This window comes from Salmo salar, chromosome ssa09 (assembly GCF_905237065.1).
Source record: "Salmo salar chromosome ssa09, Ssal_v3.1, whole genome shotgun sequence".
Lineage (NCBI taxonomy): Eukaryota > Metazoa > Chordata > Actinopteri > Salmoniformes > Salmonidae > Salmo > Salmo salar.
In genome coordinates, this window is record NC_059450.1 from 9,976,116 (window position 1) to 10,048,204 (window position 72,089).

Sequence of the window (72,089 nt, forward strand, 5' to 3'; positions counted from 1 at the left end):
TGGGTATTATCAGCGTTATCTGTTATCATTCACAGCTAATGACCATCTCGGTGTAAGAAAAAGTTTTGTATTCCCAAAACCCAAGCTATCCTCAGTGAACACTCCATTGTATGTTGTTGACAAGTACTTTGTTCTCCCCTCTGTGTTCAGGGGATACATCTGATCCAAATTACTATGATTGCCGTCATAATGGAGCTTAATATTGCCACTTTTCATGAGAAATATGGACTCGCTGCATATCAGGCACATTGGTTTTGTGCTGGTTCAGAGGAGAATGAACGCATACTTTTCCATCCACTCATCTTTGTATATACGGTTTTATATTCTGGTATTAAATACTGGTAACTTAGCTCCTTCTATCTGTGATATTACCAGTTGAACTATGGTGAAATCATTCTGTTTTTTTTCTGCCTGCTTGTCTCGAGGTTCCATGGATGATATTTGCATTGATGTGATTGGGTAAAATGCGGCCTCTCGTATTTGCATATAACCACACAACTGAATTAGACGGGGCAATAGTTGATGTGAGGGTTGATTCGAGAAAGAGAGGATGCTGAGTTAGAGGCCGCGGTTGTCAAGTTTTTTTGGGGGGGACTTTGATATAACTAAATGCGATGTTGTTCGGTCCGTATTGACCCTTCTCTGGGTCCGGATCCGGACCGCGGTCCGCCGGTTCAGTTTGGCTGCTGTAGGGCTGTAGCAGCTAACACATGCAGATGAGAAGATGAGAAATACAGCAATTTTGAAGATGGTGAAGATGACCCAGGGGAAGATGAGAGGGGGATTAGGTGAGGAAGGGCAGGAGGATTTACATCCAGAATCCTCAGCCTTGTCAGGCCTGCAGCAGGAAAGCACTTAACCAAACAAGGGGCCTGAACTGGAGGGGCCTCTCTGGGATTGACTCTACATATCTATGGCCCCGCGATGACTGACTGCACCACGGCCTTTTCATTAGTCTAAATACGATGCCCCTCGGCCTAAGACTGAAACTAGATCACTTACCGACTCACCTGACCTTTGATGAGAGTTTAAAGAAGTAAAACCAGCAGAGATGTGGTGTGTGTGTTTTCTCCCCGTACATACAGCTGTGATAGTTTTCATGTCTCTAGGCTACTCTCCACCGAGATCTATACCCTAGTACGGAAGCAATCTACGGTATCTGTCTCAGTGGTGCTATGGACTGTACATATTAATAATATTGGGGAGTTGCTTCTGATGACTTGGTTGGTGACAGGCTCCTTGGCACAGACTCTGGCATTTCTCAATGCCTCCAACCATAGTAAATGTCACTGCTAAGACCTATGTAATAGTACACATGGTGCAGCTGAATTTTATAATGAGTCATATGGCAACGTCCCATTAGATATCCAAACAAACAAATGAGCAATCTAACACCAAGTGAGCCGTTAAAACCCCTTAAGGTCTAAGGGCCCGGGGCTGGGTTTCTACTAAGCTTGTCTCACGTTGCCATACCTCCAAAATCACAGTTTCCACGTCTCCCTTGGAGGTCTGGAGAATTTTGTATTGCAAAAACGGTTGAAATGGTCCTCTGGCTCCCAGCGGCACGATGTTGATTGGATGTTCCATTTCAAGAAACCTCACACCACACACCCGTAGAAGGGATGCTGTGTGTTATGTTTTCCGTCCAGGTAGTTGTTGCCTATGCTAGTTTCAAGTGATCGTTTTCAAGTTATCAAGTGTGGCCAACGGTCTGCATTTTATACACTGCTCAAAAAAATAAAGGGAACACTTAAACAACACAATGTAACTCCAAGTCAATCACACTTCTGTGAAATCAAACTGTCCACTTAGGAAGCAACACTAATTGACAATAAATTTCACATGCTGTTGTGCAAATGGAATAGACAACAGGTGGAAATTATAGGAAATTAGCAATACACCCCCAATAAAGGAGTGGTTCTGCAGGTGGGGACCACAGACCACTTCTCAGTTCCTATGCTTCCTGGCTGATGTTTTGGTCACTTTTGAATGCTGGCGGTGCTTTCACTCTAGTGGTAGTATGAGACGGAGTCTACAACCCACACAAGTGGCTCAGGTAGTGCAGCTCATCCAGGATGGCACATCAATGCGAGCTGTGGCAAGAAGGTTTGCTGTGTCTGTCAGCGTAGTGTCCAGAGCATGGAGGCGCTACCAGGAGACAGGCCAGTACATCAGGAGACGTGGAGGAGGCCGTAGGAGGGCAACAACCCAGCAGCAGGACCGCTACCTCCGCCTTTGTGCAAGGAGGAGCAGGAGGAGCACTACCAGAGCCCTGCAAAATGACCTCCAGCAGGCCACAAATGTGCATGTGTCTGCTCAAACGGTCAGAAACAGACTCCATGAGGGTGGTATGAGGGCCCAACGTCCACTGGTGGGGGTTGTGCTTACAGCCCAACACCGTGCAGGACGTTTGGCATTTGCCAGAGAACACCAAGATTGGCAAATTCGCCACTGGCGCCCTGTGCTCTTCACAGATGAAAGCAGGTTCACACTGAGCACATGTGACAGACGTGACAGAGTCTGGAGACGCCGTGGAGAATGTTCTGCTGCCTGCAACATCCTCCAGCATGACCGGTTTGGCGGTGGGTCAGTCATGGTGTGGGGTGGCATTTCTTTGGGGGGCCGCCCATGTGCTCGCCAGAGGTAGCCTGACTGCCATTAGGTACTGAGATGAGATCCTCAGACCCCCTGTGAGACCATATGCTGGTGCGGTTGGCCCTGGGTTCCTCCCAATGCAAGACAATGCTAGACCTCATGTGGCTGGAGTGTGTCAGCAGTTCCTGCAAGAGGAAGGCATTGATGCTATGGACTGGCCCGCCCGTTCCCCAGACCTGAATCCAATTGAGCACATCTGGGACATCATATCTCGCTCCATCCACCAACGCCACGTTGCACCACAGACTGTCCAGGAGTTGGCGGATGCTTTAGTCCAGGTCTGGGAGGAGATCCCTCAGGAGACCATCCGCCACCTCATCAGGAGCATGCCCAGGCGTTGTAGGGAGGTCATACAGGCACGTGGAGGCCACACACACTACTGAGCCTCATTTTGACTTGTTTTAAGGACATTACATCAAAGTTGGATCAGCCTGTAGTGTGGTTTTCCACTTTAATTTTGAGTGTGACTCCAAATCCGGACCTCCTGGGTTGATAAATTGGATTTCCATTGATTATTTTTGTGTGATTTTGTTGTCAGCACATTCAACTATGTAAAGAAAAAGTATTTAATAACATTATTTATTTCATTCAGATCTAGGATGTGTTGTTTAAGTGTTCCCTTTATTTTTTTGAGCAGTATATTTATTGAAAATGAAAGTAGATTACACTGGTAAAGTCAAATGTCGCAACATGTCCTAAACCGCTTTGGTGACAAACACACTTTTTCCTTGTCTCTATTCATCCACATGGCTGCGCTTTGCTACCACCGAAAATATCGTGAAGATTGCATTGTATTTTGTTTTTGTAAGGACCCAAAAAACAAAGGCAGTGGGAAAACCTATTCAAGTAAGTAAATAAAAAAAAAGTATTTTAAAAAAACGATATATTATTAGCTAGCTGGCTACAGTAGGCCACTTTGTAGTCTAACTCAACTGAGCTGCTAGCTAGGTAACTTTACACACTGTTTGGCTAAGTGAATTAAATGTCATCATCTTGCTAACTATCTTGATGTAATCATTGTAAATTAAAAACACAGTCTCCAAATGCATTTGTAGATGACAGCCATGGAAGAGGGTGAAATTGCAGCTCCAGCTGTCAGATAAGGGAGCTTGTAGGCTACACTGTGGGAGAACATTATGAAAAGATTCTCCAGTTCCAGTCCCTAGAGGGGAAAACTTTGAGGAGAGCGAGATAATAGCAACATAATATTTAGTGCTATCTAATTTGAGTGTAATGAAGCCTGTTTCTTTGTGATGTTTTCTGTCCTCACAGGTCCCTATGAATGTCCTAAGAGACTAAGGGTATATCCTATATTCCATGGGTTATATGTGTCAGCCTACCTATGTTAGCAAATGTTGTATACAAAAATACAGTTAAACACAACACACAATGTATTAACCTATTACAATTGGAGAAAGCCAACCCTTCTGGAGGACTGCTGGGTGTGCCGGGTTCTGTTTCAGCCCAGCAATAACACACCTGATTCAACTTATCAAATCTAATGAGTTGATAATAAAGTGTGCTATACCTGGGATGGAATAGAAGTCTGCTCACCCAGTTGATCAGGGATCAGTGGAGCAAGGTTGGCCACCGCTGGTATGTATTATAATATTTTTACCTGAATTTATGCTTTAGTAATATTAGCCTACATGTTACTACTCAATGATCTATTGTTGTTTAGACTAAGATGTCTGTCTTATCTTTACATACAAGTTATCTTATTTGTACATTTTGAGGTGATGAAGTGTTGATTCTTTGAAGTGAAGTGTATAAACTTGTTTTAATTGTTGAACTATTTTTCAAAATGAACTACACTGTAAAAGTGAAAATGAGTGGATTCTCAATTTAAGTGTTTTTTTTCAATTCGTTTTATTTTGCACTCTGCACTAGTGGTTCAACCTATTTCTTGTGGATTAGCTTAATTTAAAAAAACTTAACTCCTCCCTCAACCCATTATTCATCATTCAATGAAAGCATACAAATTGGGTTTGTCATCATGCTTGCAACTACGAATCTATGATGTCATGATGCCAGATCGATGTCATGACGTCATAGACCACATTCTGAAGTCAATGCACGGTAAGTTGAGACACAAAATCATGCAATGCCACATCAGAGCATTCAAATGGGCTAGCACAACTTCAACATCAACCACGTCCAACGTTAGTTAGCTAGTGAGCTTTTTTAAAAACAGTGTTGATCACATCTGTGCATCATAGACTTTTTTTGTTCTCAACATTGAAAAGTGCTTTGCATTTTCTCCCCAGGTTTGAATTCACACAACACCTGTTGGAAGATTGGACCTGTTCCTTTCACTGCTGTCCGTAAGTCATTATAATATATTATACAACGGGTGGGTCTAAATCTGAATGCTGATTGGTTAAAACCACATTCCAGCCGGTGTCTATTCCACAAGTTACCACCGGCTAAATATATGAAGTTAAAATGCCTATTTACTCTGTTCCATCTGACTGCCTCATCAGCCCAGCCAGGTACTTTATAAACTTGATCTCTACTATAAAAAGTGTCTAAACATTATCTCGCATTTCTTTTAGACTAACAGTTAGTTTTCAACAGCAGAGATTTGTTTAAACCTTGCTGTCTGTCTCTCTGACATTTGCAACATTGTTTCAATATTCAAATTTGATCTCCAGATGTCCCACAGTAATGCACGTGTCGGGAGTCAGAACGAGACAGACAGGCAGACAGGCGTTTCCCAGCCATTCAAATCATGAATCAGCATCATTTCATAGATATATACAAATAACTAACAATAGAAAACAGGTAAGAAGAAATTAAGTGCAGCTAGTTTGCAGTCTTTCCAGCTTTGGTTGGAAGTGATTGTGTTAGATTTGTTGTTGGATAGCTCCCCTTACCAATAGTGTCCTGACAAAAGAGTACATTTTGTACACCAGGCAAAATCGTGCATCCTTAGCTCATTGTTATGGATGTATCCAAATAAACGTCACTAGCAAACAGCATAAAGAAACGCAAATGCAGCTACTGTTATTTTGGCTGCACTGTTTGACCTGATTGTAAGTTAGCCATAGTTGGCTAGCTAGTGTGGGGGAATTCTAACCAAAAGGAAAGAGACTATTGTTCAAAACAACTTTATTATAAGATTTGTAAAAATGGAGCAATCAACCATTACCAAGAATGGTTTAGAATTGAAACATTAACAAACATTGTCGGGTCTCTGCTTTTGTAGAAAAAGTACAACCTCTTTTGTCTACGTGGCAGTTTAGCAGATGTGTGGAAACAGGGGCAGAGCATAGTATAAAAGGCTATTTGTATCAAGGCACAAGGTGAGACCCAGATGCATACACAGGAGGCAGATGGTTGGAGTCATACGATGTTTAATTATGCAAAGGGGTAGGCAAGAGAATGGTTGTGGACAGGCAAAAGGGTCAAAACCAGACCAGAGTCCAGGAGGTACAGAGTGGCAGACTGGCTCGTGGTCAAGGCAGGCAGATTGGTCAGGCAGGCGGGTACAGAGTCCAAAAACAGACAAGGGTCAAAACCAGGAGGACTAGAAAAAGGAGAATAGCAAAAAAGGAGTACGAGAAAAACACGCTGGTTGACTTGACTAAACGCACAAGACGAACTGGCACAGAGAGACAGGAAACACAGGGATAAATACACTGGGGAAAATAAGCGACACCTGGAGGGGGTGGAGACAATCAAAGGAACAGGTGAAACAGATCAGGACGTGACAATTTGTTTGTCTGTGCAGATTAACCCCACTAGGGGGTGTGGGACGCTGGCCAACATCCAGGGAAATTGCAGAGCGCCAAATTCAAAAACAGAAATACTCATTATAAAAATTAATGAAACATACAAGTGTTATACATGGGTTTAAAACCTCTAGGGGCTAGGGGGCAGTATTTTCACGGCCGGATGAAAAACGTACCCAATTTAAACAGGTTACTACTCTGGCCCAGAAAATGTAATATGCATAGTATAGTATTATATTAGAATTGAATAGAAAACACTCTGAAGTTTCTAAAACTGTTTGAATGGTGTCTGTGAGTATAACAGAACTCATTTGGCAGGCCAAAACCTTAGAAGATTCCTTACAGGAAGTGCCCTCTGACCATTTCTTGGCCTTCTACACTCTCTTTATTGAAAACTGAGGATCTCTATCCACAACTATTAATTATATGCATATCCTAGCTTCTGAGTTTGAGTAGGAGGCCGTTTAAAATGGGCACGTATTTTTTTTTTAAATCGCTGTAGCGCCCCCTATCCTAGGCGACCGTTTTGTTCAATAATCCACTGTCTCAAACAACATCTGGTGAAATTGCAGAGCGTGAAACTCAACAAAACAGAAATTCTCATAATAAACATACATAAAAGATAGAAATGTTATACACCAGCTTAAAGATAAACATTTTGTTAATCCAACCACTGTGTCAGATTTCAAAAAAGCTTTGCGAAAGCAAACCATGCGATTATCTGAGAACAGCGCCCAGCAAACAAATCATTACAAACAGTTAGCAGCCAAGAAGAGGAGTAACAAAAGTCAGAAATAGTGATAAAATCTATCACTTACCTTTGATGATCTTCATATTACATTTACATTTTAGTCATTTAGCAGACGCTCTTATCCAGAGCGACGTACAGTAGTGAATGCATTCATTTCATACATTTTTTCCGTACTGGTCCCCCATGGGAATCAAACCCACAACCCTTGCATTGCGAACACCATGCTCTACCAACTGAGCCACACGGGTTACACTCCGAAGACTCCATGTTACACAATAAATGTTCGTTTTGTTCGATAATATCCCTCTATGTCCAAAAACCTCAGTTTTGTTGGTGCGTTTTGTTCAGCAATCCATTGGAACAAAGCGCTGTCACAACAGACAGACAAAAAATCAAAAAAGTACAATAAAAGTTTGTAGAAACATGTCAAACGATGTTTAAAATCAATCCTCATGTTGTTTTTGTCATAAATAATCAATAATATTTCAACCGGACAAAAGCTTCGTCAATAGAAAAGGAGAAACCAGAAAGGTGCGCGTGCTTGACTCATGTATGGAAATGTCCACTGTCCACTCATTGAAAGTGCTGTATCTCCCTCATTTTTCAGAGTAAAAGCCTGAAACAATGTCTAAAGACTGGCCACATGTAGAAGAAGCCATAGAGATCGTGAACTGAGTCCTAAGTATTTGTATGGTGGATAGGCTTTCAATGGAAAAACAGCCTTTCAAAATAATAGTTCTTCCTGGATGGATTTTCCTTGTGTTTTCGCCTGCCATATCAGTTCTGTTATACTCACAGACATTATTTTAACAGTTTTGGAAACTTTAGTGTTTTCTATCCAAATTATATGCATATCCTAGCTTCTGGGCCTGAGTAGCAGGCAGTTTACTATGGGCACGCTTTTCATCCAAAATTTTGAATGCTACCCCCTACCCTAGTGAAGTTAACAGGCGGATCCCGATAGCGGGATCGATTTGACAACAGCCAGTGAACTAGCAGAGCGCCAAATTCAAAACAGCAAAAATCTCAGAATTAAAATTTCTCACACATACAAGTATTATACACCATTTTAAAGATAAGATTCTCCTTAATCTAACCACATTGTCCGATTTCAAAAAGGCTTTACGGCGAAAGCAAAACATTAGATTATGTTAAGACACCACCTAAACAAGAAAAGCCACACAGCCATTTTCCTAGCAAGGAGAGACGTCACAAAAAACAGAAATACAGCTAAATTAAGCACTAACCTTTGATGATCTTCATCAGATGGCACTCATAGAACGTCATGTTACACAATACATGTATGTTTCGCTCGATAAAGTTCATATTTATATCCAAAAACCCCATTTAACATTGGCGCGTAATGTTCAGAAATGTATTCCCTCCAAACCTACCGGTGAATGAGCACAATGAGCACACATATTACAGAAATACTCATCATAAACTTAGATCAATATACAAGTGTTATGCCCAGAATTATAGATACACTTCTCCTAAATGCAACCACTTTGTCAGATTTCGAAAAAGGTTCACGGCGAAAGCACAATTTGCAATAATCTGAGTACAGCCCAGAAGACACCAACAACAAGCAAACAGAAACCCGCCATCTTGGAGTCAATAAAACTAAGAAATGACATTATAAATATTCACTTACCTTTGATTATCTTCATCAGAATGCACTCCCAGGAATCCCAGCTCCACAATAAATGTTCGATAAAGTTTATCTTTATGTCCAAATACATCCATTTTGTTCGCGCGTTAGGTTCACTATCCAAATCCACAATGCGCGTTCTTACTTAGTCCAGACGAAAAGTCAAAAAAGTTATACTACAGTTTGTAGAAACATGTCAAACGATGTATAGAATCAATCTTTAGGTTGTTTTTAAACTAACAATAAAACACAATCGGTTGGGGGCATGTAAAATGTCTGCCTTCTGCTCCGGCACAATTTTATTTAAAAAAACACCATCACAGAGGGATTTGTATACATACACATTACTCTCTGTCTGTTTGTCTATGGCAATGGAATTGCCAGCCTGATGTAGAATATTCTGACAATTACGAATTTGCTGCAAGGACTTCACATAATTTTTTTATCAAGTACATATTCTACTGGTTCTACACTGAAGTGGCTCTAATAGTACCCCTTTTCATTTCCAAGCAGTAGAAAGTGTACCTCTGTCTCCTATTGCTACTTGAATGGGGTTTGACTTGCAGAGTGCATTGGCTAGCACTTCAATAACTGATTTGTAAACTTGGCAACTGAGTTCCTGTAATATTTGGGTTATAGTATTCTGTGCAATAGGCAGAGATACAGAACTGATCAAATACTGAAACTACCTGGAGGAGCTCATCAACATCTGCACTAGATACAAGAAAAATGTTTTCTAACTTAACCTCTTAGTGACCTCCTAATTCATATGTCCTTTCCCCCTTCTGAGAATGAATCCCACCATGTGAAGGTTTGAAACTCAATGACAACAGAGTTAATTTACAATTGTAATGTACTAAGTGTAAGAAAGTCTCTCTTTTTCCCTCTTTTTCCTCATGTTAATGCTTGTTTAATGAATAATTACCCCGAAGTAGGCACAGTGATGCCAAAACGTTGGTAAATGCCCAATAAATTACTGGGAGTTTATATTTGGAGTGTGCGACTCTATTTTGATAATTTAATTTAATGCTTGTTTAACCTGTTATGGCTAGGGGGCAGTATTTTCACGGCTGGATAAAAAACGTACCCGATTTAATCTGGTTACCACTCCTACCCAGTAACTAGAATATGCATATACTTATTACATATGGATAGAAAACACCCTAAAGTTTCTAAAACTGTTTGAATGGTGTCTGTGAGTATAAAAGAACTCATTTGGCAGGCAAAAACCTGACAAGGTTTCAGGCAGGAAGTGGCCTGTCTGACAAGGTGTCGTTCTTCTTGTCTCTGTTTATTGAAGAGTGAGGATCTTAGCTGTCCCGTGACACTTCCTACGGCTGCCATAGGGTCTCAGAAGGCGGTAAAAAGCTGAATCGTGGCTTTGCAGGCTCTGGCTGAAAAAAAGTAGCGCGTTTGGGTAGTGGCTGGTTACAGTACTGTGAGACTCAGGCTCGTGCCCGCGTCGACCGAAAGCTTTGTTTACTTTCCTCTGTTTAGCTAAAAGGAGATTCCCGGTTGGAATATTATCGCTTTTTTACGAGAAAAATGGCATAAAAATGGATTTTAAACAGTGGTTGACATGCTTCGAAGTACGGTAATGGAATATTTTGATTTTTTTTGTCACGAATTGCGCCATGCGCACGACCCTGATTTACCATTTCAGATAGTGTCTGGGACGCACGAACAAAACGCCGCTATTCGGATATAACGATGGATTATTTTGGACCAAACCAACATTTGTTATTGAAGTAGCAGTCCTGGGAGTGCATTCTGACGAAGACAACAAAAGGTAATCAAACTTTTATAATAGTAAACCTGATATTGGTGAGTGCTAAACTTGCCGGGTGTCTAAATAGCTAGCCCGTGATGCCTGGGCTATGTACTTAGAATATTGCAAAATGTGCTTTCACCAAAAAGCTATTTTAAAATCGGACATATCGAGGGCATAGAGGAGTTCTGTATTTATAATTCTTAAAATAATTGTTATGCTTTTTGTGAACGTTTATCGTGAGTAATTTAGTAAATTCTTAGTGAATTCGCCGGAAGTTTGCTAGTTCTGAACGTCACATGCTAATGTAAAAAGCTGTTTTTTGATATAAATATGAACTTGATTGAACAAAACATGTATGTATTGTATAACATAATGTCCTAGGGTTGTCATCTGATGAAGATCATCAAAGGTTAGTGCTGCATTTAGCTGTCTTCTGGGTTTTTGTGACATTATATGCTAGCTTGAAAAATGGGTGTCTGATTATTTCTGGCTTGGTACTCTGCTGACATAATCTAATGTTTTGCTTTCGTTGTAAAGCCTTTTTGAAATCGGACAGTGTGGTTAGATAAAGGAGAGTCTTATCTTTAAAATGCTGTGAAATAGTCATATGTTTGAAAAATTGAAGTTTTTGTATTTTTGAGGAATTTGTAATTCGCGCCACGCCTATCATTGGATATTGGAGCAGGTGTTCCGCTAGCGGAACGTCTAGATGTAAAAGGTTAACCTCTTGGGGCTAGGTGGGACGCTAGCGTGCCACCCGTGGTGCACTCCATCAACAGCAGGTGCATTTCAAGAGCGGCAAATTTGAATCCAAATAAATGTCAAAATTCAAATTTTTCAAAAATACAACTATTTTACACCATTTGAAAGATAAACATCTCCTTAATCTAACCACGTTTTACGATTTCAAAAAGGTTTTACGGCGAAAGCATAAATTTACAGTATGTTAGGACAGTACATTTACAAGAGTTGTGTGTAATGTTTTGTCAAGTCAAAGACAGGGTCACCAAAACCATAAAACCAGCTAAAATGATGCACTAACCTTTTACAATCTCCATCAGATGACACTCCTAGGACATTATGTTAGACAATGCATGCATTTTTAGTTCTATCAAGTTCATATTTATATCCAAAAACAGCGTTTTACTATGGCATTGATGTTGAGGAAATCGTTTCCCTCCAATAACCGGCAGTCAAGTCAGCGTAACAAATTAAATAATTAAAATTAGAAAACATTGGTAAAATATTATATTGTCATTTAAAGAATTATAGATTTACATCTCTTGAACGCAATCAACTTGCCAGATTTAAAAATAACCTTACTGGGAAATCACACTTTGCAATAATCTGAGCACTGCGCCCAGAAAAATACGCGTTGCGATACAGACTAGATGTCATGTTGGGGAGATCTAAAATCGAAAATACTATGTAAATAATCCATTACCTTTGATTCTCTTCATCAGATGTCACTTCCAGGTATCACAGGTCCATAACGAATGTAGTTTTGTTCAAAAAAGCTCATCATTTATGTCCAAAAATCTCCGTCTCGTTAGCACATGATGTAAGCCAGCCGGACTTCTCGTCATGAACGAGGGGAAAAAATATATTTCCGTTCGTTCAAACATGTCAAACGTTGTATAGCATAAATCATTAGGGCCTTTTTTAACCAGAACATGAATAATATTCAAGGTGGACGAATGCATACTCTTTTATAACGTATTGGAACGAGGGTACCCAACATGAACTAGCGCGCCAGGTGTCTAATGGGACATCATCGTTCCATGGCTCTTGTTCGGTCAGATCTCCCTCCAGAAGACTCAAAACACTTTGTAAAGGCTGGTGACATCTAGTGGAAGCAATAGGAAGTGCCAAAATATTCCTAAACCCCTGTGTTTTTCAATGGGATAGGTTTAAAGTCAATACAACACATCAGGTATCCACTTCCTGTCAGAAAATGTCTCAGGGTTTTGCCTGCCAAATGAGTTCTGTTATACTCACAGACACCATTCAAACAGTTTTGGAAACTTTAGAGTGTTTTCTATCCATATATAATAAGTATATGCATATTCTAGTTACTGGGTAGGATTAGTAACCAGATTAAATCGGGTACATTTTTTTTATCCAGACGTGCAAATGCTGCCCCCTAGACCCAACAGGTTAATGAATATGCTTGGAAGTAATTTTCTATTAGGTTGAGACTTAGTCTCAAAAGGGAGGTAATGTTGTGGAAAATTACATAATCAGTCATGCTATCCCGTGACTTACTGCTTAAAGAATAGTCTTTTATATGCTAGAGTTTTTTCCAACCTGATAAGGTGCATAGCTAAGGTGCATAGCTAAGATCAGTTTAGGTGTGACAACAGCATGTGAGACATCCTGTGGGTTTACTATCTGCAGGAAGTCAGCTGTGTGGAACCTTGCAGGAAGGAGCACATTATAGTGTGAACTGTAACCGAACACAGTTATACGGTTGAGCCCTCATTCTATCAACTTCGGGCTATCTTAAACATCTGTACATACTAAATAAACTAAAGAAAAAAATTATAATAATGAAGGTATGTACAGGGGGGACCGATACCAAGTCAATATGCAGGGACACAGGTTATTCTGTGGTCATAATCAAATTTCTACAGAAAGGGAATATTTTCAGCACATTGGTGATCACCTGAACTCCCATAATTTAACTTGTATGTTTCAGGATTGCTCATACAAAACCAACATTTACGTGAATTTCAAAATTCATAAATATAGAAAATATGCCAATGCAGTGAATTACTCTAAACATGGCGTTGTATAAACAAAGACCCTTGCTAATTCTGGCAAATAATCTTTTGACAGGGTTCCTGCCGACACTTTGGATGAGGACGATATATCATGTAATGAAGTGAACTTCAGTACTGGATTTGACTTATCAAAAGTTATTGGGCATAAAATTGCCTTGGTCATTCTTAAAACCTCTTAGGGATAGGGGGCAGTGTTTTCACGGCCGGATGAAAAACATACCCAAATTAAAGTGCCTGCTACTCGGGCCCAGGAGGTAGGATATGTATATTATTAGTAGATGTGGATAGAAAACACTCTGAAGTTTCTAAAACTGTTTGAATGATGTCTGTGAGTATAACAGAACTCATATGGCAGGCAAATACCTGAGAAAAATCCAACCAGGAAGTGGGAAATCTGAGGGTTGTAGTTTTTCAAACCATTGTCTATTCAATTTGTAGTGTTAAAGGGGTCATGTTGCACTTCCTAAGGCTTCCACTAGATGTCAACAGTCTTTAGAATCTTGTTTGAGGATTCTATGGTGAATTTGAAGGGAATAACAGCCCAAGGAAGTAGGTGTCCCATTATAAGGCATGGGTTCAGTCACGCGCAGAGACTTGGGATCGAGCTGAGTTCATATTCATTCCTAAAGAGAACGGATAGGTCCGGTTGGAATTTTATTGAAGATATGTTAACCTCTATGGGCTATGTGGGACGCAAGGGTCCCACCCCTGGTACACCCTTTCAACAACAGGTGAAATATCAAGAGCGCCAAATTTGAAAACAATTAAATGTCATAATTCAAATTTCTCAAACATACAACTATCTTACACCCTTTGAAAGATAAACATCTCCTTAATCTAACCACGTTGTCCGATTTCAAAAAGGCTTTACGGCAAAAGCATAAAGTTAGATTATGTTAGGAGAGTACTTTGACAATAGCTGTGTGTAATGTTTTGTCAATTCAAAGACAGGCGTCACCAAAAGCAGAAAACCAGCTAAAATTATGCACTAACCTTTGACAATCTTCCTCAGATGACACTCCTAGGACATTATGTTAGACAATACATGCATTTTTTGTTCTATCAAGTTCATATTTATATCCAAAAACAGCGTTTTACTATGGCATTGATGTTGAGGAAATCGTTTCCCTCCAATAACCGCCAGTCAATCAGCACAACAAATTAAATAATGACTATTCGAAAACATTGGTAAAATATTATATTGTCATTCAAAGAATTATAGATTTACATCTCTTGAACGCAACCGGATTGCCAGATTTAAAAATAACCTTACTGGGAAATCACACTTTGCAATAATCTGAGCACTGCGCCCAGAAAAATACGCTTTGCGATACAGACTAACCGCCATGTTGGAGAGATCTAAAATCGAAAATACTATGTAAATAATCCATTACCTTTGATTCTCTTCAGATGTCACTTCCAGGAATCCCAGGTCCATAACAAATGTAGTTTTGTTCGAAAAAGCTCATAATTTATGTCCAAAAAGCTCTGTGTTGTTAGCACATGATCTATGCCCGCCGGACTTGTCTTCATAAACGAGGGGGAAAAAAATATTTACGTTCGTTCAAACATGTCAAACGTTGTATAGCATAAATCATTAGTGCCTTTTTTAACCAGAACATGAATAATATTCAAGGCGGACCATTGCATTCTCTTTTAAAACGTATTGGAACGAGAGTACCCAACATGAACTCGCGCGCCAGAGTCTAATCGGCCACCACCGTTCCAAGGCTCTGGTTCGGTCAGATCTCGCAGTATAAGACTTAAAACACTTTGTAAAGACTGGTGACATCTAGTGGAAGCCATAGGAAGTGCTCAAATATTAATAAGCCCCTGTGTGTTTCAATGGCATAGGCTTAAAGGTAATTCAACACATCAGGTATCCACTTCCTGTCAGAATTTGTCTCAGGGTTTTGACTGCCATATGAGTTCTGTTATACTTAAAGACACCATTCAAACAGTTTTAGAAAATTCAGAGTGTTTTCTATCGAAACCCGAACAATAATATGCATATTCTAGCTTCTGAGTTGGTGTAGGAGGCAGTTAAAAATGGGCACATATTTTTTTCAAAATTCTCAATACTGCCCCCTAGCCCCAACAGGATATCTGCGTTGTTTGTAACTTATTTTTTTTACTATTTTTGTACATCATGTTGCCGCTACCGTCTCATATGACCGAAAATAACTTCCAGACATCAGGACTGCGATTAGTCACCACGGACTAGCAGAATCCTTTTCCTTCGTTCACGACTCTGACAAGCCCAAGGCGGATGATATACGGCTCCCTCGGGAACAGGCACCGACCCCAGTGATCTGTGTGAAGAGGAGGCCGAGAAAGAGAGGCCGGACGCACACATGCAATCTTTGGACAATAAAATGGATGAGGTATTGGGAAGATTAAACTACCAACTTGACTTTGAAAACTGTAACATCTTGTGCTTCACAGTCATGGAACAAAACAGAACAGCGGCGTCTGGTAAGACAAGGGGCGGCGGTCTATGTATTTTTGCAAACAACAGCTGTGCACGATATCTAAGGAAGTCTCGAGCCATTGCTCGCCTGAGGTAGAGTTTCTCATGATAAGCTGCAGACCACATTACCTACCGAGAGAGTTTTCGTCTATATTCTTTGTAGCTGTTTACAGACCACCAGAGTCAGAGGCTGGCACCAAGATAGCATCGAATGAGCTGTATTCCGCCATAAGCAAACAAGAAAACGCTCACACAGAGGTGGCGCTCCTAGTTGCCGTGGACTTTAATGCAGTGAAATTTAAATCCGTTTTACCTCATTTCTATCAACATGTTAAATGTGCAACCAGAGAGAAAAAAACTCTGGATCACCTATACTCCACACACAGAGATGCATACAAAGCTCTCCCTCGCCCTCCATTTGGCCAATCTGACCATAATTCTATTCTCCTGATTCCTGCTTACAAGCAAAAATAAAAGCAGGAAGAACCAGTGACTAGATCAAAAAAAAAGTTGTCAGATGAAGCAGATGCTAAGCTACAGGACTGTTTTGCTAACACAGACTGGAATATGTTCCGGGATTCCTCCAATGGCATTGAGGAGGACACCACATCTGTCATTGGCTTCATCAATAAGTGCATCGATGACGTTGTCCCCACAGTGAGCGTACGTACATACCCCAACCAGAAACTAGAATATGCATATAATTACTGGCTTTGGATAGAAAACACCCTAAAGTTTCTAAAACTGTTTTAATGGTGTCTGTGAGTATAACAGAACTCATATGGCAGGCAAAAACCTGAGAAGATTCTATATGGGAAGTGGCCTGTCTGACAAGTTCTTGTTCTTCTTGACTCTCTTTATTGAAAACTGAGGATCTCTGCTGTAACGTGACACTTCCTTCGGCTCCCATAGGCTCTCAGAAGGCGGCAAACCGGTGAATGATGCCTTTGGAGCCCCTGGCTGAAAAACAGTAGCGCATTTGGATAGTGGTCGATCAGAGGACAATGAGACTGAGGCGCGTGCACGAGGAGACACCAATTTCAAAAAGGCTTTACAGCGAAAACAAAACATTAGATTATGTCAGGAGAGTACCCTGCCAAAAATAATCAAACAACCATTTTCAAAGCAAGCATATATGTCACAAAAACCAAAACCACAGCTAAATGCAGCACTAACCTTTGATGATCTTCATCAGATGACACTCCTAGGACATTATGTTATACAATACATGCATGTTTTGTTCAATCAAGTTAATATTTATAACCAGCTTTTTACATTAGCATGTGATGTTCAGAACTAGCATACCCACCGCAAACTTCCGGTGAATTTACTAAATTACTCATGATAAACGTTCACAAAAAACACAACAATCATTTTAAGAATTATAGATACAGAACTCCTTTATGCAATCGCGGTGTCAGATTTTAAAATAGCTTTTCGGCGAAAGCACATTTTGCAATATTCTGAGTAGATAGCTCGGCCATCACAGGCTAGCTAATTTGACATCCACCAAGTTTGGTGCTCACTAAACTCAGAATTAGTATAAGAAAAATTGAATTACCTTTGCTGTTCTTCGTCAGAATGCACTCCCAGGACTTCAACTTCAACAACAAATGTTGTTTTGGTTCCAAATAATCCATAGTTATATTCAAATAGCTCCGTTTTGTTCGTGCGTTCAAGACACTATCCGAAGGGTAAAGAAGGGTGACACGCCCGACGCGTTTCGTGACAAAAAAATTCAAAATATTCCATTACCGTACTTCGAAGCATGTCAAACGCTGTTTAAAATAAATTTTTATGCGATTTTTCTCGTAAAAAAGCGATAATATTCCGACCGGGAAACCCTGTTTTCGTTCAAAGACGAAAAAATAAAAACATGGTGTCGGCTCGTGCACGTGCCCCAGTCTCATTGTTCTCAGATCGACCACTATCCAAATTCGCTACTGTTTTTCAGCCATGGCCTGCAAAGTCACCATTCAACGTTCTGGCGCCTTCTGAGAGCCTATGGGAGCGTTAGAAAATGTTACGTTATGCCAGAGATCCCCTGTTTTGGATAGAGATGATCAAGAAGGCCAAGAAATAGTCAGAGAGAGCGCTTCCTGTTTGGAATCTTCTCAGGTTTTGGCCTGCCATATGAGTTCTGTTATACTCAGACACCATTCAAACAGTTTTAGAAACTTTATAGTGTTTTCTATAGAAATCTACTAATTATATGCATATTCTCGTTTCTGGGCAAGAGTAGTAACCAGTTTAAATCGGGTACGTTTTTTATCCGGCCGTGCAAATACTGCCCCCTAGCCCCAACAGGTTAATTAACTCTATCTACATGTACATACTACCTCAACTAACCGGTGCCCCCGCACATTGGCTCTGTACCAACACCCCCCTGTAAATAAATATATATATATTTTACTGCTCCTCTTTAATTACTTGTTACTTTTATCTCTTATTCTTATCCATTTTTTTAAACTGCACTGTCGGTTAGAGGCTCGTAAGTAAACATTTCACTGTAAGGTCTACACCTGTTGTATTCTGCGCATGTGAATAAAATTTGATTTGAAGTTGAATTGCCATTAAAGCAGGTCAGTGTCTAGTTGATACTGTACGTTGATGATTTAGAAATGTGCAATCCCCTCAGTACGTCAAGAAAGAAGCACAACATTTGTGGATTGTATTGTATTCTGGGAAGTTTGCCTCCAGGTTGTCAGTCCGCTTTGTCGTCGATGTATTTGAATGCTTTAATCAAAAGCGATGATGTGAAGTACTATGGTTTTGAGAAATTGCTAGAACCCCTGATAAGGGATCTTGTTATTTTAGAACAGCATGGCATTTTTGTCTTAAAGTTGGGCCCGAGTAAAAAGCACAGTTCAGTGTGTTGTCGCTGACAATCTTGGTGTGCATGGTATTGCAGGTTTTGTTGAGAATTTCACAGGGACATACCCATGCAGATTCTGCACAGCAGAGCAGTTAGAATTTCACTCCAAAATAGTTTGAACCGGAGCTTTCTGTCTAAAAACTAAGGAGATGCATGCAGGCCATCTGAGGGAGCTTAAGGAAAATGACCTGACCAGCTATTATGGTGTTAAAAAAAATGTTTTGTCAAAGCACATTTCCTATTTCGATGTGACCACTGGTTTTCCCCCTGGAAATGTTCACAATCTCTTCGAAAGAATATTCCCTCATGAGTTTGCAGTGTACCAGAGTGTATGCATGACAAAAAAGTACTTCACAATAGCAACTTTGAACGAGGTGATACAAAGCTTTCTTTTTAAGTAGACTGACAAAACTAATCACAGTATTCCTGGCTAAAAGTGTGACACATAATGAATTGAAGTACACGAATGGGATGATCTTGGCACATGGTTCACTAGGGGGATTGCCAGAGTTTAGTGAAATCATCCAAATTATGATATTGCAAGAGAAGTTGATCTTCATTGTCAGAAAGCTGTGTGCATGGTGACTTGAACACTACAGAGCTAATGATCTTCAATTATCGGATAACAATGAAGTGGAACTCGTTGAGCCACATGAACTCAAAGATGTACACCCGCTGGCAGACTACATAATGTGTCTGGTCACAGAGAGACGATATATGTTTAAAGCTCAGATTGGTAAATATGGTCTTAGTTCATTATAATCAATGAAGCCCTACATGATGAGTTTAATGCTACATTGATAGATGTAACAAACCATGAATGACTAACTGTGTCTGTTTCTGCTCTCTTTGTGTGCCCCTTTTTCTATCAAAATGGCTGGAGCCCGCAAGATAAGGGCATCTTCGGGGAGAACAACACTGAAAAACTGAACTTCCAGAATGGCATACCGGAAATGATGGATGACCTACTCAAAACGATAAAGATTGACTTTCGGTTGAATGGCAACATTAGGCTGCAATACATAGACAAAGATTTTGACAATGAGTACTTCAATCTGACTACTACCTCTGAACTTGAGGATTTGGGGCCAGTGAAGGTGATCCAGCAACACACCAACTCACCTTTTACCAGTACCCCTGTTGAGACTGCTTCTCACTCTAACGACTGCATTTCCATAGCATCGGATGACACGCTGATCCTCTCGTCCTCTGAGTCTGTGTCATCCTGAACAGAACATTGGCCAAAGGACTTTCCGATTCCACGCTCTCATATGACAGTGTGATCCAACTTGAGAGGGCAAATGCTGAATACCAGTTTAGCCAAACAATGCTGACTATCAGCTCCAAGCTGAAAACCGATATACTGGATAAACTCACAGAGGAAATCTTCAAATACAAGGCCTACCCAGAAAAAATAGACTTATGCACGGTTTTGGAGGCCTTAATCAAGAAGCACCCCTGATTGAAAGAACCCAGATCATTCAATGGTTTCTACGGTTGGAAACAAAGACTTAAGCACAAAATGGAAAACTACAGGACGTAGCTCAAATTACTCTGGTGTCTTGAGGTCTCAGTTAACTCACTGAAATCCAAAGTGACTGCTGATCCTTTCCCTATAAAAAAGGTAAGGCCCAAAAGTTTCTGAGGCTAACTACTACCAATCCATCCCTACTGGTCAGTCTCCCTAAAGCCTTGAAAAAGAGAGGCTTGAACTTCTGAAAGAGGTTGGGGAAAGTAATAATGAGAAGACTATCTGGGACAAAATGGCAGGAGGTGGAGAGCAAGCAACCCAGGATTGAAGGTTTTAAGACAATATGGCCTATGCTGTTCCAAGAGAAAGAGGTAGGCCTATGTCTAAAATAATGGTAATGAGAGGATGTACGAGCTGAAGTGATTGGTTTTAGTTACAGTCGGCTATTATACATTTGTCACAATGTGTGAAGGTTAAGAGGAAGTAGATGTTGGAGATTTTTAAGGACATTCAGGTTGGATTAGTTATTCTGATTCCAAAGCTCTGTGCTATGTTATTTGTTTCAGATCAATGCTGAGTTTCTGAGGACAAGTTCATGGCCAAGTTAGACGTGCATTCAAGTCAGAGTAATCCAAGCCAAAGGAGGAACAACGTGGGAAAAGACCACTGACATCATGAACATTTTGGATCAGGTACATCTAGTACATTTTTGTTTGTACACACAAGACAACTATGAATGTGCATAGTGCATGTGTTCTTAAGAGATGGAGGTAGATGGAGCGGGGAGGTTGATAGAATCTCCCATGTTCCCTTCCCACTAAAACTGAGTCTCCCCCTAGTGCCATTAGAGAACTCGGGTGGAAGCGCCTTGACTCCACCCATTCACGTGTCTATGGTACCTGTGTGTTTGGTAATCTTTTCTTGGAAAATATTGTTAAATGTGTCTTAGAACAGATTGTTGAATGTGACCACTGGTCTCTCAGTTAGCCCCAACAAACTACAGTTTTATTGAAGTTAAAATATGACAACCTGGAAATGTTTTTGTCATTAAGGAAAGTGCACTACCCAACTAGTGCGGACAAATTGACTTGTGTGCATTGAAGGAGTTGTCTTTCTTGAGCTTGCACAATAGTACAACACAATATTTTTGATTGCTTGATGACTCTTATACCCACTGTAACAAACACTATTGCTCCTCTGTGCTTATTGGTGCAAATATTTTGTTTTTATTTTAGGAATTAAGGTGATTTTATTTGAATGGGTAATAGCTTTTACCTCTGTAAAACACATCTCCTCTCTCACCCTTTAATCTCTCTCTCCCCCCTGCTCTGCTTTCTCATCCTCTGTTCCCTGACCTATTCCCTGACCTCCTCTCACTTTCCTATCTCATCCTCATGTCCTCTCTGCCCAAACACTCCTATCGCCCTATTCTCTCGTACTCTCCTCTCTCACCCTCCTCTGCCCTCTCCTATCCTCGACTGGGCCAATTCCAAATTGTTCCCTAAACCTACGTCCTATGCACTTGTGAAGATCTGAGAGGATTTGCTTGGTATTTAAGCAATATGGTATAACTTCAACCTAATGAGGCAAGATTGATTACACCTGTCAAATCATTTAAGATCTACACAAGTACAGTGCCTTCAGAAAGTTTTACATTTTTCCACATTTTGTTACTTTACAGCCTAATTCTAAAATGGATGAAATTAATGTTTTTCCTCATCAATCTACACACAATACCCCATAATGACAAAGCGAAAAGTTTTTTTGGTTTGTAAATTTATTCAAAATAAAAACAGAAATACCTTATTTATATACAGTTGAAGTCGGAAGTTTACATGCACTTAGGTTGGAGTCAGTCACTAAAACTCGTTTTTCAACCACTCTACAAATTTCTTGTTAACAAAATATAGTTTTGGCAAGTCGGTTAGGACATCTACTTTGTGCATGAAACAAGTAATTTTTCCAACAATTGTTTACAAACAGATTATTTCACTTATAATTCACTGTATCACAATTCCAGTGGGACAGACGTTTACGTACACTAAGTTGACTGTGCCATTAAACAGCTTGGAATATAAAAAAAAAGATGTCATGGCTTTTGAAGCTTCTGATAGACTAATTTCAAGGCCTACCTTCAAAGTCAGTGCCTCTTTGCTTGACATTATAGGAAAATCAAAAGAAATCAGCCAGGACCTCAGATAAAAAATTGTAGACCTCCACAAGTCTGGTTCATCCTTGGAAGCAATTTCCAAAAGCCTGAAGCTACCACGTTCATCTGTACAAGCAATAGTATGCAAGTATAAACACCATGTGACCATGCAGCTGTCATACCGCTCAGGAAGGAGACGTGTTCTGTCTCCTAGAGATTAACATACATTGGTGCGAAAAGCGCAAATCAATCCCAGAAAAACAGCAAAGGACTTTGTGAAGATGCTGGAGGAAACAGGTGCAACATATTCTATATCCACAGTAAAACGAGTACTATATTGACATAACCTGAAAAGCCGCTAAGCAAGGAAGAAGCCACTGCTGCAAACCTCCATAAAAAAGACAGACTGCGGTTTGCAACTGCACATTGGGAAAAGATCATACTTTTTGGAGAAATGTCTGATGAAACAAAAATAGAACTGTTTGGCCATAATGACCATTGTTATGTTTAGAGGAAAAAGGGGGAGGCTTGCAAGCCGAAGAACACAGTCCCAACCGTAAAGCACAGGGGTGGCAGCATCATGTGTGGGGGTGCTTGCTGCAGGAAGGACTGGTGCACTTCACAAAATAGATGGCATAATTAGCAAGAACAATTATGTGGATATATTGAAGCAACATTTTAAGACATCAGTCAGGAAGTTAAAGCTTGGTCGCAAATGGGTCTTCCAAATGGACAATGACCCCAAGCATACTTCCAAAGTTGTGGCTAAATGGCTTAAGGACAACAAAGTCAAGGTATTGGAGTGGCCATCACAAAGCCCTGACCTCAATCCTATAGAAAATGTGTGGGCAGAACTGAAAAAGTGTGTGCGGGTAAGGAGGCCTACAAACCTGACTTTATTACACCAGGAATGGGCCAAAATTCACCCAACTTATTGTGGGAAGCTTGTGAAAGGATACCCGAAATGTTTGACCCAAGTTAAACAATTTAAAGGCAATGCTTCCAAGTACTAATTGAGTGTATGTAAACTTCTGACCCACTGGGTCATACAATGTGATTTTCTGGATTTTTGTTTTAGATTCCGTCTCTCACAGTTGAAGTGTACCTATGATAAAAATTACAGACCTCTACATGCTTTGTAAGTAGGAAAACCTGCAAAATCGGCAGTGTATCAAATACTTGTTCTCCCCACTGTATGTGTTATGGCTTTACATTCCCTGTTATATTGTGGCTCGAGAGTTGCCTGTCTAACAGAACACAGAGTGTGTTCTTTCATGGAAGCCTCTCCAACATAATCCAGGTCAAGTCAGGAATTTCTCAGGGCAGCTGTCTAGGCCCCTTACTTTTTTCAATCTTTACTAATGACCTGCCATTGGCTCTGAGTAAAGCCTGTGTGTCCATGTATGCTGATGACTCAACACTATACACATCAGCTACCACAGCAACTGAAGTCACTGCAACACTTAAAGAGCTGCAGTCAGTTTCAGAATGAGTGGCAAGAAATACGTTTGTCCTAAATATTCCAAAAACTAAAAGCATTGTATCTGGGACAAATCATTCACTAAACCCTAAATCTTGTAATGAATAATGTGGAAATTGAGCAAGTTCAGGAAACTGTCATTGTCAAAACATATTGATGCAACAGTAGCTAAGATGAGGCTAGCTCTGTCCATAATAAAGTGCTACTCTGCTTTCTTAACATCGCTATCAACAAGGCAGGTCCTACAGGCCCTAGTTTTGTCACACCTGGACTACTGTCTAAAATGACATACCCAAATCTAACTGCCTGTAGCTCAGGACCTGAAGCCAGGATATGCATATTCTTGATACCACTTGAAAGGAACCACTTTTAAGTTTGTGGAAATGTGAAATGAATGTATGAGAATATAACACATTAGATCTGGTAAAAAATAATACAAAGAATAAAACAGAAAAAATATTATATTTGAAAGAGAAAGATCACAATGTATTATTCCAGTTTAGGTGAAATGTTGTAGACTGATCCAATGAACCATTGCATTTCTGTTCAAAATGTTGTATCAAGTCTGCCCAAATGTGCCTAATTGGTTTATTGATACATTGTCAAGTTCATAACTGTGCACTCTCCTCAAACAATGGCATCGTATTCTTTCACTTTAAGAAAACTACAGTTGGCCCTTAAGTAGGGATTGGCGTCCCGCTAGTGGGACACCAGCCGACAACATTCAGTGAAATTGGAGGTCGCGCAATTCAAATAAATAATCGTAATATTATTAAACATTCATGAAAATACAAGTATTTTATATAATTTAAAAGCTTAAATTCTTGTTAATCTAACTGCGTTGTACGATTTACAATAGGCTTTATGGTGAAAGCATACCATGCGATTGTCTGAGAACTGCGCCCCACATCAACATATTTTTCAACCAGCACAGGCCTCATAAAATCACAAATAGCTATTAAATAAATCACTTACTTTTGAAGACCTTCCTCTGTTTGCAATCCCAAGGGTCCCAGATACAACATGAATGGTCATTTATTATATAAAATCCTTCTTTATATCCCAAAAAGTCTGTTTAGTTGGTGTCATCAATTTCTGCCATCCACTCATTCAACATGCAGACAAAGTAGTCCAAAAAGCTACCGCTAAACTTCGTCCAAACAAGTGAAACGACATTTCTATTTAATCCTCAGGTACTCTAAAATGTAAATAAACTATAATATTTCATACGGAAAGTAGTATGTTCAATAGGAAAGCAAAATTAGTAAGCGCGCGCCCTCTTCCTCGCGCGCCGAAAGACTGATATTCTTCCGGTGCTCTCTTCACCAAAACTCAAAATTCTTGCTTGTTTTTAAAAAAACACAACATTCATATTTGAAATTCTTCAAAGTAGCCAACCTTTGCCTTGATGACAGCTTTGCACATTCTTGGCATTCTCTCAACCAGCGTTATGAGGTAGTCACCTGGAATGCATATCAATTAACAGGTGTTGTTTGTTAAAAGTTAAGTTTGAGCCAATCAGTTGAGTTGTGACAAGGTAGGGGTGGTATACAGAAGATAGCCCTACTTGTTAAAAGACCAAGTCCATTTTATGGCAAGAACAGCTCAAATAAGCAAAAAGAAATGACATGAAGGTCAGTCAATCCTGAGAATTTCAAGAACTTTGAAAGTTTCTTCAAGTGCAGTCGCAAAAACCATCAAGCGCTACGACGAAACTGGCTTTCATGAGTACCGCCACAGGAAAGAAAGACCCAGAGTTACCTTTGGGTCTTATACCACTGTCACCAGCCTGTACCATTGACCCATTCTAAGTTTCAATCGAACAGTAACTACATAAAACAATTGATTTAACCTTTATTTACACAGGTTTTTCTCATTTAGATAAAATACATTTTTTAAGAGAGGCCTGGTCCAACAGCAGCATTTGGATCAAAGTTTCAGACAAAACAACTTACTAACAGGGTTGGTGGCCCCCCTAACAGGGTTGGTGGCCCCCCTCCGGTTCATGCTGTGGGGGAGACCTCCGTGGGCTATACTCTGCCTTGTCTCAGGAGAGTAGGTTGATGATTGAAGATATACCTCTAGTGGTGTGGTGGCTGTGCTTTGGCATAGTGGGTGGGGTTATATCCTGCCTGTTTTGCCCTGTCCAGGGGTATCGTCAGACGGGGCCACAGTGTCTCCCGACCCCTCCTGTCTCAGCCTCCAGTATTTATGCTGCAATAGTTTATGTGTCGGGGTCTAAAGTCAGTCTGTCTCTCTCTCTCTCTCTCTCTCTCTCTCTCTCTCTCTCTCTCTCTCTCTCTCTCTCTCTCTCTCTCTCTCTCTCTCTCTCTCTCTCTCTCTCTCTCTCTCTCTCTCTCTCTCTCTCTCTCAGGACAACCTGACCTGGATGTGCTACCTTTCAACTCTCTAGAGACAGCAGGTGCAGTAGAGACTCTCTAAATGATCAGCTATGAAAAGCCAACTGACATTTACTCTTGAGGTGCTGACCTGTTACACCCTCTACAACCACTGTGATCATTATTATCTGACCCTGCTGGTCATCTATGAACATCTTGGCCATGTTCTGTTATAATCTCTACCTGGCACAGCCAGAAGAGGACTGGCCACCCCTCATAGCCTGGTTCCTCTCTAGGTTTCTTCCTAGGTTTTGGCCTTTCTACGGAGTTTTTCCTAGCCACTGTGCCTCTACACATGCATTGCTTGCTGTTTGGAGTTTTAAGCTGAGTTTCTGTACAGCACTTTGTGACATCAGCTGATGTAAGAAGGGCTTTATAAATACATTTGGTTGACTAACACAACATTGAACAAAACTATAGACACACATACAGTGCAACAATTACACATTACATAACGAAACACAAATGTCACAACTAAAAAACAGCTGACCTAAAGACAATTACACTCTATGATATTTACATCGACCAAGTGTATAAACTCCACCAACGTGACTAGATCATCACATTTTTGAAATAATTTAATGCCTCGATGCCCGTCTGCCTGCTTTATATAGCAAGCCATGGCCATTGTTAGAGCGAACTATTCTCGTGATCGGGGTGGTGTACCAAATATGGCCCTGAATGTACACAGTGCGGACCCTAAAGACGGTAACAATGGACCACTGTATGTGCGTGTGTGAGCCATACATTTTGCCTCTATGGTATAGAATAGATGATCTGCGTTTAGCCTTAATGCATGCATCTGTTTTGGAAAATGCAAGCATTGCATTTTAAAATATATATATAATTATTATTATGAAAAAAAAATTCACCTTTAGTTTATTTAACCAGGAAGGCCAGATGAGAACAAGTTCTCATTTACAACTGCGACCTGGCCAAGATAAAGCAAAGCAGTGAGACAAAAACAACAACAGAGTTACACATGGGATAAACAAACATAGTCAATAACACAAAAGAAAAATCTATATACAGTGTGTGCAAATGTAGTAAGATTAGGGGGGTAAGGCAATAAATAGGCCATAGAGGCGAAATAATTACAATTTAGCATTAACACTGGAGTGATAGATGTAGAGATACTGGGGTGCAAAAGAGCAAAACAATAACAATGTGGGGATGAGGTAGTTGGGTGTGCTATTTCCAGATGGGCTGTGTACAGATGCAGTGATCGGTAAGCTGCTCTGACAGCTGATGCTTATAGTTAGTGATGGAGATATAAGTCTCCAGCTTCAGTGACTTTTGCAATTGGTTACAGTCATTGGCAGCAGAGAACTGGAAGGAAAGGCGGCCAAAGAGGTGTTGGCTTTGGGGATGACCACTGAAATATACCTGCTGGAGCGCGTGCTACGGGTGGGTGTTGCTATGGTGACCAGTGAGCTGAGACAAGGCGGGGCTTTATCTAGCAAAGACTTACAGATGACCTGGAGCCAGTGGATTTGGCGATGGATGTGTAGCGAGGGACAGCCAATGACAGCATACAGGTTGCAGTGGTGGGTAGTATATGGGGCTTTAGTGGCAAAACGGATGGCACTGTGATAGACTACATCCAATTTGCTGAGTAGAGTGTTGGAGGCTATTTTGTAAATGACATCGCCGAAGTCAAGGATCGGTAGGATAGTCAGTTTCACCAGGGTATGTTTGGCAGCATGATTGAAGGAGGCTTTGTTGCGAAATAGGAAGCCAATTCTAGATTTAATTTTGGATTGGAGATGATTATTAATGTGAGTCTGGAAGGAGAGTTTACAGTCTAACCAGACACCTAGGTATTTGTAGTTGTTCACATATTCTAGGTCAGAACCGTCCAGAGTAGTGATGCTAGTCGGGCGGGTGGGTGCGGGCAGCGATCGTTTGAAGAGCATGCATTTAGTTTTACTATCATTTAAGAGAAGTTGGAGGCCACGGACAGAGTGTTGTATGGCATTGAAGCTTGTTTGGAGGTTTGTTAACACAGTGTCCAAAGAAGATGTATAGATGTATGTCATCTGCGTAGAGGTGGATCAGAGAATCGCCAGCAGCAAGAGTGACATCATTGATATATACAGAGAAAAGAGTCGGCCTGAGAATTGAACCCTGTGGCACCCCCATAGACTGCCAGAGGCCCTCTGATTTGACCCACTGAACTCTATCTGAGAAATAGTTGGTGAACCAGGCAGGGCAGTCATTTGAGAAACCAAGGCTATTGAGTCTGCCAATAAGAATACGGTGATTGACAGATTCGAAAGCCTTGGCCAGGTCGATGAAGACGGCTGCACAGTACTGTCTTTTATCGATGGTGGTTATGGTGCACCTATGACCAGCTCGGAAACCAGATTGCATAGCGGAGAAGGTACAGTGGGATTCGAAATGGTCGGTGATCTGTTTGTTGGCTTTCGAAGACTTTAGAAAGGCAGGGCAGGATGGATATATGTCTGTAACAGTTTGGGTCTAGAGTGTCTCCCCCTTTGAAGAGGGGGATGACAGCGGCAGCTTTCCAATCTTTAGGGTTCTCAGACGATACAAAGAGAGGTTGAACAGGCTAGTAATAGGGTTTGCAACAATTGTGGCGGATAATTTTAGAAAGAGAGGGTCCAGATTGTCTAGCCCAGCTGATTTGTAGGGGTCCAGATTTTGCAGCTCTTTCAGAACATCTGCTATCTGGATTATCTCAGATTTAATCGGTGGTGACAGTGTTTCCTAGCCAGCCTCTGGGAGGAGGTGCTCTTATTCTCCATGGACTTTACAGTGTCCCAACACATTTGGAATTAGTGTTACAGGATGCAAATGTCTGTTTAAAAAAGTTAGCCTTTGCTTTCCTAACTGACTGTCCATATTGGTTCCTGACTTCCCTGAAAAGTTGCATATCACAGGGGCTATTCGATGCTGATGCAATACGCAACAGGATGTTTTTGTGCTGGTCAAGGGCAGTCAAGTCAGGAGTGAACCAGGGGCTATATCTGTTCTTAGTTCAAATATTTTTTAATGGGGCATGCTTATTTAAGATGGTGAGGAAAGCTCTTTAAAAGAACAACCAGGCATCCTCTACTGATGGGATGAGGTCAATATCCTTCCAGGATAACCTGGCCAGGTCGATTAGAAAGGCCTGTTTGCTGAAGTATTTTAGGGAGTGTTTGACAATGATGAGGGGTGGTCATTTGACTGTGGACGCTTTATGGACGCAGGCAATACGGCAGTGATTGCTGAGATCCTGGTTGAAGACAGCAGAGGTGTATTTGGAGGGCAAGTTGGTCAGGATAATATCTATGAGGGTGCCCATGTTTACGGATTTAGGGTTGTACCTGGTAGGTTCCTTGATAATTTATGTGAGATTGAGGGCATCTAGCTTAGATTGTAGGACGGCCGGGGTGTTAAGCATATCACAGTTTAGGTCACCTAACAGTACGAACTCGGAAGATAGATGGGGGGCAATCAGTTCACATATGGTGCCCAGGGCACAGCTGGGGGCTGAGGGGGGTCTATAACAAGCGGCAACAGTGAGAGACTTATTTCTGGAAAGGTTGATTTTTAAAAGTAGAAGCTCGAATTGTTTGGGCATAGACCTGGATAGTAAGACAGAATTCTGCAGGCTATCTCTGCAGTAGATTGCAATTCCGCCCCCTTTGGCAGTTCTATCTTGATGGAAAATGTTGTGGTTGGGGATGAAAATGTCCGAATTTTTGGTGGCCTTCCTATGCCAGGATTCAGACAAGGCTAGGACATCAGGGTTGGCGGAGTGTACTAAAGCAGTGAATAAAACAAACTTAGGGACGAGGCTTCTGATGTTAACATGCATGAAACCAAGGCTATGTAGCACATACTGTAATTAATGAGCGATTATTTATTTATTTGCGCAACTCATAAAATAACATCTCTTGTTTATTTGAATTACATTACTTACATTAATTAATGCAAAGTTTGGGACTTTCTTGGAATACTTATTGTGCTTTGTGGTCACAGCATACAGTATACTGTACGCTTAAAAGTCATCTGTGTACTGCTTTACCATTCTGGCGCCATGTCTTATAAACACTATTCCATTAAAACCTTTTACTGCAGTGGGCTAATTCAGGATCATGCAGAGTGATTGTTGGTAGTCTTCAACAAATCTTCTTTGAAAAAAATGTACCTGTACCATGTCAGATATAGATTTGAAATGTATTCCATTTTGAGTTTGCATCCCAATATTACACTTTATATACATCACAGCAGACTGAAATAGAACAAAACAGTTTGACATAGAAACATCGGATTATCATCGTGTTTTTAAAAATATGAATAACATTCCATCCCATGAGGCCAAAGAGTTGAAATGGTAATTGACTGCAGGAACAGGCTATGTCAGCTTATACGTTGTGTATAATAATAGAGAAGAATATACATCCCTATACTATGACAGAGACTCTCATAGTCACTTCAGTGTCAACTAAATATAACGATGATACTTTCAGTGAACTGCAATATCCATAATGCATTTGAGACACTCTAATCACAAAAATACACACATATAATCCATTATGAAGAATGGACTTAAATTAACAATTTTTCCTCCTTTCCAGTAACCAATTCCTGAGTGTCCCAAATCCTGGGAGAGAGAGAGGCTAAGAATAAACTTTATGACAGGTGGCACCAGAAGAATATGTGATGCATAACACATGAGAGAGAGAGAGAGAGAGAAGCTGGGGTGTCATCAGGCAGAATGAGCAGGATTCATCAAGCACATCTGAAAACATCCGAAACATTTCACATGACGTCTGTCTCCCACTCTCTGGGTGCTCCTACTGTAACTCATAGACGTCATGGTAATTGGAGATGAGCAGACGTGTTGGACTTTTTAGACATATTCGACAACTGGGCTGTCATCCAATTAGCGCTGATCTGGTTGTTTATCAACTGCAGACATCATTTTGCTTCATTTAGAATATTGTGGATCATTATGAATTATGTGAGGATGAGGAACCTCCCATATGTACATACAGTACATACCACTGTGTGTGTGTGTGTGTGTGTCAGAGTGTGTGATGGAATAATCAATGGCCCAACTTTACACGTTGACAAAGACAGGCCCTTGACCAACAGGAAGCTATGGTCATGCCTGGTGATTCCATTCAACCCTCAGTAGTCCAGTCTCTCCTCCTACTCCAGTCTGCACCGATGATGCAAAGAAAAACTGCTGAGGTACTAAAAGCACTTGAGGAGAGACTGGTTTCCTCAACTTGCCTTTTGGCTAATAAAAAATGCTTACATACAATGAGAGAAATACACGAGCAATCAATATTTTATGTAAAAGCCAGGGATGGGCCTCAGAAAAGCAGCAGAGGGGATGGAGCTAGGAGGAGATGAAAAATAGATTGCATTAATACAGCACAGTGATTTACTACAATTATGTGATCTGTCATAGGACTGGGACTGAGCAGTGAAGAGAGGGAATTGATAAGAGAGAGAGGGAGGAAGAGAGAGGAAGGTAGGGAGAGAAAAATAAGAAAAGGGAATTCATCCTGGGCCTCTCTACCTCTTTTCCCGGTCGTGTGTGGAAGAAAGGGACTACTACCACCTAGCCCAGAAGGCAAGCCACAACAATAAAATCGGGAGGCAAAAGAGAGAGAGAAACAGAAAGAAAGAGAAGAGAGAAAGAGGAGTGACAAAAAGTGCCACCCAGTGTAAATTCTTCATTCGAAATCCAGCCAGGCAACAGCCCCCAGTCTCAGTGGTCCTATACTCCTCTACAACCCTACAGAGTGTAGCCATCCACCATCACATTCTCCTTCTCTGCTCAATGTTCCATGACAACAAGGTGAGACGGACAGCAGAGGTTAGCCTGAACAGCTGCTTCCTGGCCTGGAAATTCCAGGCATTGAGGACCATCTGTCTATATGTTCACTGATGTATATGGGAGCCATCTATCAGGCTGCAGCTCTACATCTGCCGGACCCGTCAGGCCTGGTGCCTTCTGCAGGGCGCCCAACAATGAGAACTACTTCTTCACTTTGTGTCACACAGAATAGCTGATTTGATTAAGTCCTGGGCTCTCATTATGTTAGGTAGGGGTGTAGAATTTCAATGACAATCCATAATGCATGACCAGTTTTGTTGCCATGGCGACATAAATTCAAGGTTACTGGCTCAGACGCATAATTGGGTGTGCATTGAGCGCTGAAGAGGTGCTGTTAAAATTCTCCTCATGAAAGTGAAGCATTAATCATGCTGTCGCAGATTGCAAAGTACTCATAATCAGTTGAAATGCCTTGCAAAGAGAGAAAATGTTAAAGTTCCAATGCAGATGTTTTTATCTCATTGTCAAATAATTTCTGGGTAACAGTTAAGTACCTAACTGTTTCATGGGGAAAAAAATAAGCAAAAATAGGTTCTTAGCAAAGGGTAATTTTTTGCTAGGATTGTCTGGGAGTGGTCTAAGTGGGGAGGAGAAAACTGAAAATGAGCTGTTATTGGCAGAGGTTTGGAACTCTCTTTCTTATTGGTCTGTTAACTAATTTCCACATGGTGATGTCACAATGGAAGCCCAAAACTGCATTCCACCAAAACAGGCTGACATTTCAGGCAGTCTTTTCACTAACAGGGCATTATCATAATGTTAACAATTTCACAGTATTATTTGAGTCTCATAGTGTGGAAATATATATAAAACACAGGAAAGTCAAATTGTTGATGCACTGGGCCTTTAAGACAAACCAAAAGGATCCCATTAAAAGAAACCAAGCCAATACAGTGAAAGTACACTGATCTGGACATTTTGAAGGAAACCTCTCCATTTTTTTCTTTAATTTTTTTTGCACTTTCTTGAAAGTTGGTCTCACTTCATTTGGCCCTCATCTTGCTCTCCCGGGCTGGAATGTACCCTGATTCGGTGCAGAGCTCGAAATGATGGGAATCAATTCTCACAAGAGATCAGGACCTATATGACAAGCAGAGCCTCCAGCTCGCGCCTCATCAGACCCATTTCACCAGCAGACAAAGGGAAAAGATTTCTGCCCCTGTGTCTCCCCTGCTTACATCCCATTGAAAATCAGCTCATGCCTTCTCTTGTCTGCACATACTTATTTTATTGATGCTGTTTTGAGGGCATAGACACTAGACAGAGGGATGTTATAGGAGACAAGGAGGACTAAGGGAGGGGCGTCAATCCCTTGATAGAATATCTTCTTTCTTCCCCCCCTTTTTTAGAACTAACTTTTAGCATTGCTAACAAGTATCATATGAAAAATACAAATTGCTGATTGAGGATAGGATAGAGAAGATACTTTTGGAGTAATGGAAAAGTTTAAAGGCAGATTAGATTAGGAAAAGAGTGCACGTGGCCTGAAGTTTTGAATGACTTGTGGATATTTGATTTAGTATATAGGTCTATAATGGCTCTACTATATCTATAGGGGTGGTCGTGAGCTCTAATATGCTTCTTCCATTTTACTGTAACTATGTGGGCTATACCATGGACTACCCCAGTCCATTAGTATGGGGTGAGCCATAACCCTCACACAGCTAATAATCATAAATCCAATGAGATTCATAAGCCATCAAAATGGCATTTAGATATCCATGGCCTGAAGGTACAGTATATGCTGCATTGGACCAATAGTCCACTCCATTTATTCAATATTTTTTATTTTTCTTGAAAAAAACATGGCAGTGAATCTTTAAGTTGGTGCGGTTATATTTTAGAATATCTCAGCAGGTGGTGTGTGTATATGTCCATTGAATGACTTCGTACGGCTACTCATCTCTTTTACGAGAACCGCAACAGTCAGCAAAATTGTTAAAACTTTTAAAAACAATTATAGTAAATGCAACAGTTGGACAATGCATGAAGATACTCCAAACTTCTCGAAGTTTTATAATCCATCAGAAATTGACTGATTTATACCACAAAACACATTTTACTGGCACGTACAAATAATGAATTAAGTTCAGGGTATTCCCATTTTATATGTGTTTAAAAAAAAGTATATTATATGTGCCTTAATTGCAAAAATACACCGTGTGTACAGTGCATTCAGAAAGTATTCAGACCCCTTGACATTTTCCACATTTTGTTACGTTACAGCCTTATTCTAAAATTGATAAAATATTAATTATTTCTCATCAATCTACACACAATACCCCATAATGACAAAGTAAAATAGGTTTTTAGAAATGTTTGCAAATGTATTACAAATAAAAAAACAAAATACCTTATTTACATAAGTATTCAGACCCTTTGCTATGAGAATCGAAATTGAGCTCATGTGCATCCTGTTTCCATTGATCGTCCTTGAGATCTTTCTACAACTCGATTGGAGTCCACCTGTGGTAAATTCAATTGTTTGGACATGATGTGGAAAGGCACACACCTCTCTATATAAGGTCCCACAGTTGACATTGCATGTCAGAGCCAAAAACAAGCCATGAGGTCAAAGGTATTGTCCGTAGAGCAGACAGGACTGTGTCGAGGCAAAGATCTGGGGAAGGAAACCAAAACATTTCTGCTGCATTGAAGATCCCCAAGAACACAGTAGTCTCCATCGTTCTTAAATCCACCAAGACTCTTCTTGGAGCTGGCTGCCCGGCCAAACTGAGCAATCGGGGGAGAAGGGCCTTGATCAGGGAGGTGACCAAGAACCCGATGGTCACTCTGACAGAGCTCCAGAGTTCCTTTGTGGAGATGGGAGAACCTTCCAGAAGGACAACCATCTCTGCAGCTCTCCACCAATTAGGCATTTATGTTAGAGTGGCCAGACGGAAGCCACTCCTCAGTAAAATGCACATGACAGCCCGCTTGGAGTTTGACAAGGCACCTAAAGGATTCTGACCAGATGAAACTCTTTTGCCTGAATGCCAAGCGTCACGTCTGTAGGAAACCTGGCACCATCCCTACGGTGAAGAATAGTGGTGGCAGCATCATGCTGTGGGGATGTTTTTCAGCAGCAGGGACTGGGAGACTAGTCAGGATCGAAGGAAAGAGGAACGGAGCAAAGTACAGAGAGATCCTTCACCTACTCCAGAGCGCTCAGGACCTCAGTCTGGGTGAAGGTTCAGCTTCCAACAGGACAATGACCCTAAGCACACAGCCAAGACAAAGCAGGAGTGGCTTCGGGACAAGTCTCTGAATGTCCTTGAGTGGCCCAGCCAGAGCTCAGACTTGAACCCAATCGAACATCTCTGGAGAGACCTGAAAATAGTTGTGCAGTGACGCTCCCCATCCAACCTGATAGAGCTTGAGAGGATCTGCAGAGAAGAATGTGAGAAACTCCCCAAATACAGGTGTGCCAAGCTTGTAGTGTCATAACGAAGGAGACTCGAGGCTGTAATCGCTGCCAAAGGTGCTTCAACAAAGTACTGAATAAAGAGTCTGAATACTTATGTGAATGTGATATTTCAGTTTTATATTTTAATACATTTGCTACAATTTCTAAAAACCTGTTTTTGCTTTGTCATTATGGGTTATTGTGCGTAGATGGACGAGGAAAAAATACAATTTAATCAGTTTTAGAATAAGGCTCTATTGTAACAAAATGTTGAAAATGTCAAGGGGGCTGAATACTTTCCGAATGCACTTTATTTGCATGTGTGAATACATTAACATAAAGGGGAGGGACATGGTTGCAACCACAAAGCACTTGCTCTGTCTACCCTACCTGCACTCACCTGCACCTGCACTATACTGTCTCATTAATTAATGTTATTGTCACGTTCTCTTGCATAGTTCACCAAGTGTGTCAATAGCAAGATACCCTTGGATTAAAAATCAACATGCTTGTGTAGCGTGGTTCGTTCTGCGTTGTGTAATTTAATGAGGACACTGCCACAACTTGAGGTCTGCTTGTTGGATTTTATTTGTCCTACGCACGAAGAGACAACGTACAATATGTTAGCCCTTGGCGCAGTCATAGTTCTCAGGCACCTCGCTAACTGAAGGTCAGGCAAGAGAGAGCAACCAAAAAGAAATAACAGGTGCTGCGTGCACACATTCAGTGCACAACAACGCACAATAATACAATACAAGTGAAATGATATACAACATAATTTGGACCAAATAAAATGCATACCTGCGCACGAAGAGACAATGTACGATATGTAAGCCCTTGGCGCAATCCCAGCTCTCAAGCACCTGCGCGAGCACCTGGAAACTCACTCAAACACTGTCTCAAGGACCCACAAGCGAGCTCGATAAAACTTTTTAACATACAATATGTACAATATAAATATTTAACAAAACTTATGCAACCATAACAGCACATTGTGTAACATTAACGCAGTTTTAGCGGAGCTAAGGACAACATACCTCGCTAACTGAAGGTCAGGAAAGAGAGAACAATAGGAGGGTACGGTAACACAGTTACCCCACGATGGACCAAACCAAAATGTACAAAACTTTTACAATCAAATTAATTTACAATATAGATATGAAAAAGTGTTTGCACACAAAAAAATAACATTAGCTATGCAGCTGTAATGAAATAAAATTCACACTGAATTACTATTATTGTTATTAATCTAGCCTATTTGAACTGGTCCTTGTGTGCAAGTTGGTGCATAATCTAGGGGAACAACATCACACTGCTACACTTGGCTCTATATTAAACATTTCCACCACGCTAACTCGGCTGACTTGGCATGTAACACAAGCACATGAAAGCAGTACACAGGCATCAAGTTAGGACCTGAGAAGATAACCGCATGCAAGGCCCATCACTGATCACCTTCAAAGGCCTGTGTACAACACGGGAAGACATTTTGTTTGAGAGTACGAAGAGGAAGTCTTTAAAAAACGTGCCCCTGCTACTGTCTTTGCCACTTATCATTCTGATGAGGGGCGGATCTTTAAAGCTGCTCAACAGGATTCTACCAATGTGAGGATGGGGTTTGGGTTTGTTCTCATCCTCCCCTACAGTCACGGATGTATGAAATTATGTGCCATTGAAGCTCAGTGGGATTAACACAGGCCTAACCCAGTCAAGTAGAAATTAAGGCCAACTAGTCTTGGTTGTTTTGTTTTTATTCTTCACAACCCATGCTTTAGAGATGACAACACCCATACTTCCTCTATTCAGAATCCCACACATGCCCTGTTGTCACTGAGTTATTGTATGTTTCTAACGTTGTAAGTTATTGTACACTTTGAAATCCTAGCTCATTCTTGTTATTACGGTTGGCCCTAGTTGTAAATTGTTTGATTTAAAGATTTTGGTGTTGAATTCATTGCCAGGCTTGACGGAATCATCAGAGCTACTCCCTTCTAACCCTGAGAGGGCCCATACTCCCCTGTCCTCTGTGTGAACCCAGTATACTGCCACATATGTTATGTCCACCCATTCCCCTTGACATGGGGCTGATGTGTAGCATGTGTGCCAAATGTGTGTCAGTGTTTTTAGCTTGTGACCCACTCATGTGCATTTATGTGTTGTACCATTCCATTCTATGTTTAATTGCAAAATTCCAAATGTGCTTTATGTAAATATAGAGACAGCCTGTCAGCCAGATAGATATATTGGCTTCAGAAAGTATTCACATCCCTTGACTTGTTCCTCATTTTTTTGTGTTACATCCTGAATTCAAAATGTATTAAATAGATTGTTATTCTCAACCATCGACACACAGTACCCCATAATGACAGTGTTTCAGATTTTTTTATTTATTTATTGAAAATGAAATACAGAAATATCTTATATACATAAATATTCACACCCCTGAGTCAATACATTGTAGAAACACCTTTGGTGGTGTTTAAAGCTGTGAGTCTCTAAGAGCTTTGCACACCTGGATTGTACAATATTTGCACATTATTCTTAAAAGAAATCTTCAAGCTCTGTCAAGTTGATGGTTGATCATTGCTAGACAGCCATTTTCAAGTATTGCCATCGATTTTCAAGCCAGTTTAAGTCAAAACTGTGGTAATAAGTAATAAACGAATAAATAAGTCCTTGCCGATGACAAGCATACCCATAACATGATGCAGCCACCACCATTCTTTAAATTTGAAGAGTGGTACTCAGTGATGTGTTGTGTTGGAATTGCCCCAAACATAACGCTTTGTATTCAGGACAAAACATTCATTTATTTGCCCATTTTTTTTACTAAAGTGCCTTGTTGCAAACAGGATGTTTTGGAATATTTTTTTTCTAGTACATGCTTCCTTCTTTTCACTTTGTCATTTAGGTTAATATTGTGGAGTAACTACAATGTTGTTGATCCATCCTCAGTTTTAAAATCACCATTGGCCTCATGGTGAAATCCCTGAGCAGTTTCCTTCCTCTTTGGCAACTGTTAGGAAGGATGCCTGTATCTTTGTAGTGACTGGGTGTATTGCTACACCCTCCAAAGCCTAATTAATAACTTCACCATGCTCAAAGGGATATTCAGCATCTGCTTTTTTTGTACCCTGCATCTACCAATGTGGGGTACTGAAATTGGATAGTCATTCAAAAATCATGTTAACCACTACTTTTGAACACGGAATGAGTCCATGCAACTTATTATGTGATTTGTTAAGCACATTTTTACTCCTGAACTTATTTAGGCTTGCCATCGTGTCACAGCAGTCGTCATATGTAGGGGACCAAGGCGCAGCGTGTAGAGTGCTCATACTTAATTTATTATAGGAGAACACTTAAACAGAAAAATAACAACGACCAACAGTTCCGTAAGGTACAAAGACTATAACGGAAAACAACCACCCACAAAACCCAAAGGAAAACAGGCTGCCTAAGTATGGCTTCCAATCAGAGACAACGAAAGACACTTGCCTCTGACTGGAAACCATACTCGGCCAAACCTGGAAAACGAAACATAGAAAATGCAAACTAGAACACATTCCCCCAGAAACAAACAAACCCCAAAACACACAAAACAACCCCCCTGCTTCGCCCTGACCATTCTACTATGGCAAATGACACATCGACTCAAAACATTTAAGCTTTTACATTTTTATTAATTACAAACATTTTCTACAAACAAAATTCAATTTTGACATTATGGGGTATTATGTGTAGATCAGTGACACAAAATCTCAATTTAATCCATTTTAAATTCAGGCTGTGGAAAAAGTAAAGGGGTGTGAATACTTTTTGAAGGCATTGTAGAGAGATAAACATAGATATAGAAACAAATATAGAAACCTAGATATAATAACAGATACATGGACAGACGGATCAGGGAATGTGTTGGTCAAGCATAGAGGCCCATAGATACAGCAGTTGTAAAGACATGTCAGTCCTGTTCATTGCGCCCAGTGCATGATGCATGGTGGCTAGAAAGGAATGCAGAATGGTCATTCACACACAGAGAAATAGGGAGTGCTCCTTTGCTCCCTGGGTACCATTGTATTGGGTGGACATTGTTAAGGGACTCTTTTGTCCCTTTAGATTTGGGGTTCCCATTCAGCCAAGGCCATAGAGACCCTCTGTGCAAGCAGGCCATAGTGGGTCCTCAAACAGCTGTTTGAGATCAAGCTGAAACTCAGTTTTAAGCTGGGTTCCATTTGAGTCAACTTATTACAGATGTTTATCCCACCGAATTAGCTGAAAAGCAGGATCATTCAGGCCTCTGTGTCTGCTATCAGGATGCTTTGCTACCAGAGCATTACTGGGTCTGAAACACATCAGCATAGCTAGCTAACCTTATGATAATTTTCTGGTTCAGACCCTATAGGCCTAGTACTGGATCTGATTGAATTCAGCCTATACAGGCTTAGAGACAGACCATAGGAGCCCTTGCCAGTGTTCTCCCAAGCAGATATCCAATGCACAAACTGTGGCCTCCCCCCATTGTGCTATTTACAAGGTCAAGGTTAGCGGGTCAGTGTTGCAGGCTTAGTTAAATTGGCATGCTCTTTTTGATAATGGATTACTGACTTGGTGATGGCTTGATGCTTAGTGTCACTTTTATCAAGGTCAAAGAATAATATGGAGACAAGCGGGCAGATTTGAGGACAAACAAGGCACAATTGAAGCATCTCAATAGATATCGAACACAGTGGCAAAGGGGATTTGCATAACCTGGTCTGAAGCTGATAGGATAGAGAAAGCCACTCTTGGTCCTGACAGTCTGAATGATCATTTGAGTGATTTATGCAGAAAATTGTATTTTCGAAGCAAAGGAAATAACTTAATAAACAGGGCCTGAGCTAGTCCTCAAGAACAGGGGGCTCATTGGTGAAAAAATTATACTTCTCTTCGTCGCAGGGGATGCGAGACAACAAACTACAATATTTTATTAATGTGTGGATTTGTGCGTCTTCTATTTCCTGCTTCGATTTACCATTGTCTTATACAGACTTTCCTGAAATGAGCAAATATTATGTGCCTACATTGCATACATATAAATGAATAATATATGTAAATGTACAGTTTAATTTCCTTAATGTAAATGTTGCATCATTACTATTAACAAAAATGAACAAAATATCAGTGAATCATCTGTAGCTTGAACCATGGCTGTGTATAATCATGAAATTACAAACCAAAGAAATTATCCTCTGTGAATGCAGATTAGTTTATGTTAAATAGGCCTATACGGCTTGTAATATTAAGCATTTAAAAAAAGAACACTTAGCTCAGTAGTTTTGAAAACAGTGTATTTAGACATATTCCGCACGCATGCATTGTGAAATGACAACAACAGACGCATCACTGGACATAAGCTAAATTGATGTAAGGGTGTTGACCGCAACTGAAAAGGTGTTCTATAGCAGAGTGAAATGGGACAATCTATTATTGCCTTCAGAAATAATTCACACCGTTTGACTTTTTCCACATTGTGTTGCATTACAGACTGAATTTAAAATGAATTACACACTATAACCTATAATGTCAAAGTGGAATTACATTTATCGTAATTTTTACAAAATGTAAAGCTGAAACGTCTTTAGTCAATAAGTACTCAACCCATTTGCTATGGCAAGACAAAATTAGTTCAGGAGTAAAAATTTGCTTAATCTTAGGGATAGGGGGCAGTATTCGGAAGTGCGGATGACTGACGTGCCCAATGTAAACTGACTGTTACTCAGGCCCAGAAGCTAGGATATGCATATAATTGGTAGTATTGGATAGAAAACACTCTGAAGTTTCGAAAACTGTTACCGAGGTCATGGAGGTTAAAGCCTTCCCTGTAGCTCAGTTGGTAGAGCATGGTGTTTGCAACGCCAGGGTTGTGGGTTCGATTCCCACGGGGGGCCAGCACAGAAAAAAAGGGAAAAAATGAAATTGTATGAAATGTATGCATTCACTACTGAAAGTCGCTCTGGATAAGAGCGTCTGCCAAAATGTAAAAGTAAAATAATGTCTGTGAGTAAAACAGAACTGATATGGCAGGCAAAACCCAAGGAGAATCCATCTGAAAAATTTGTTTTTTGAGGTGACCACCCATTGAAATGCTTGTCCATGGGAAATTCAAAGGAAATTCTCCCAGATTGCAGTTTCTATGGCTTCCACTAGATCTCAACAGTCTTCACTATTCTCCGTCTTAAATTTTACAGTTTATTTACATATTAGGGTACCTGAGGATTGATACGAAGGTTATTGGTAACTTTTGGGATTCCTTTGTATCCATTTTGAACGAGTGGAACAGGTGGATTACTGAATCAAGCGTGCCAAATAAACTGACTTTTTTGGGATATAAAGAAAGACTTAATCGAACAAAATGACCATTTGTTGTGTAGCTGGGACCCTTGGGATTGCAAACAGAGGAAGATCTTCAAAGGTAAGTGATTTATTGTATCGCTATTTCTGACTTTTGTGACGCCTCTGCTGGTTTGGAAAATGTTTTTAATGCTTTTGTATGCTGGGCGCTGTCCTCAGATAAATCGCATTGTATGCTTTCGCCGTAGGCCCTTTTTGAAATCTGACAAAGCGGCTGGATTAACAAGAAGTTAAGCTTTTAAATGATGTCTCAGCCTCCAGTATTTATGCTGCAGTAGTTTATGTGTTGGGGGGCTAGGGTCAGTCTGTTACATCTGGAGTATTTCTCTTGTCTTATCCGGTGTCCTGTGTGAATTTAAATATGCTCTCTCTAATTCTCTCTTTCTTTCTCTCTTTCTTTCTTTCTCTCGGAGGACCTGAGCCCTAGGACCATGCCACAGGACTACCTGGCATGATGACTCCTTGCTGTTCCCAGTCCACCTGGCCGTGCTGCTGCTCCAGTTTCAACTGTTCTGCCTGCGGCTATGGAACCCTGACCTGTTCACCGGACGTGCTTGTTGCACCCTCGACAACTACTATGATTATTATTATTTGACCATGCTGGTCATTTATGAACATTTTAACATCTTGACCATGTTCTGTTATAATATCCACCCGGCACAGCCAGAAGAGGACTGGCCACCCCTCATAGCCTGGTTCCTCTCTAGGTTTCTTCCTTGGTTTTTGGCCTTTCTAGGGAGTTTTTCCTAGCCACCGTGCTTCTTTCACATGCATTGCTTGCTGTTTGGGGTTTTAGGCTGGGTTTCTGTACAGCACTTTGAGATATCAGCTGATGTACGAAGGGCTATATAAATAAATTTGATTTATGACACTTGTATTTTCATGAGTGTTTAATATTACGATTTTTGTATTTTGAATTTCGTGCTCTGCAATTTCACTGGATGTTGTCGAGATAACGCCTTTCCCAAATAAATTTGCTTAACAAGTCACATATTAAGCTGCACAAACTCACTCTGTGTACAATAATAGGGTTCAACATTTGACCTCATCATCTGTACCCCACACATACAATTATCTGTAAGTCAAGCAGTGAATTTCAAACACAGATTCAACCACAAAGACCAAGGAGGTTTTCCAATTCCTCTCAAAGAAGGGCATCTATTGGTAGATAGCTAAAAATAAAAAGGCAGACATTGAATATACATTTGAGCATGACATTATTATTTACACTTTGGATGGAGTATCAATAAACCAAGTCACTACAAAGATACAGGCGTCCTTCTTAACTCAGTTGCCAGAGAGGAAGGAAACCGCTCAGGGATTTCACCATGAGGCCAATGGTGACATTAAAACAGTTACAGAGTTTAATGGCTGTGATAGGTCAAAACATTGTTGTTACTCCACAATACTAACCTAATTGACAGAATTAAAAAAATATTCCAAAACATGCATCCTGTTTGCAACAAGGCACTAAAGTAATACTGCTTCTTAAAAGTATTGACTCAGGGGTGTGAATACTTATGTAAATGGTATTTCTGTATTTAATTATCAATACATTTGCAAACATTTTTAAAACATTTTGTCACTGTCATTATGGGGTATTGCGTGTAGACCATTTTTTTAATCCATTTTGAATTCAGGCTGTAAGACATCAAAATTTGGAATAAGTTACGTCCCTCATCAACTCTTCCCTGACCACTGGTTGCATCATCTCTGACTTCAAAATGGCCTGAGCTGCTCCCCTCCTCAAGAAGCCAACACTCGACTCATCTGACGTCAAAAATATAGACCTGTATTCCTTCTTTCTTTTCTTTCCAAAACACTTGAGCGTGATGTACCTGATCAACTCTCTCGTTATCTTTCTCAGAACGATCTACTTGACCCTAACCTGTCAGGCTTCAAGATGGGTCACTCAGGGGCGAAAATCTGATATCAACTTTGGAGGGGACAATTACATAAAATTTTCTCAAGAGCAATTCCTGAGGGGGACACCAAAAGTAGTGCTGTAACACATAGCCTACATTGTAATGTGGTAAATGTATATTGAGGAACCAAAGAAATAAGGTGTTTGCCGTACTCCTAACTACCGGTACCCAAAACTACACAACTAATCACAACAGCAATACCATTGCCTTTAACAAATCTTAGTTCAGTCACCAGTTTAAGTTGAGAGTGGGGGTATCCATGGCATTTTCCAATTATGTTCCTATTTTACAAGTAAAAAACATTGAGAACCTTTCATAATGTTGCCAAACAAAGACTCAACAAACTTACCTGAGACTCCCTGTCCCTGCATATCTGTCCCCAACTCTGCTGTCTGTGTGCCATCTGATTCCTGCTCTGCCTAATGACATCATTGTGAAACATTTCCATTAGAATTTCATTTATTTCTTATGAACATTTTATCAACTAGTCTTTGAGATATTAGGCTACTAGGGTTCTTACTTTGCGTTTTGGTGTACTGAAAAATACTCTGTCTTTTATTTTTCTGCCATGTTTCTACATGGCTGGCTGGCTACACACACACACAGTGTGTAGGTTATTTACAGTAGGAGATGGGCTTCTATCATCTTATCTTTTATCATTCTATTTGGGCTTCGATCTAAAAGGTAGCTAGCAAATGTGAAACGGATTAAAATGACAAGAGTTGACAGCTGTATGAGTTCACCATTTACACAACATATGCTGCAACCTTTTGTAATTTTAATAGTTTGTTTCATATTGGCTGGCTTCCAACAATAGCTGAATTTGCAAAGCTAGCGAGCACCAATTCCGTTTCAATGGTGTTTGCTATAATCTTTGCTACCCGGGTTAAATAAAGGTGAAATAAAATAAATAAATAAAAGTTCCCTTGCGACAATTTAGCTTTTGCAACGAGACCATTAAATATATTTAAGACAATGGTAGAAGAGAGTGTAGTTCTGTTCAGTTTGGACTTCATTTTATCGCTAACCTTATCACAGGGACTTTGAAGCACTAACTTACATCATCTGCATGCTGATCTTGGAATAAATTGACGATAGCAAAGATTCCATCTTTGACGAGGCGACATAAATGGAATAATTACTAGCTAGCTTAATAGTTAATATTTGCCCGCTAGCTCTGCATATTCAGCTAGTGTATGTGCGCGATTGACTGGATTAACCTCACGTCAGTTACGTTCATTGAGTGCCTTTCAGACAGTGGATAACACCCCTCTGTTACCTTGCCAACTAAGGAACTGGCAGTGGATCAAACCATTGTGAGGCAAAGGGTGGGGGGGTTGCAATCTTTTGAAACTTAAAAACGCGCTATTAAGTGTCTATAATCAGCACAATTGCTTTCATTGCGTATTATTAATATTATTTAAATTACATAGTTAAGTTTCAGTGATATATTGGGGGGGACAAATCATATTTTTCCCAGGATGGGGGGGTCGTGTCCCCCCCGTCCCCCCCGGGATTTCCGCCCCTGGGGTCACTCAACCGAAACTGCTCTTCTCTGTGTCACGGAGGCTCTCTGCACTTCCAAAGCTGACTCTCTTCTTTGTTCTCATCCTCCTAGATCTATCTGCTACCTTCGACACCGTGAACCATCAGATCCTCCTCTCCATCCTCTCGGGGATGGGCGTCTCAGGCTCTGCACACTCTTGAATTGCATCTTTCCTGGCAGGCCGCTCCAACCAGGTGACGTGGATCTGTGTCCACATCACATGCTCTCACTTCTGGTGTCCCACAGGGCTCAGTTCTAGGCCCTCTCCTCTTCTCTCTATACACCAAGTCACTCAGCTCCATCATATCCTCACATGGTCTCTACTGTCATTGCTATGTGGATGACACTCAACTACTTTTCTCCTTCCCCTTTTGTGACACCCAGGTGGCGACACGCATCTCTGAGTGCCTGGAAGATATCTCAGCTTGGATGTCGGCCCACCACCTCAAGCTCAACCTCAACAAGAAGGAGCTGCTATTCCTGCCCGCTCAAAGACTTCTGCATCACAGTTAACAAGTCCACAGTGTCACCCTTCCAGAGTGCAAAGAACCCTGGTGTGACCCTGGACAACACCCTGCCGTCCTCAGCAAACATCAAAGCAGTGACTCGCTCCTGCAGGTTCATACTCTACATCATCAGTAGAGTACGACCCTACCTCACACAGGAAGTGGCGCAGGTTCTAATCCAGGCACTCAACATATCCTGTCTGGACTACTGCAACTCGCTGTTGACTGGGCTGCCTGCTTGTGCAATGAAACCCCTGCAACTTATCCAGAACGCTGCAGCCCCCGCCTAGTTTTCAACATTCAAGTCACCCCGCTCCTCCACACACTCCACTGGCTTCCAGTTGAAGCTCTCATTCACTACAAGACCATGGTGCTTGCGTACAAAGCAGCAAGAGGAACTGTCCCTCCCTACCTTTAGGCTATGCTCAAACCCTACACCCCAACCCGAGCACTCCGTTCTGCCACCTCTGGTCTCTTGGCCCTCCCACCCCTACGGGAGGGCAGCTCCCGCTCAGCCCAGTCCAAACTCTTCTCTGTCTTGGCACCCTAATGGTGGAACCAGCTTCCCCCCTGAAGCTTGGACAGCAGTCTCTGCCCATCTACCAAAAGCACCTGAAACCCTTTCTCTTCTAAGGGTATCTTAAATAATCCCCTCCTCACCTCGACTCCCCACCCCCCCTTTCTATGAATGTGATATGTGGTTGTCCCACCTAGTTATTATATCTTAAGATGAATGGACTAACTGCTCTGGGTAAGAGCTTCTGCTATATGACTAAAATGTAAATGTAAAACAAGTAAATAAGTCAAGGGTATATGAATACTTTCTGAAGGCACGGTAAGTGGAGTAAGTTGGGTCTTGCTTATTATATATTGCGTGCAAGTGTGTGTGAAGAGCCTTAGTGGTATCTCTGTCCAGCAATTATTGTATACCCTGTGAGTAGAGGGAATATACATCATAGTGCATCGGGAAGTATAGCAACAGATCTGATGTATCCAAAGCGAACACATAGGGCTTTGTAATGTATTAAGAGTGCTGCTAGGCCCTGTTAACATTTCATGTGAGTGAGTGTGAAGGGCCTTACTGATACTTGTGTCCAGTTGTTATTGTATGCCCAGAATACAACATCACTAGTGCACTGGGAATAGTGGTGGAGCTGATGAATCTAAAGTGAATGCATGTACAGTATGGGGCTTCTCTGATATCATATGTATGGAGAGCGAGTAAGGCCCAGTTAATGTTCTCTCTCTCTCTCTCTCTCTCGGCTGTACTGTACTGTACTGGGCCTGATGCTTTCTCTCTCTCGCTAGGCTGTGCTGAACTGGGCCTGCTGCTCTCTGTCTGCTCTCTCTCTCGACAGTGGTCTGTTAATGTTTAAAAGCAGGAGGCCCAGGGGACTGTAAATCCCTGGGACACAAAGAGCCTCTGTGTGCTGCCGAGGTCACATCTGCCCGATGACTCTGGAGCATAGGAGCCCCAGCACCAACACCCTTATCACCATCACCACCGTCCATCAGCAAGGCCCTGCATGGCTGCAACTGCATGGCCTCCTTTCATAACGAACGCCACTGCTGTTCCTGTAGGGGCCCGATGGGTGTGTGACATTTCCGCGTGTGGCGCCAGTCGCATTAAACTGACTGTCACTCACGTCCCTTATGTCTTTAAGATTTTGGGAGAAATATGACTTCATAAAATAAAGGGGCATAGGGGTGAGATTAGGTTGTTGAATTACACAATTTGTATTTCATTTCTTGACTGACTCGATTGGTCTTATCTGCTCCTGAAAGGCACTCTACCTATTTGCCCATGAAATACAGCGCAGGGGGATAGCTACCACTAACGTTTGCCTTGACGTGATTCCTTCCAATAACAGATGTTTACACAGTATCCCTATTTGGGCGCCTCTCCTTAATGAGGGTCTTTGAAGGTGAATACAGAGCTTTAGAGGAGCGTGAACCTTGTCCTTTTGATTAAAACATGAAAAACCAGGAATGGGACTGTGTCACCACCTCATTTGTCAGGTCCCCAACGAGAGAGGGAATATTGTGCCGGCTTGATGTTGTGCAGGAGTGATTAGCATAGCTATTGACTGGGTAAACAGTGATTAAAAATATATGCCTTTAATTAGCACGGGAGGACCAATCACATAGTGTGAAGACTAGTTGCCGACATGCTATAAATCATTAGATCTGAATGGGGGCTGCGGTGGTGGACACTGTCAGTGGACTAGGTACTAACTGGATCCAGGTGGACTCGATATGGCGATATCAATGAAAGGCTTTGTTTTGTCTATCACAGCAAATTAAATGAGTCAGTTAAGTGTGAATGCACTCGGTGGTTGTATAGGACACTGTGATCCTGTGTGACCCTATAGGGCAGTGACTGTCTTGGCAGTTGGATATCATCGAGGCAAACTTACATTTTCATTACAGAGAGGGAAAGAGTGAATGGGACTAGGATGCGGAGCGAGTCCGGACACCAATCAAATGGACCCAGTATAATCAGTCAAATGGGACAGTGTTGTCATACATATGTTTGCAGCAGCAAACCGGCCTTCATGTAACCAGCTGTAAACATTCCATCATCGTTTCGCCAGTGGGCATCCATCCAAAGACTAGTGAAGGAGGTCACCCCTCCATCCTCCTGGTCCTTGTTTACCACTGAGAATAAAACTTTCTAGATCAGGGGCCAGTAAAAATGACACACAAGAGGCTCTAAGAGAGAGGGTGGTGGGGCCCCTTTTAGGTGACAATGACAGTGTTGCATGAGATCATGGAGGTTAATACCGTCCCATTCAGGGCTCAATGGCTCGCAGACATGCTGGAAGGCCTTCTGTGCATCCTCTGTGAAAGGAGTGGAGCCATTACACCAGGAAAGGTAATTTATGACAGGTTGCAGGGTAAGGTTACAGAGAGAATAGGGAACATCCCCATACCAGAAGCATGCCTGGACACTCTCAGCATGCAAATGGCACCCTATTCCCTTTATAATGCAGTACTTTTGACCTGAGGCCTGGTCAAAAATAGGACATTATCTAGGGAATAGGGTGCCATTTAAGACACGGCCTGGACACTCAGCTTCAATTGGCTCAAAAGATAGCAATTCAACAACTTGGGACGTGGTGCGTGGAATCTGGATGACTTTGCCGTCCTCTCAAAGAGGAGGCTAACATTAGGGGGACAGTGGCCGCAGCACTTCCAAATCTGATCATCTGGGTGGTGCTAGAGCGGGATATCAATCGTCATGGAGCTGCCAGTCTAGTGTCATGTCAACTTTAGACTACAGCGCTTGATTAGCATACCAATTTAGCCAGACAATACCTGGGGTAATAACATGGACAAAGAGGAGCACCAAAAGGCTGGAGTGTGTGGAGACATTTTAACTTTATGGGTGTATTGTCTCTATACTGTTTGTGTGTGGGAACGTTGGGGCGGGATTGCATGTGTACGTGTGAGCACGCATGTGTGCAAGGTTGGTGTGTGTTTGCGTAAGAGGAGGAGAGGAAAAGACAGAGAGGGGATGTGCGTGCATTCACACTAAACGTCTACATCACATGCTTATACAATACAACAATCATGGCATCCAAATCACTTACAGATATGCTTTATTCATGTACCGTAAATCACATGTACATGTGTTCGCTGGAACTGTTTCAAGCACACGATCACCCGAGGGTGGGATGACACTACACACTTACAAATAAACTCAGCAAAAAAGAAACGTCCCTTTTTCAGGACCCTGTCTTTCAAAGATAATTCGTAAAAATCCAAGTAACTTCACAGATCTTCATTGTAAAGGGTTTAAACACCGTTTCCCATGCTTGTTCAATGAACCATAAGCAATTAATGAACATGCACCTGTGGAATGGTCGTTAAGACACTAACAGCTTACAGACAAACGGCAGGCAATTAAGGTCACAGTTATGAACACTTAGGACACTATAAAGAGGCCTTTCTACTGACTCTGAAAAACACCAAAAGAAAGATGCCCAGGGTCCCTGCTCATCTGCGTGAACGTGCCTTAGCCATGCTGCAAGGAAGCATGAGCACTGCAGATATGGCCAGGGCAATAAATTGCAATGTCCATACTGCGAGATGCCGAAGACAGCGCTACAGGGAGACAGAACGGACAGCTGATTGTCCTCGCAGTGGCAGACCATGTGTAACAACACCTGCACAGGATCGGTACATCCGAACATCACACCTGCGGGACAGGTACAGGATGGCAACAACAACAGGCCAAGTTACACCAGGAATGCACAATCCCTCCATCAGTGCTCAGACTGTCCACAATAGACTGAGAGAGGCTGGACTGAGGGCTTGTAGGCCTGTTGTAAGGCAGGTGCTCACCAGACCTCAAAGGTAACAACGTCGCCTATGGGCACAAACCCACCGTCGCTGGACCAAACAGGACTGGCAAAACTAGGTCTTCACTGACGAGTCGCGGTGTTGTCTCACCAGGGGTGATGGTCGGATTCGCGTTTATCGTTGAAGGAATGAGCATCACACCGCAGCCTGTACTCTGGAGCGGGATTGATTTGGAGGTGGAAGGTCCATCATGGTCTGGGGCGATGTGTCACAGCATCATCGGACTGAGCTTGTTGTCATTGCTGGCAATCTCAATGTTGTGTGTTACAAGGAAGACATCCTCCTCCCTCATGTGGTACCCTTCCTGCAGGCTCATCCTGACATGACCCTCCAGCATGACAATGCCACCAGCCATACTGCTCATTCTGTGCGTGATTTCCTGCAAGACAGGAATGTCAGTGTTCTGCCATGGCCAGCGAAGAGCCCGGATCTTAATCCCATTGAGCACATCTGTAACCTGTTGGATCGGAGGGTGAGGGCTAGGGCCATTCCCCCCAGAAATGTCCGGGAACTTGCAGGTGCTTTGGTGGAAGAGTGGTGTAACATCTCACAGCAAGAACTGGCATATCTGGTGCAGTCCATGAGGAGGAGATGCACTGCAGTACTTAGTGCAGCTGTTCGCCACACCAGATACTGACTGCTACTTTTGATTTTTACCCCCCCCCCCTTTGTTCAGGGACACATTATTCCATTTCTGTTAGTCCCATGTCTGTGGAACTTGTTCAGTTTGTGTCTCAGTTGTTGAATCTTGTTATGTTAATACAAATATTTACACATGTTAAGTTTGCTGAAAATAAACGCAGTTGACAGTGAGAGGACGTTTCTTTTTTAGGAGTATACAATATGCCTGCTGAAATAGACAGTGATGTGTATTATAACATGCTTAATATGCTCCATTTTCCCTGTCATGGCTTCCAGAATGATAAGGCAATTCTTGTGTATTGTGTTTCATGTGTTTTATCTCCACACCGAGAAGTGGACGGGGGTGCACGGGGGGTGGGGGTGGGTGGAGGCTATGGGTTTTCCGAAGAGTGTCAGGGGATAATTTACGATTGTATGAGATTGTGTCTGTGGGGCCAGTCAAATGAGGCCATGACAAGAGCTTGCGGTGTGTTAATTTATCGTGCCTGTGACTCGCACACATTAGAAACATTATTGGTACTTTTGAAATGAAATATGCTAACCACAAACTTATTCGCTGGGTGGGTGGTGGGAGGAATTCGGGGGGGTGGTCCATATTTACTTCCTTGTGTAAGAGGAGACATGTGGTCCAACTTTGATGTCGACCTCAAAGAATTTAGTCTGCACAAATAACTGGCGTGTGGGCTGTGTTATGTTGATGTAATGCAGGGAAGTGATACTCTATCTATCCTAGCATCATTCTTCTTCATACCTACATCAATGTTAGAAAGCACTAGCATACCTGAAGCTCTTATTGAAAGGGAAATGTTACTGCAAGACTTCTTAATCAAATGTCTGTCTGTCCACAAATCGTTTACATTAGAAGCACATTTTCACTACAGCGAGTACTTGCAAACGTGGTACATTTGAAGTGAATGAGAGAACACATTTTACTGGGCTCATTGTGGAGCAAAGAAAGAGCCACACTCGACAAATAGAAGGGGTCATACACGTGCTTTAGTGACCCGGGAATGTGATGATGCTTCCATATTTATAGATAGATAAGATAAAGATCTAGAACTAAAGGATATAGATTGGCTTCCAATGAGGATCTTGTTGCATGGGATTTTGAATGGCAGTTCTATTCGCCTCAGTGAGTGGCTCTGTAGTGGCTCAAAAACCGAATTAAACACAGTGTGACCTGTGCTTTAGGTTGGCTCTCATGTTGGAGTGACACAGGTCAACGTCCTAGTAATCCTACCCTGAATTTCAACTGCTGACTGGTACAACCTTGGTGGCCCAACACTGTATGTTCTGATAAATCCTTTCGGTATTAATATAGAAATAATACACTGAAATCTGATAAATGTGAGGATAAAAACACTAGGCATCTAATCAAATCAAAGTTTATTTGTCACGTGCGCCGAATACAACAGGTGTAGACCTTACAGTGAAATGCTTACTTACATGCTCAAAGAATTTAGTCTGCACAAATAACTGGCGTGTGGGCTGTGTTATGTTGATATAATGCAGGGAAGTGATACTCTATCTATCCTAGCATCATTCTTCTTCATACCTACATCAATGTTAGAAAGCACTAGCATACCTGAAGCTCTTATTGAAAGGGAAATGTTACTGCAAGACTTCTTAATCAAATAGCTGTCTGTCCACAAATCGTTTACATTAGAAGCACATTTTCACTACAGCGAGTACTTGCAAACGTGGTACATTTGAAGTGAATGAGAGAACACATGTGCTTCAGTGACCCGGGAATGTGATGATGCTTCCATATTTAATATTTACTCCTTGACAGTATACATTATATTGGACATATGGACAGAGGGATAACTAGGCAGGGAAAAGATATATATGGATTCTGCAGCTTAAATCTTGCATTTATTGTCTGGTGGTTTTTCATGGATTCAGCTTGCAGGAAAGAAACACGCCCACAGGTCAGCAAACCTTGTACACCTTGGTCCTTCAGAGCTGGGAAATGTGCAGGGTGCTAAAACCACAGGTAGTGAGGAGAGCAAGGCTAAAATCTGTCCGGTATCACATAACTGGAGAAAATAACTACTTTGGATTTAGTATGCAACATCTGAGCGTAGGTAAACGGTTTACATTAAAATTAGAGTGGCAAACCCAAGATTAAAAAGCAGATAAATTACAGCCTTTTGAGTTGATCAACGTCCCACAGCTTTTATGGGTTCTGTCTTCGTTAGGAACAAATGGCTGGGGGCCCATTTTGTATTGTATATATTGTAGCTGTAGACTAGAGCCATGTTGTATTTTAATTCCTCTTGTTTTCAAGCATCAGACCTCATCACCATCAATAGCCTTTGGATAATAACATTTTATCGCAGGCGCCCAATGTGCCTCGACTTTCCTATAGCACTTCCTATATAAACTGAGGCTGAGCACAAGCCTGTCTCTGGCGTTATAATTCAGGGTAGCTCGTCTGTGCCATCAGCCCAGATTGTAATTCAAGAAGCAACAGTGTTGGAGAGCCTCTGTTTTTTGCAAAAGCCATTATTGGGGCATTGAGATGAAGCTTTTAGTGTAAAGAGGGCAGGCAAGCCATGCATGGATGGGCTTGCCCAATTGTTTTTACAAATAAATGTGCACCAGTTGGTGCACCAGCCAACCAGGAAAGAGGCCCTAGCTGATTCACGTGTTGTTCTCCCTTTCTCCTGACATCCGCCCTGTGATAGGAGGCCCGTTGTGATAGGCATAGAGGGCCATGATGTTATCCCCTCTGGTAATTACCACCATTAAAGCTAATCCTGGTCCAATTCAGGACCCTTTTGTTTTGGCCTTTATCTCCTCAATGCTCGAGAGTTTCTCCTTTCAGAGCACCACACAAAGACACTTTTATTTTTTTAGAGTTGGTAATTATCTGCTAGGAATAGGGTACTCGAGATGGGCAGGAGCCTTTCTCTCTCTCTTTCTCTCTCTCTCAATCCTTTTTGCACCGTGTCTGTCTGTAAAAATTTGCTCCTCTAAAGGAGGTGTGTAGGGGTAGACTGCTTGTAGTAAAAGCAGAAATTAACAACAGGGGTTTTGTCCTTATAAATGTGGATGCGCCTAACACAGGTAGAGAGAGGGGGCTTCTGTTTGGGTGTCTTAGACAGGAACTCTCACAGGCAGCGTCTGAGGAGACGCTGGTGGTAGGCGGGGACTGGAACTGTACGATAGATTTGACGAAAGATATAAATGTGGAGGATCCTCATTCAGGCTCAGTGTGTCACGTCCTGGCCAGTATAACCTGTTATGGCTAGGGGGCAGTATTTTCACGGCCGGATAAAAAAACGTACCCGATTTAATCTGGTTACTACTCCTGCCCAGTAACTAGAATATGCATATAATTATTGGCTTTGGATAGAAAACACCCTAAAGTTTCTAAAACTGTTTGAATGGTGTCTGTGAGTATAACAGAACTCAAATGGCAGGCCAAAACCTGAGAAGATTCCATGCAGGAAGTGGCCTGTCTGACAAGTTGTTTCATCTTGGCTCTTTTTATTGAAGACTGAGGATCTTTGCTCTAACGTGACACTTCCTACGGCTCCCATAGGCTCTCAGAGCCCGGGAAAAAGCTGAACGATATCGAGGCAGCCTCTGGCTGAAACACATTATCGCTTTTGGCAAGTGGCTGATCAGAGTACTATGGGCTTAGGCGCGTGCACGAGTCGACCCCGTGCTTTATTTTCTTTCATCTGTTTACCTAAACGCAGATTCCCGGTCGGAATATTATCGCTTTTTTTATGAGAAAAAATGCATAAAAATTGTTTTTAAACAGCGGTTGACATGCTTCGAAGTACGGTAATGGAATATTTAGAATTTTTTTGTCACGAATTGCGCCATGCTCGTCACCCTTATTTACCCTTTCGGATAGTGTCTTGAACGCACGAACAAAACGCCGCTGTTTGGATATAACTATGGATTATTTTGAACCAAACCAACATTTGTTATTGAAGTAGAAGTCCTGGGAGTGCATTCTGACGAAGAACACCAAAGGTAATAACATTTTTCTTATAGTAAATCTGACTTTGGTGAGTGCTAAACTTGCTGGGTGTCTAAATAGCTAGCCCTGTGATGCCGGGCTATCTACTGAGAATATTGCAAAATGTGTTTTCACTGAAAAGCTATTTTAAAATCGGACATAGCGAGTGCATAGAGGAGTTCTGTATCTATAATTCTTAAAATAGTTGTTATGCTTTTTGTGAACGTTTATCGTGAGTAATTTAGTAAATTCACCGGCAGTGTTCGGTGGGAATGCTAGTCACATGCTAGTCACATGCTAATGTAAAAAGCAGTTTTTTTATATAAATATGAACTTGATTGAACAAAACATGCATGTATTGTATAACATAATGTCCTAGGGTTGTCATCTGATGAAGATCATCAAAGGTTAGTGCTGCATTTAGCTGTGGTTTGGGTTTATGTGACATTATATGCTAGCTTGAAAAATGGGTGTCTGATTATTTCGGGCTGGGTACTCTGCTGACATAATCTAATGTTTTGCTTTCGTTGTAAAGCCTTTTTGAAATCGGACAGTGTGGTTAGATTATCGAGAGTCTTGTCTTTAAAATGCTGTAAAATAGTCATATGTTTGAAAAATGGAAGTTTTAGCATTTTTGAGGTTTTTGAATAACGCGCCACGGGATTACACTGGCTGTTACGTAGGTGGGACGATTTCGTCCCACATACCCTAGAGAGGTTAACAATGTCTTCACTGTATTTCTGATCAATTTTATGTTATTTGAATGGACAAAAAAAAAGGCTTTTCTTTCAAAAACAAGGACATTTCTAAGTGACGCAAAACTTTTGAACGGTAGCGTACATATACATATATACATACAGTGCCTTCTGAAAGTATTCAGGCCCCTTGACTTTTCCAAATTATGTTAGGTCACAGCCATATTCTAAAATTGATTAAACTGTTTTTCCCTCATCAATCTACACACAATAATGACAAAGCAAAACCCTTTTTTTTTCTCCACTTTTGCTTATTTATTAAAAATAAATGGGAGTTCAAGCTCTGTCAGGATGGATGGGGAGCATTGCTGCACAGTTATTTTCAGGTCTCTCCAGAGATGTTCGATCAGGTTCAAGTCCGGGCACTGGCTAAGCCACTCAAGGACATTCAAAGACTTGTCCCGTAGCCACTCCTGCATTGTCTTGGCTGTGTGCTTAGGGTTGTTGTCCTGTTGGAAGTTGAACCTTCGCCCAAGTCTGCGGTCCTGAGCGCTCTGGAGTATGGATCTACATTCATCTTTGCCTCGATCCTGACTAGACTCCCAGAAAAACATCCCCATAGCATGATGCTGACACCACCATGCTTTACCGTAGGGATGGTGCCAGGCTTCCTCCAGACGTGACGCTTGGTATTCAGGCTATAGAGTTCAATCTTGGTTTCATCAGACTAGAGAATTTGGCTTTTACTGAGAAGTGGTTTCTGTCTTGCCACCATAAAGGCCTGATTGGTGGAGTGCTGCAGAAATGGTTGTCCTTCTGGAAGGTTCTCCCATCTCCACAGAGGAACTCTAGACCTCTGTCAGAGTGACTATTGGGTTCTTGGTCTTCTCCCTGACCAAGGCCCTTCTCCCCCGATTGCTCAGTTTGGCCGGGCGGCCAGCTCTAGGAAGAGTCTTGGTGGTTCCAAACTTCTTCCATTTAAGAATGATGGAGGCCACTTTGTTCTTGGGGACCTTCAATGTTGCAGAAATGTTTTGGTACCCTTCTCCAGATCTGTGCCTTGACACAATCCTGTCTCGGAGCTCTACAGACAAAACCTGTTTTCGCTTTGTCATTATGGGGTATTGTGTGTAGATTGTTGAGGATTTAAAATTTATTTAATCCATTTCAGAATAAGGCTGTAACATAACAAAATGAGAAAATAGTCAAGGGATCAGAATACTTTCTGAAGATATGTGTATATATATATATATATATATATATATCTGTCTCTACCCATCTCTCTCTCTTTTTCTCTCTCTACCTCCATCCTTTTGTCAGGGCTATACGAAACTCATAATTGTGAAATTCTGCGGTGGATGTTATTGAGAGATTAACGAGATTGAGCGTGAGTTTATCAATCTCTGTGACAATACGGTGATAAATGTAATTATATTCACTACTTATTAGCATGATGGTAATGCTGCCCTCTAATTTTCCACAGTAATTGCGGCCCCTATTTTTATGAGGTGTTAACCACTATAAATCACATAGAAGATTAAGTAAATGTAGCGCACAAATTCCCATTCAATCCCATTACTTGTGACCTATCTCTGAGCAGATCTGTCTCTTATCAAAGTAATAAAGACCACTGTTGCATATACAGAAAGCACTCTGTTTTCACCCGAAATGTATTTTGTCATTTTGAATTATACGATTTCTATTCCATTATGACCGATATACTTCTGTTGTCATCACAATAATATCCTTCATCTGGATATTTCATGGTGGTAAGTTACATGATACCACAATGATAATGTGTTGATGCATGGTATGTGCCACTAATCAAAGGGAGTGTGACAGCACGTTTTGGACATCATCCTAATGCTGGCCACAAACTCCTCCACTGGGAGGTCTATCACTGAAGTCTATCATGGGGTGCATAACATGTCTATTACAAAAAACATTACTAGAATCAGAATAAGACTAAACAACAACCATGGCAGAATTGTTGAACAAGACGAATCCAAATGCCCTCAACCGTGTGTCACTTCTCTGTTTTGCTGTCCATATAGAGTCGTTCTCTCCCGCCCTCCTACCAGATGGTTCCTCTCTTCCTGGTTTCAGGGCCTGCTGTGCTGGGACCTCCTCTGATTGGCTGGCCCAGCTGTTCCCCCACGGCCTAGGAGATGAGTGACAGGTGACTTCCCCAAACAGAGGTCCTGCCGCTGCCATTCTGTCGGTTGAGTGACAGCCCCTGCAGTGGACGGCTCCCTACTGATGATTCTGGGCATGGCATCATTAGTGTCTCTGCGAAACAGCTGTTCCTGATTCCTTGTGTCCACAAATGAAGCATTTTCCACTAACCAGTGTAAATACAATGAGGTATTGCACCACACATCAATACATGTTGTTGTGTTTACTGTGTGTGTTAAGCAGTTAATTAAAGATGGAGTTCAAATCAAAGTATGACAACGGTTTAAAAAAAACATGACTAAACATACATCATTTTTAGCACTACTCTAAAACACAACATGGTCAGAGTTTGTCAAAATTGTGACATTTAACAATTGTAGTCCCTAAACTCATGTTCTCTTAATTAACATGAGCAACACTACATTCTTATTATGAATGAGTTTCTTGACTTCAGGAATGTCAGTGTCTAACAACTTATTTCGGATCACGTTCCTCATGTTCTCAGGTTGTGTGGAGATGCCACCTACGTTGACAGCCAATCATCTGCTGCCTGAGTGACAGCAAGAGGCTAAGTGGTCAGAGGAACGGCGGCGGCGCTCCTATCCCTTACTATCACGCGACAGATGGCAGGCTTCAGATGCACGTTGGCTGTTGTGGGATCTCTGGGAATCTAGGATCGGCTCTGGGATCTGTGGGAATGCAGTAGACATCGGTAGAAGGGTGTCTCCGAGGAACAAGAGGAGCGGGCCTACACATGTAGCTAATGGAATACACTGCCTCAGACACCTGCGGGCATCCTCGGGCAACACACTGGCACCATGCCAAGAGGAATCAAAAGCTGTCATAATTCTGGACCACAGGTAGACCTAGACACAGGCAAACATAGGCAGACACAGGTGTGAAGATTGTGTTTAGCTAGCTTCCTATCTTTCTTTTGGTCAAGCGCTGGTTTTATGTATGTTATCATATCTGGGTCAAAACATAATTGTTTTGTTGTTGTGACTCTCTGCTCTTCAGGCAGGCTGCATGTCAGCGCAAAAGTGTGAGATGTTTCATTCCGTTTTAGCGGCCTCGAGGATTTTTGAGAGCCACTAAAGATATTTCAATGTGTCAAATTATGAAAATGAGACCATATTTTATTCTGTAGTCACCTCGTTGTCGGGGACTGGTGACCACGGGGCATTTTAATTATTGCGGTGTGATTTTTGTCTGCTAAATCTGATTAAGGAGTGTGTTTCTTATTCTGGGGAGATTAGCCATCTGGTAGAGGGACGTGGGGAGAGAGGGAATTTCTCTGCTTGTTAGTGACTGGCTTTCACAGCTCTCTCCCACTGCTGAGCTGAAACGACTGTGAGTGACACCGCTGCCCACTCGCACAGACAAAAATACCCCGCTAAATGGCTAGCATATGTGAGCTGCTCTCTACAGGGTAGGGCTTGAAATGTGACGTGGAGAGTGTGTGTGTGGCGTAGGAGAGGGAAAGGGTGAGGGATAGAGTGTGAGGGAGAGTGCGGAACTGAGTAAGAGAGAGTGTGAATGTGTGTCTTTCCCCATTCCTATATAACTAATTCATCGTCAGTCGGGGTGTGGAGAAGAGGGGGAGAGGGGGTGTTACATGCATGTGTGGCGGAAACTTGGCCCATGGTTTTCCTAGATAAACCCGATCCCGAGCGAAAGTCCAGGACATATTTTCCTTAGGGGTTAATGTGGGGAAAGTGTGAATATTTGGAAAAGCCAGTGCTGAAAGCTATGAGCGCTGCACACGTGGGAAAAGTGGGCACAACTAGGACAAATTAGACATCATCAGTTCTGCTGTTTCCTGCTCTTCAGGCTGGGTTAATTGAAGCTGACATAGTTGTACTTTTGTGGCTTCCTTTTTGGCTCCCATTCTATTGTTCTTTTCCTTCATGTTTTAGTCATTAACTAGGCATATTTAATTGTCGTACAGCTAATGTCACATTTAAATCAAGTCTGCGTAAGAAAAGTGAGCTTATTAACACTTTTGAAAATCAGCACATACTCCAATGAAATAGGACACTTTGAAATCTCACTTTTATAGCTTTTTGAAAAATGTCTGGATGTAGGCTACTCCTAAAACAGCAATATTTAAACATTGGTTTAAATGGGGCTTGCATAGTAAAGTGAGGGCAGCACAGTAATGGTCAAAGCTTTATTAGGCTACATACACACACACACACACGCACATAGTGAGTGCCTGCGAAGAGTTAAAAACAAGTCACCTCTCTGACATTTACACAAGGCGGCTGCTTCCTTTCAGATGCACCGCGGGATACGACAATCCCCACCATGCCAGAGTCATTGAAAAGTGTAATGGGGAGACAGGAAGCTTCCAGCAGCACAGTGTACCTGGACAACCTAAACAACCTGGACAATGGTCCCTACTTCATGGCCAGTACTAGGGGGGACCATTCTCACAATACAATAAATTGAGTGGTTAAACAATGTCAATTAACATCACCTAGCATTCAACTGGACCCCTACCACTACTATTGACTTTTGTCTCTGGCTACTGTGTCTGGAATAAGTGGCTTTTTCTTCACTGAAATATGTGCCTTTTTATTTGCCTCCAAACAAATTCCATATGTGGTGCTTAAAGCTTACAGTTTTGAACGGTTGATTTTCTCATTGGTGAAAACAGTATGGAAGCGAACCAAATGCAATTTCAACAAACACACTTCACTCATACTACAGATGCCACTACTAACCTCAAAGGACATTTTGCATTCAGGAGTGTTTATACTTTGCATTGATAGGCTATTTGCCCTATCCATGAAAACATCAAAGACAAGAATATACATTTTGGTGAATGTCGTCAGTTTAAAATGTTGTGATGAAACCGGCCCAAATAAGGGTCCTATTTCATATCCTTCCCCATTGAATAAAAAAACAACAACAACAACAACAAGATCAATGAACTGAAGATGCAGTTGATGCTAAAAAATGGCTAATCTAGCTCCATATAAGAAAAGAGACTCATGCTTATGGCTTACATCTGTGGATATGTCTGGTATATTTGCTAAGAACACAGCTTACATGCTGGAGTCCCAGACAACATCTCCATTTGCTAATCCTCTGTGTACATGCTAACACTTCAGTTCTGATTCCTGGAATTTCTTGTTAGCATCCTGCGGTTCTTTCTAGTGTGTATCAGATAGCCTGTGCTAGCTTCCTCTGTGCCTCTACATTTGGTTCCCATTTGAACCGTCTCAAAGCCAATAAAGGACCCAGTCAATTAAAACAGACCAGGCACTTCATAAGCAGGAAATGGACCAATTATAGCGACCCCGCAGAGCGGCAGGGGTTTAAACTCCTGAAATATGTAAAGAGACGGGCAGGGAGGCAGGGAGGCAGTTTAGGGTTTCAACCTGGGGGCTAATCTTTAAAAAGCAAGCTGGCAGTGTGCTGGTCACTGATAAAGGCCCAAGTCTGTCATCACACAGGCTCACCTCCAGTAACTCTGCCTGTCACAACATCATCTGTAATCTGGGCAACAGCCAAGGTTACGGGGAGACAGGCCGGAGGGGAGGGATGTGTGTGTGTGTGTCAGGGTCAGCGTTATAGGCCTCCTTGCCCATCCAATTAAAATATAGAAATATTGCTAATTTATTTGACCGAGAAGCACACCGACAGAAAGACACATCAATCTCAGATAAAGCATCAGAGCGAGCAAAACAGCGCCCCTCTGTCTCAGAATGTGTAGACCACGCATGTTATGCTGTCTGGACAAAAAGAGTATGGCATGTCATACTAATTTTGTCCAGACAGCATAATATGCATGTGTTACATATAGTTAGACAGAGGGGTTCTGTTTCACTCGCAAGGATGCTTTCTCACACGAGATTGTTTCGGCAGAGAGGAAGAGACAAAGTTGACAGGTGCAGTGTACTTTCGGATGCTGGCTTCCCTTAAAGTATGTTTAAGTACGTTTAACCAAAACTTTATAATTACTCCTGTCTAAATAAAATTATTCAATATACTTCAGAGAGCATGACTTAGCCACAGAGGATCATTAGCTTCTTTAAAACAAATAGCTGTGGATTGTTTCAAATCACAAGCATGCAGGCCTATGCATATTTGGGAAGCCTGCAATTTGGGCAGTTCGCTTGGCAATAGGCCTAGCTGATTATTGAGTTGTAGCTGTCAGTGAAAAGTATCTAAAATATGAATGAGATAATGTGTCTTGAGTATAATTGAAAATGTTGAAACAAGAAGAAGGGGAAGGGTGTGTCTAAGATATGGCGGGTCGCTCTCCAGAATGCACCCACTCAGCTCTCCAGAATGCGGTCAGCGTACTCCCGCCAAATATTGGGCATTCATTGTATCATTGTGTGAATTGTTTGCCCTTTGATTGCTTATTTTGATGAATTCCCCATTACATATGTCACCAGTAGGCCTAGTAAATGTACCGTTAATCCCCATAATTTGGTTACATTGATTTATGTTAATGCATGTATTAATTATAGTAATTTACCGTTATTTTCGGAGTAGGAACATTGTTTGCAGAGTTCACAACCTGTTACACTTGTGAAAAATAAGTTTGGGCTTATTTCATAACCATCATTTGCGAGTTTTGAAAATGTTTTCATTGGCTTTGTTTGGAGTTCTCCATGTGAGCAATAAGCATGTGTCTGGTTTCTCTATCCTTTTAATGTTGAGGGAGCGCACGCGCCTGAGCACATTAAAGTAGCCTATCTGGCCTGCTGTGCGCCAATGTAGGAAAGTGCCCATTTGGGGATGTCTGTCTTAACTCACCATGCCCACCACTAATAAGCTGAGCTTCTCAGTCATTTTGTCTTCACCTCATACAGTAAGTCAATGAAGTACACTACATGACCAAATGTATGTGGACACATGCTCGTTGAACACCTCATTCCAAAATCATCTGCATTAATATGGAGATGGTCCCCCCTTTGCTTCTATAACAGCTTCCACTCTTCTGGGAAGGCTTTCCACTAAATGTCGGAACATTGGTGCGGGGACTTGCTTCTGTTCAGCCGCAAGAGCCAAACCCAGATTCATCGGTCGGACTGCAAGATGGTTTTATTTATTTTTTATTTAACCTTTATTTAACTAGCCAAGTCAGTTAAGAACAAATTCTTATTTGGGGCATGGGATTAAAAATGTAAAATAGATACAATATAAATATAGGACTAAACACACATCAAGAGAGACAACACAACACTACATAAAGAGAGACCTAAGACAACAACATAGCAAGGCAGCAACACATGACTACACAGCATGGTAGCAACACAACATAACAACATGGTAGCAGCATAAAACATGGTACAAACATTATTTGGCACAGATAACAGCACAAAGGGCAAGAAGGTAGAAACAACAATACATCACACAAAGTAGCCACAACTGTCAGTAAGAGTGTCCATGATTGAGTTGAAGATGAATGAATGAAGATAAATGAAGATACAACTTCAATTTGAGTGTTTGTTGCAGCTCGTTCCAGTCGGTAGATGCAGCGAACTGAAAAGAGGAGCGACCCAGTAATGTGTGTGCTTTGGGGACCTTTAACAGAATGTGACTGGCAGAATGGGTGTTGTATGTGGAGGATGAGGGCTGCAGTAGATATCTCAGATAGGGGGAAGTGAAGCCTAAGAGGGTTTTATAAATAAGCGTCAACCAGTGGGTCTTGCAACGGGTATAAAAAGATGACCAGTTTACAGAGGAGTATAGAGTGCAGTGATGTGTCCTATAAGGAGCATTGGTGGCAAATCTGAAGGCCGAATGGTAAAGAACATCTAGCCGCTCGAGAGCCCCCTTACCTGCTGATCTATAAATTATGTCTCCGTAATCCAGCATGGGTAGGATGGTTATCTGAATCAGGGTTAGTTTGGCAGCTGGGGTGAAAGAGGAACGATTACGATAGAGGAAACCAAGTCTAGATTTCACTTTAGCCTGCAGCTTTGATATGTGCTGAGAGAAAGACAGTGCAGCGACTAGCCATACTCCCAAGTACTTGTATGAGGTGACTACCTCAAGCTCTAAACCCTCAGAGGTAGTAATAACACCTGTGGGAGGAGGGGCATTCTTCTTACCAAACCACATGACCTTTGTTTTGGAGGTGTTCAGAACAAGGTTAAGGGTAGAGAAAGCTTGTTGGACACTAAGAAAGCTTTGTTGTAGAGCATTTAACACAAAATCCGGGGAGGGGCCAGCTGAGTATAAGACTGTCTCTTCTGCATATAAATGGATGAGAGCTTCCTACTGCCTGAGCTATGTTGTTGACGTAATTCGAGAAGAGCATGGGGCCTAGGATCGAGCCTTGGGGTATTCCCTTGGTGACAGGCAGTGTTTGAGACGGCTGATTTTCTGACTTTATACACTGCACTCTTTGAGAGAGGTAGTTAGGAAACCAGCCCAAAGACCCCTCAGAGACACCAATACTCCTTAGCCGTTTTTTGTATGGATGTATTTCAAGGCCTACCTTCAAACGCAGTGCCTCTTTGCTTGACATTATGGGAAAATCAAAAGAAATCAGCCAAGACCTCAGAAAAAAAATTGTAGACCTCCACAAGTCTGGTTCCTCCTCGGGAGCAATTTCCAAACGCCTGAATGTACCACGTTCATCTGTACAAACAATAATACGCAAGTATAAACACCATGGGACCACGCAGCTGTCATACCGCTCAGGAAGGAGACGCATTCTGCCTCCTAGAGATGAACGTACTTTGGTGCGAAAAGTGCAAATCAATCCCAGAACAACAGCAAAGGACCTTGTGAAGATGCTGGAGGAAACAGGTACAAAAGTATCTATATCCACAGTAAAATGAGTTCTATATTGGCATAACCTGAAAGGCCGCTCAGCAAGGAAGAAGCCACTGCTCCAAAACAGCCATAAAAAAGCCAGACTACGATTTGCAACTGCACACAAAGATCATCATTTTGGGAGAAATGTCCTCTGGTCTTATGAAAAAAAATAGAACTGTTTGGCCATAATGACCATAGTTATGTTTGGAGGAAAAAGGGAAAGAACACCATCCCAACTGTGAAGCAGCATCATGGTGTGGGGGTGCTTTGCTGCAGAAGGGACTGGTGCACCTCACAAAATGATGGCATCACGAGGTTGGAAAATTATGTGGATATATTGAAGCAACATCTCAAGACATCCGTCAGGAAGTTAAAGCTTGGTCGCAAATGGGTTTTCCAAATGGACAATGACCCCAAGCATACTTCCAAAGTTGTGGCAAAATGGCTTAAGGACAACAAAGTCAAGGTATTGGAGTGGCCGTCACTAAGCCCTGACCTCAATCCTATATAAAATGTGTGGACAGAACTGAAAAAGCGTGTGCGAGCAAGGAGGCCTACACTCCCGACTCAGTTACACCAGCTCTCAGGAGGAATGGGCCAAAATTCACCCAACTTGTTGTTGGAAGCTTGTGGAAGGCTACCCGAAATGTTTGACCCAAGTTAAACAATTTAAAAGGCAATACTACCAAATACTAATTGAGTGTATGTAACCTTCTAACCCACTGGGAATGTGATGAAAGAAATAAAAGCTGAAATAAATAATTCTCTCAACTATTATTCTGACATTTCACATTTCAACAAAAGTCTTCGCCAAAATTACAGATATGTATTTAAAAATAGACAGGTAAAACAAGCAGTCTTTTCCATTCTCCACAGCTCAATTTAAAGGAGAAGCAAACAATCAAGGATAGGTGTGGCCAATCAACACAAAATGGCTGCCACCAGCCCTGCAAAATTAACAGGTGAAGACAATTAAGCTGATTAGGGTGTAACTGACAATAGATCTTGTGATACTGATTGGATATGAAAAGTGGGTTGAGACTGGGCCTAGGTAAAAACAGTGAAACATACAACATTCAAATAGTAAAACAGTTTAGGGGATTAAAAGAGCATCCAGTGAAGATGTCTTCCTCACATTACCCTCCTCTTTTTACAGAACCTCAAATGCAGTTTTGAGCACTATGCTGATGAAAGAAAGCAATGTCATTCAGACCTATCATGTTCAAACGATTCAAAGTTGTCAATATGGCTGCTGATCCTCCAAAACATATACACACTGTCCCTTAGGGACAACCGCTGACTTTACCAACATACGGTCCCACTGTGGAGCTTCCCATTCCACGACCCACACAGCTCAACCACTGCAGTACTAGCAGATCCTTGTGCATTCCCGAACTGTAGGGCCACAGGAACCTCTCGATTCCCCGGAAGCCTCCACCTTCTTAGGATTACTCCAAAACATTGAGGCCACAGCAGCAGCTCCTCCACGGCTCACGTCAGCAACAGGAGGTCATCCCGCTGCTCCCTCCATTGCGCTCAGGCTGTCTCCTACTCATCACTTAGTATTACAGCTGTGACACCTCCACTGCAATACGCCTCTTGCAGATTTACATCAGACAGATCCATCTTGTGAAAAAACTGTCCAAAGACCTCTATACTAAGCAATTCATATCATGGATCTCCCTTATTAAGGGACTAGGGCAGATGTGTCAAAGTCTTTCTACAAAGGGCCGAGTGTCTGCGGGTTTTTGCTCCACCCTTGTACTTGACTGATGAATTAAGGTCACTTATTAATAAAGAACTCCTCTCACCTGGTTGTCTAGGTCTTAATTGAAAGAAAAAAGAAAAACCTGCAGACACTCGGCCCTCCATGGAATGAGTTTGACACCCCTGGCCCACGGGATAATCACAGTTCTGACAAACATGCAAGTAAAACAGGTTAGGGGATTAAACGAGTGTACAGTTAGGATGTCTTCCTCACAGATCCCTGTACCTGGCTTCTCATCAGGAAGTTCCCCTAGAGAGGCAGCAGCATCATTCACCACTAATTGCACTTGACCTATAACGTCATTTCTGTATTAGATTACGTTGGTTTGACTAGTTGTCTTTGAGGTGCAGATTTTGAGGATGATCTGGCATGGAACACACTGATAAACATATTTAGTTAATAACATGGGAAATCAATGGCTACTACATAGTGGCCTGGTATGGTGGGCAATCTTTAATGTTAAGGAAGTCTCAAGTTCTTCCAGAGGATGCCTGGTTGCTCTTCAAAAGTGCTTTCCTCACCATCTTAAATAAGCATGCCCCATTCAAAAAATGTAGAACTAAGAACAGATGTAGCCCTTGGTTCACCCCAGACTTGACTGCCCTTGACCAGCACAAAAACCTCCTGTGGCATTCTGCAATAGCATCAAATAGCCCCCACGATATGCAACTTTTCAGAGAAGTCAGGAACCAATATCCACAGTCTGTAAGGAAAGCTAAGGCTATCTTTTTCAAACAGAAATTTGCATCCTGAGGTACTAATTCCCAAAAGTTTTGAGACACTAAAGTCCATGGAGAATAAGAGCACCTCCTCCCAGCTGCCCACTGCACTGAGGCTAGAAAACACTGTCACCACCGATAATTTCAATAAGCATTTTTCTACGGCTGGCCGTGCTTTCCACCTGGCTACTCCTACACCGGCTAATAGCTCTGCACCCCCTGCAGCAACTTCTCCACTTCTCCTTCACTCAAATCCAGACAGCTGATGTTCTGAAAGAGCTGCAAAATCTGGATCCCTACAAATCAGCAGGGCTAGACAATCTGGACCCTCTCTTTCTAAAAGTATCCGCCAAAATTGTTGCTACCCCTATTACTAGCCTGTTCAACCTCTCTTTCGTAATGTCTGAGATCCCCAAAGATTGGAAAGCTGCCATGGTCATCCCCCTCTTCAAAGGGAGAGACACTCTAGACCCAAACTGTTATAGACCTATATCCATCCTGCCCTGCCTTTATAAAATCTTTGAAAGCCAAGTTAACAAACAGATCACCAACCATTTCAAATCCCACCGTACCTTCTTGTCACGTCCTGACCAGCAGATGGAGCTGGTGTAGTAGTTTGGGGGTCAGGACGTGGCAGTCTGGTGTGTGTCTTGTGACTCCTGATCAGGAACAGCTGGGAATCGTTGTTCCTGATTGGGAGTCACATATGTAGGAGTTGTTTGTCACTGGGGTTTGTGGGTAATTGTTTCTTGTTTAGTGTGGTTGCACCTGACAGGACTATTGGCTGTCAGTTTCCTTGTTTTTGTTTTGTATAGTGTTTTTTCTAATTAAATTGAAAGATGAATACTAACTCCGCTGCATTTTGGTCCATTCCTGAAGACAGCCCTTACAGAATTACCCACCAAACAAGGACCAAGCAGCGGAAGAGGAAGGAGCAGCGACAGGAGAGAAAAAGGGAGGAATGGACATGGGAGGACGTCCTGGACGGCAAGGGAGTCTACACCTGGGAAGAGATCCTGGCCGGAAGGGATTGCCTCCCATGGGAACAGGTGGAGGCACTCAGGAGAGTGGAGGCAGCTGGACAGAGGAACCATCGGGAAAGTTACGCTGGAACACGGTTGGCTAGGAAACCCGAGAGGCAGCCCCAAGATTTTTTTGGGGGGGGCACACGGGTAGCTTGGCCAGGCCAGGGAAGAGCCGTAAGCCAGCTACCCGTGACTACAGGGAGGTGCGTACGAGGTGGAGGGCGCCATGTTACGCTGAGGTGCGCACCATCTCGCCTATACGGACGCACAGCCCAGTTCGCCCAGTACCAGCGCCCCGCAGGTGCAAGGGGAGCATCGAGCCGGAAGGGGTGATGCCAACCCTGAACTCAAGACCGCCAGTGCGCCCTTTCGGTCCGGTGTTTCCCGCCAGACGCACTAGCATGGAGGTGCGTGTCTCCGGGCTGGCACGTCCTATACCAGCCCCGCGCATCAGGAGTCTAGTGTGTCAACCCAGCCTCGCCAGTCAACAGTCATCAGAGCTGCCCGCCAGTCAACAGTCGTCATCAGAGCTGCCCGCCAGTCAACAGTCGTCATCAGAGCTGCCCGCCAGTCAACAGTCGTCATCAGAGCTGCCCGCCAGTCAACAGTCGTCATCAGAGCTGCCCGCCAGTCAACAATCGTCATCAGAGCTGCCCGCCAGTCAACAGTCGTCATCAGAGCTGCCCGCCAGTCAACAGTCGTCATCAGAGCTGCCCGCCAGTCAACAGTCGTCATCAGAGCTGCCCGCCAGTCAACAGTCGTCATCAGAGCTGCCCGCCAGTCAACAGTCGTCATCAGAGCTGCCCGCCAGTCAACAGTCGTCATCAGAGCTGCCCGCCAGTCAACAGTCGTCATCAGAGCTGCCCGCCAGTCAACAGTCGTCATCAGAGCTGCCCGCCAGTCAACAGTCGTCATCAGAGCTGCCCGCCAGTCAACAGTCGCCAGAGCTGCCCGCCAGTCAACAGTCGCCAGAGAGGTCAGACTGCGCCGAACTGCCGGAGTGGCCAGACTGCGCCGAACTGCCGGAGTGGCCAGACTGCGCCGAACTGCCGGAGTGGCCAGACTGCGCCGAACTGCCGGAGTGGCCAGACTGCGCCGAACTGCCGGAGTGGCCAGACTGCGCCGAACTGCCGGAGTGGCCAGACTGCGCCGAACTGCCGGAGTGGCCAGACTGCGCCGAACTGCCGGAGTGGCCAGACTGCGCCGAACTGCCGGAGTGGCCAGACTGCGCCGAACTGCCGGAGTGGCCAGACTGCGCCGAACTGCCGGAGTGGCCAGACTGCCCCGAACTGCCGGAGTGGCCAGACTGCCCCGAACTGCCGGAGTGGCCAGACTGCCCCGAGCTGCCGGACTGCCCCGAGCTGCCGGACTGCCCCGAGCTGCCAGACTGCCCCGAGCTGCCAGACTGCCCAGACTGCCTGGAACGGCCAGAGCCTGAGCCGCCTCCAGGATAGGTGGGTTGGGGAGGGAGGGTGTAGCACAGTGCCGTCGTTGACGGCAGCCACCCTCCCTTCCCTCCCTTATTGTTTAGGGTTACTGTTTTAGGGTTTTGTTGGGGATTTTGTTTGTTGGTGGTTTTTTGTTGTTGTGGTTAGGTGCGTTCTGGGGTCTGCACCTTGAGGGGGGGTACTGTCACGTCCTGACCAGCAGATGGAGCTGGTGTAGTAGTTTGGGGGTCAGGACGTGGCAGTCTGGTGTGTCTTGTGACTCCTGATCAGGAACAGCTGGGAATCGTTGTTCCTGATTGGGAGTCACATATGTAGGAGTTGTTTGTCACTGGGGTCGTGGGTAATTGTTTCTTGTTTAGTGTGGTTGCACCTGACAGGACTATTGGCTGTCAGTTTCCTTGTTTTTGTTTTGTATAGTGTTCTTTCTAATTAAATTGAAAGATGAATACTAACTCCGCTGCATTTTGGTCCATTCCTGAAGACAGCCCTTACACTTCTCCACTATGCAATCTGGTTTCCGATCTGGTCATGGGTGTACCTCAGCCACGCTCAAGGTCCTAAACAATATCATAACCACCATCGATAAAAGACAGTCTGGTTAGACTGTAAACTCTCTTTCCAGACTCACATTAAGCATCTCCAATCCAAAATTAAATCTAGAATTGGCTTCCTATTTCGCAACAAAGCCTCCTTCACTCATGCTGCCAAACATACCCTCGTAAAACTGACTATCCTACCGATCCTTGACTTCGGCGATGTCATTTACAAAATAGCCTCCAACACTATACTCAGCAAACTGGATGTAGTCTATCACAGTGCCATCCGTTTTGTCACCGAAGCCCCATATACTACCCACCACTGTGACCTCTATGCTCTCGTTGGCTGGCCCTCACTACATATTCATCGCCAAACCCACTGGCTCCAGGTCATCTGTAAGTCTTTGCTAGGTAAAGCCCCACCTTATCTCAGCTCACTGGTCACCATAGCAACACCCACCCGTAGCACAGGTATATTTCACTGGTCATCAGGTATATTTCACTGGTCATCCCCAAAGACAACACCTCTTTGGCCGCCTTTCTTTCAATTCTCTGCTGCCAATGACTGGAACGAATTGCAAAAATCACTGAAGCTGGAGACTTATATCTCCCATTCTAACTTTAAGCATCAGCTGTCAGCAGCTTAACGATCACTGTACCTGTACACAGCCAATCTATAAATAGCACACCCAACTACCTCATCCCCATATTGTTATTTATCTTCTTGCTCTTTTTCACCCCAGTATGTCTACTTGCACATCATCTTCTGCACATCTTCACTCCAGTGTTAATGCTAAATTGTAATTATTTCACCTCTATGGCCTATTTATTGCCTTACCTCCCTAATCTTCTAAATTTGCATACACTGTACGTAGATTTTTCTATTGTGTTATTGACTTGTTTATGTGTAACTGTGTTGTTGTTTTTGTATATATACAATGCTCAAAAAAATAAAGGGAACACGTAAACAACACAATGTAACTCATAGTCAATCACACTTCTGTGAAATCAAACTGTCCACTTAGGAAGCAACACTGATTGACAATAAATTTCGCATGCTGTTGTGCAAATGGAATAGACAACAGGTGTAAATTATAGGCAATTAGCAAGACACCCACAATAAAGGAGTGGTTCGGCAGGTGGTGACCACAGACCACATCTCAGTTCTTATGCTTCCTGGCTGATGTTTTGGTCACTTTTGAATGCTGGCGGTGCTTTCACTCTAGTGGTAGCATGAGACGGAGTCTACAACCCACACAAGTGGCTCAGGTGGTGCAGCTCATCCAGGATGGCACATCAATGCGAGCTGTGGCAAGAAGGTTTGCTGTGTCTGTCAGTGTAGTGTCCAGAGCATGGAGGCGCTACCAGGAGACAGGCCAGTACATCAGGAGACGTGGAGGAGGCCGTAGGAGGGCAACAACCCAGCAGCAGGACCGCTACCTCCGCCTTTGTGCAAGGAGGAGCAGGAGGAGCACTGCCAGAGCCCTGCAAAATGACCTCCAGCAGGCCACAAATGTGCATGTGTCTGCTCAAATGGTAAGAAACCGACTCCATGAGGGTGGTATGAGGGCCCGACGTCCACAGGTGGGGGTTGTGCTTACAGCCCAACACCGTGCAGGACGTTTGGCATTTGCCAGAGAACACCAAGATTGGCAAATTCGCCACTGGCGCCCTGTGCTCTTCACAGATGAAAGCAGGTTCACACTGAGCACATGTGACAGACGTGACAGAGTCTTGAGACGCCGTGGAGAATGTTCTGCTGCCTGCAACATCCTCCAGCATGACCGGTTTGGCGGTGGGTCAGTCATGGTGTGGGGTGGCATTTCTTTGGGGGGCCGCACAGCCCTCCATGTGCTCGCCAGAGGTAGCCTGACTGCCATTAGGTACCGAGATGAGATCCTCAGGCCCCTTGTGAGACCATATGCTGGTGCGGTTGGCCCTGGGTTCCTCCTAATGCAAACAATGCTAGACCTCATGTGGCTGGAGTGTTTCAGCAGTTCCTGCAAGAGGAAGGCATTGATGCTATGGACTGGCCCGCCCGTTCCCCAGACCTGAATCCAATTGAGTACATCTGGGACATCATGTCTCGCTCCATCCACCAACGCCACGTTGCACCACAGACTGTC

At 42.4% G+C, this 72,089-nt stretch overlaps 2 long non-coding RNA genes across 3 annotated transcripts; both read left to right on the forward strand.

Moving 5' to 3' along the window:
- The first annotated feature begins 4,603 nt into the window (after positions 1-4,603).
- Positions 4,604-6,019, forward strand: LOC123744589 (uncharacterized). The gene is made up of 3 exons (XR_006770921.1): positions 4,604-4,817; positions 4,923-4,979; positions 5,310-6,019. It is a non-coding gene; the product is annotated as an uncharacterized lncRNA (long non-coding RNA).
- A 12,352-nt stretch (positions 6,020-18,371) lies between these two features.
- On the forward strand, positions 18,372-42,301 carry LOC123744590 (uncharacterized). 2 transcript variants are annotated; one of them, XR_006770923.1, is made up of 3 exons: positions 18,372-20,532; positions 20,728-20,853; positions 30,779-30,862. It is a non-coding gene; the product is annotated as an uncharacterized lncRNA (long non-coding RNA). The 2 variants fall into 2 exon arrangements; XR_006770922.1 differs by lacking the exon at positions 30,779-30,862 and adding an exon at positions 42,262-42,301 and having other exon boundaries at positions 18,373-20,532.
- The last annotated feature ends 29,788 nt before the right edge of the window (positions 42,302-72,089 follow it).